The 72,089-nt window shown below is 37.7% G+C and overlaps 2 protein-coding genes and 1 long non-coding RNA gene across 3 annotated transcripts in view; 2 read left to right on the top strand and 1 right to left on the bottom strand.

Annotated features, from left to right (window-relative positions):
- The first annotated feature begins 12,543 nt into the window (after nucleotides 1-12,543).
- Nucleotides 12,544-45,098, top strand: plekhf2 (pleckstrin homology domain containing, family F (with FYVE domain) member 2). Its single transcript, XM_056380870.1, has 2 exons — nucleotides 12,544-12,680; nucleotides 37,471-45,098. The coding sequence occupies exon 2, from the start codon at nucleotides 37,482-37,484 to the stop codon at nucleotides 38,214-38,216; it is 735 nt and encodes a 244-aa protein (XP_056236845.1). The 5' UTR covers nucleotides 12,544-12,680; nucleotides 37,471-37,481; the 3' UTR covers nucleotides 38,217-45,098.
- Nucleotides 45,099-47,983: 2,885 nt separating this feature from the next.
- On the top strand, nucleotides 47,984-53,293 carry LOC130172952 (uncharacterized). The gene is made up of 2 exons (XR_008828354.1): nucleotides 47,984-48,352; nucleotides 52,797-53,293. It is a non-coding gene; the product is annotated as an uncharacterized LOC130172952 (long non-coding RNA).
- An 18,665-nt stretch (nucleotides 53,294-71,958) lies between these two features.
- wdr73 (WD repeat domain 73) overlaps nucleotides 71,959-72,089 on the bottom strand; it is a 6,980-nt gene continuing 6,849 nt past the window's right edge. Inside the window, exon 8 of the mRNA XM_056381943.1 lies at nucleotides 71,959-72,089. This exon is cut by the window's right edge and continues 463 nt beyond it. The gene's annotated coding sequence lies outside the window, so the exon portion shown is untranslated.

Raw genomic sequence — 72,089 nt, 5'->3', positions numbered from 1 at the left:
ACACACTACTATGTTTTCATTTTAGAAACAAGAACGATCTCCGTCCAGATGACTGTCGTAGCTCCGTATCAGAAACTATCTGCAGATTGTCTTCTCTGCAGTTGATGGATGTTTCAAACTAAAACGAGTCCAGCAGCGTTTCCAAAAGTCTCTGTTTCAGAGGCCTGAAAACTCCAGACGCCAGGAGCGGACTAAAACATGCTAAACTAAAACATGATAGCGTGGATGCAGCGTCGGGTGACACTGACGACTCACGTGGTAACAAGGTGGGTCAACGACTCTGTTTAACGACCTCCAAGGTGTCAACGACCCCACAGGGAGTTAAATACCTGGATCTCCAGCTGGAACTGAAGAAGCCTTTTGGACGAGAGGTGAAACGTTTTTCACGATTTTTTTCTACGAATATGATCTGAACATTTTTAGCAATTTACATTCTACAATTAAACACTTACACATCTATAATTATTTTATAACACACACAACTGAAAAATACATACTAAATACATAAAATATTAAAAATCAGAGTAATTTAAACAGTTTTGAGATGTTTCAGAGACTTTCATCAACGTCTTCTTGTTGTGTGTGTTTTCTGGCCTGTTCTCTCTGGGTCCAGGTGGGCGGGGCTTGGTGACTGCTTTGTTGTGACATCACAAAGTCACAGAAGTCCTGAAAGCTGGTTTTAAGGCTCAGTTTCTGAATACAGGCTGTGTGCGTTTCTCTGTGGACTGAGGCTTTGATACTTTCACAGTGTTAATATAGAACCTAGACCTGATCTATAATCAATCTACACATGGACAGAGACCTTTATATAATGCGTGACCTTTCATTTGTTGCAGCTTAACAACAGTCTGGAACAAAAAACACATTTAATTGTGTCGGGAGTTACTGACGTCCTCCTCAGGAAACATCATTATCTTGTTAATATGGAAATTCAGCTGCATACATTTGACATTTCGAGCTGTTTATGATTCTGTTTATATCTGTAACAATAATAACTCATTCTCTATTTTCTTACAACCTGGTCTCACGTGGCCAAACACGCCGTGAGCTACTGTATGTACGTATATACGCTATAGTGGTAAAACATAAATGTGAATCTGAAATGGATTTCGCTCCAGGCGTTGCGGTGGTCCTGCTGTGGACACTCTTGGGTGCAGGAGTTAATTTGTAGTCCAGTGTAGGATTTCAGCTCCAGATGAATGTGTAATAAAAGATCAAACCACGCAGTAAGATTAATTATTTATCCCACGGCCCCGTCATTCACCGCGATAGAAAGAGGCAGTCACAGGGAGCAGGTGTGGTACAGTAACGTTTCCATTAACAGGCTGAAAACCTTCCCCAAATCGTGCTCGACAGTTCAATCTTCACCTGGACATTCTGCAAAATAAAACGATAATTAGTGTCTGTTCCCATCGAATGACCTTCATGTAAATGTATTGAAGAGGACAAGACTAAATATTGAGTCAAGCATTTTATTTCAGTGCTGCTCTCTGAGCTAATACACCCACAAACACCCACGCTTTTATTTCTCATTTTTCTTTCCATCTCTGAAGAGTATGGAGTCATACATAAAAAGTCATAAAAACATCTCAATCTGTAAAAGAATAGGAAAATAAATATGGGATATCTCGACAGGAATAAATAAAAGATAGGAAAGTAAATTAAAAAAGTGGAAATCATCAATAAATTTCTTTATATTTCTCTTTATACCTCCAAATTTTTTAAATATAACAATTTATTCTGTTATTTATTCCTGTTTATATTTAAACATTTGTTTTATTATTCTTTTTTATAGCACTCCTACATGAACTTGAAAAGTCAGTTTCCATCAATCAAAACTAAATCTTCTATTTTAAGATGTGCCAACTTTTCCACCTATTTCAGCTTTTATTGATTGATTTATTCATTTATTGTTCCAGTTGAAAGTGAGAACAAAAACAAACAGTTGGAAACGAAGCTTGAAACTGTTTTTCAACATCACATCGATATCTGTGATAAAATCTTCTACACACAAGGTTCAGTTATCGTCAAAGCTTTCCACAGCAAGTCTTTCTCCGGTCGTCCGACCGACTCCTGGTCCGTGACCTTTGACCTCTTCCTGATGTTGTCTGTCTAGTGTTCATTTGCTCCTTGCTGTTTTTCGTAGTGTTTTGTAGTAGTTCACCACAGCTGTTGCAAGCACCCGATGTCCTGAATGAGCCTCCACACTCTTCACAAACGTCTGGTGTTCTTAAAGAGCAGAGGATTACTGAGCCTTTCTTCCCATGGATTAATAATATTAATAATAATAATAATAAGAAGAAGAGCTTCATATGAAATTACATAAAAACATTAGAAACATTAGTGTAAAATGAGATGGAATAATAACAAAAATAACATAGAAATAATAAAAATAAATGAATAAATATATAAAATAAAAAAAATGATTACATACAAAGCATAAAATCAGCTTTTAACAGCTTTTGAAAGACATCTGAGCTCTGATATCTATGATCTGATCACTTCCTGACTGATGATGACTTCACTATCAATGATCAATAGGCATCAGGATCTAAACAAGAGTGTCACAGTGGTGCAGTGGTTCGCTCTCCTCCCACAGTCTGCAGAGGCAGGTCGGGCTGAGTGTTGACCGGTGACTGTGCGAGTGAGTGTGTGTGTGTGTGTGTGCGAGTGAGTGTGTGTGTGTGTGTGTGTGTGTGTGTGTGTGTGTGTGTGTGTGTGTGTGTGTGTGTCAGCCCGGTGACTGACTGCTGATCTGTCTCCTCCTGTCCAGTGTCGGCTGAGATCAGCACCAGCTCTTCTTGACCCTAAAAGAAAAGGGTAAGCGGCTGTCGGCTGGATGGACACACCTGCGAAACCCCCAGAAAAAAATCCACCGCTAAAGTTTCTACAAGTCACACTTTCTGTTCATAAACATCTGCACCTCCACTACATCTTTAAGGTTTTGGGGAAACATCGTGGTGACAGTAAATGTTAATCGTAGATCTGTGAGGGACACAAACTCTGGTCTCCAACCCAACCGTTCTCCTCACACTGGCCTCGGACGCTCGTGTGAAGTCGTCCAGTATGAAAGTAATTCCAAGGATTAGGATTGAACTCCTGCAGAAAATCTACAGTTTGCATGTTTATTGTGCTGGAGACATCTTAAGGTCTTAGGTCAGCTGAAGACCAAAGACGGGTCCATTTCGATCGGTCTTCAGATTCGAGAGCTGCTTCTCTCTGCACCATCAGCCGGTTTCACATAACTGCACAGAAACAGAACAACAGCAGAAGAGGAGAGGAAACCCAAGGGGGAATTATAGAGTACACAGAGAGATGGAGATCATTACTGTTGAGTAAAGGGGGGAGGAGAGGAGAGGAGAGGAGAGGAGGGGGGAGGAGGGGGGAGGAGGGGGGAGGATGTCAGAGCAGCCAGTGAGGCAGAGGCGCCACCACCAAGTGTGGGATTAATTCGCTCTGACTGTGATGTGCTCGCTTGTCTGTGGGGAAAGACAAGCACTGTAGCCCCCTCCTCCTCCTCCTCCTCATCCTCCTCCTCCTCTTCATACCCTGACTCCCCCTCCTCATAATGTCCTCCCACCTCACCCCTTTCCTCCCCACCCCCCGCTGGGTCAATCTCTGCGGGGCTGATGAGGCTCGGCTGGGGGCTGATGTTGTGGATTTCAGGCGACAGATGGGGGGGCTGTGCAGGCAGCAGAGCATCATGGTCCGCCGGCCGCTCGCTCGCTCTGAGTCACGTTTGAGTGTGCGGTGATGTCATTTCAGTTTACACTTGCGTATCCGAGCGGGGGGGGGGGGTCGGAGGAGAGAAGTGTATTGTGGGGAGGGTATAAGATCATTACAAGAGACACGTGCAGGCCTCAACAGCTGCACGATAAATCTACGTAACAGAGTTTCATGACAAAGTCGAGGTTTTACTGAGGTGGACATGATGAGAGCAAGCTGAGTTCAAACAAGCTCCTCCGTCTCCTAGAAATTAAATTCATATAAAACCAAAGTAAAAAAAAGAATCTACAAACTGGGAAAAACATTTCTTTATGGAGCTGGTTTTGTGCAGAGGGACATTGTCATGATGAAACAGGAAAGAGACAAACACAAACTGTTGGAGAACACTGTCCCCAGATCAAAAATATACAGTTGAGGCGTCCACATACTTTTGGCCATATTGTGTATTTATTGTTAATGTGTAAACCGCTTTTTACTCTATTCTATTCATGTGGACCTTTTCTGTCCCTGCCCTGCCGGCGATGAAGTGTAAGATTCATTCAAACTTTCAAACTTGATATCCTGCCTGATGAAGGAAGCTGAAGCTGGAGCTGAAAAAACAAACCTGTGTCCCCTTTCATTTCCAAAACAGTTCCCCAGGATTTTAATTAAAAGCATCGTGAAGTCAATTAAAGATGAGAAGGAAAAATTACAGCAATTATTACAATTATTATCACAGCCTTTATTTATTTTTGCAGATTTTGTCCACAGGGAGTTACATTTCTCCCCATGTGAACAGGAAGTTGTAAAACTTTGACTAAGTGGAAGTTAATGGCACAATGTCCACTTGAAAAAATCTGTTTTACGTCTTTATTGTTAATTTTAATGTTGCTGCAAACCTCAGAATAAACAGAGAAGTCATTATTTGAAAGGCTCTGACGTGAACTGTCCCTTTAATGGACGCTCAGTATGGACGTACAGTATATAGGGAACTATAGGATCCAACTTCCCCCCCGAGTGTTTTCCATTTAAATTCATCACAACAACATGTAATGACGTGTTTTTCTGTCGGAGCACGTTCTGTATAATTCAGCCATCACTGAAATAAACAACAATGGATGCCCGGTCTCCTCCGTCGCACGTGGCCTTCAGCCTGTCAGTCAAACGCAGCTGAGTGACAGCTGCACTGCATCATGGGTCTGCAGAGACTGAGTCAGCTGTGATCTCAGACCTGACAGCTGATGACAGAAGTGGAGCAGAGAGGAAGAGGAGCAACAGTCCAGTTTCAGAGGTCAAAGGTCTCAGACCCAGAGAGTTGAACCTACTTTATTCTTCTTTGTTGCCATCACCCCACCTGTCCAGGTACAACATGAGGGATGTAACTTCTTCTGTGTTTTATTTGAAGAGTTGATCCGTCAGAAGATATAAAAACCATCTCAGTGTAGTTTTACATCTCGTCTCTCAGGCTTCTCTCTGGAGCTCTAGTAACAACAGGTCGGTGAGCCAATCAGAAGAGAGGAGGCTCTGAGCCTCTCTTCTGATTGGCTCACTGTTTTCTGAGTGATCCAATAAAAATATAGCAGATTTCAGGTAAAAACACTCAGAGAAACCAAATCCTGTAAAGGTTTGGATGGTGGGTCCAGGTGGGCGGGGCTTGGTGACTGCTTTGTTGTGACATCACAAAGTTGCAGAAGTCCTGACGGCTGGTTTTAAGGCTCAGTTTCTGAATACAGGCTGTGTGCATTTCTCTGTGGACTGAGGCTTTGATACTTTCACAGTATTAATATAGAAGCTAGACCTGATCTATAATCACACTACACATGGACAGAGACCTTTAGATTATACGGAGCTTTAACAGTGGGCCATGGAGATTCCACAGCGACCACACTGAACGAGACCTGATTAAACATCACCGGTGATCTCAGATCGATGCCCACATGTTTGAAAATGAGACGCTGGGTTGAACACGGGACACTGGGTTGTAGAAAACGAGATGATTCCCCTACAGAACCACAGGATTGTCTAGTAGCTTGAGTCGAGGAACATCCTGCTTCCTCTCCCCGTTCAGTTACAACCTCATTTGCATTTAGATGACATGATATTTATATCAGGGTGAACAGGTTTGGAGCCGGTGCTCCTGCTCAGGGCCACAGAACAGCTGATTGGGACTTTGGCTGTTGGTGGGATTGAACCTATGACCTCTCTGTTACAGCGCACACACACCCTTCAGCTCGTACGGACCATCCAGCCTCCCAGTTACATCCTGCCTGTACAGACGGCTCACATTCATGCTCTTTACCACGCAGCAACAACAGGTCGTGTTTCTGGGATAATGCTCCCGCTTCCTTATTACTGTGAAGGACTAAATTATGGAGGAGATGTTTTCCATTCCCACAAACCGTCTCAGAACATGTGCTGGTGTCAGGATTAATACAGACTCTCGCCTGACAAACAACGACTCCAATCACAACGAAAAAAAATGTAGAAATGTCCAATGAAAAGGAACCTCACGGTCCAAAGCCACCGGACGACTTCCTCTCATCTGACAATAACAAATGTGTTTCTACTGTAAGTGTGCAGAGAAGTGAATAAAAAGAAGAAGGGATGGTAGGAAAATGGAAAAGGAAAGACAGGAGATGACAGGTTGTTTAACTTCCTGTTTGGAGTTAAAAAGGTCGACAGTGTGCACGTCCAAAACCCCCCCCCCCAAAAAAAAAACAGCATACAAAGGAAAAGGAGAAGTTTTCAACACTTTCAGTTGAAAACATCCGTCTGAACGTGATATCTCAGCAACACCTTGAGGGAACGTCTTCAGATTTGGCACAAACGTTCATTCGGACTCAAAGATGAACTGATTAGAATATCGAGGTCAAAGGTCAAGGTCACTGTGACCTCACAAAACACAGTTCATAACTCACAAATTCATATGCAGATTATGACACAATTTAATTCAAGTTTCTATCAGGTGAAGGTCAAAGGTCAACTTCACTGTGACACCTCTGGATATAATTCAAGCTGTAACTCAGGAAGGAGAGACAGCGACCATATTTCCTGACACTTGGCTGGTTGGCGGAGGGATACAACCACGAGGAGGTGGTCCTAGTTTTTCTCATGTGCCTTACAACATCAGATACAGTTGTCACATAATAATAATAATAATAATAGAATCATGAGGCTTTGATTGAGTGAGTGTTAATCAGATTTTTATCTCAAATGATGCAACAAAGCCTCCGCCCAGCGCCATTCAGGCCACAGCTTGTTGACTCCACCTCTCAGTTATTATCTGGTAGTTTTCCATTAACTAATGAGCAACTCATCTGAAGAACATTTCACACACCTGTTTTGTCTCTGCTGCAGTCGATACCACGTCGCCCGTCCACCACCGCCACCATCACGGAGATCGGACCCTGAACAACATCTCCAGTGGTTGCTAGGCAAACTCTGACAGATCACATGACTCTGGGAACTGACTGCACCCAGGTGCGTTGTGAACCAGTCTGGACAAGGTGATCGGGGGAAAGGTTGAGGCGCGCCCGGTTCCTGATCCCAAAGCACTTCATTCTACAAACTTTACTTTTGCACGTTTGTTTTAAGTCTGACACAGTAATGTTTAAACTTTATTTCTTATTCTTTAATAATAAAGAGAAATACATTCAGTGTACCATTTTGCATTTTCAAAAGATCAAGAGAAGAAGTCCTACAGACGAAGAAACTTAAAAGTTGCATGTCAGTTCACACTTTTCACATTTTTTGTCTGAAGAAGTTTCACACACACGACGCACACGTTTGCGTTCGGCCATCGTCGATGTCAACGCTGTGCTCAGTGGCTCGTGTATTTGTGGAGCCGTAGTTCATATGACTATGACAGGCGGAAGGAGAAGTAGTTCCCGTCAACCAGGTTTTATTTAGACTAGATCCCAGAGATAGCGTCGTTACTCTCTACTGTGTCCCTGCTGATGATAAAAGACACATTTACCCCAAATTATTGAGTTAATGTGACAATCGATCCCAGAACAGAAACGTTTGGAATCAGAAGTATTGATGTTTCATTATCAATCTGCACACCACTAGTGTTTAAGTTTAGTCATGGTCCGGCTCTGACACCGTAATCAATGAGGGAAAGAAAATCAAGAGTTTAAGGAATTTTACTGAGCAGAAATCTGTTTTCTTTTTAACTGAAAGAGCAAAAATGGCAGATTGGACTAAAGCCAGAGTGAGAAAATAAATGCAGAATGAATTAAAACAGAAAATCAGACCACTGGTGCCAGGATGGTCCAGTGCCAGTGACCTGCTGCCTCCAGCTCCACCCACCCAGGAACCAACATCACAACACACGAGCTCCGACAGAAGCCCTGCCACCGTCAGTCTGCAGATTATCATGAAAAATAAACTACCACTGGGTGTCATTTTACCATGTAACCCAAAATAACCCAGTCACCCGCCCCCACCCCCCACCCCAGGGTTAATCTATGGAGGTGATTTAGGGCCTTAAAATGTAAAATGAAAGTTGTAGATGAGCAAATGAAACTCTGAACGTAAACCGAGAGCGAGAACGCAGAACTGAGAATGAAAGAGATGAAGCATGAACGCAAAGACGGATGTGAGAGTGAAAAATCTGGATCGTGTTACATAATCAAAACAGGAGAGGTGATTTCTGTTTTCTTGTTTCTCCTTCAGATTTTTAGTTTTCACTTGCTGCTTTGTTTTTGTTTGTTTCCTCATTTTACATTTACAGTTTTATTCGATCATTTACATTCACTGTTATTCGTTGTTGTTTTTTGCTTTCAAACATTCTGCCTCTAAATAACCTTCATGTTCCTCAAACATATGGAGCTGTAAAGACGTCCAGTCATAAACTCACAGGTTGCAGGTCGAGTGTTTGTCTCATTTCATATCAGCTAATGTTACTGAAAACATCACATTTTATCTGGATGTTATTTAGCAGCTAAAGTTACTGACATTTTGTCACATTACATTCACTATTGAATAAATACTGAATTAGTGACGGCCAGATTTAGCAGCTAATGTCACCGTCAATTTTTCATTTTCTCTTGACGTTACTTTTGTAGCAGCTAAAGTTGTTGGATTCATTTTCATTGGAAATTTGATGTTTAATGGCCAAACTTTTTTTTTTTTTCATTTCATCTTACTATTAGATTATTGATTATTCTTCTACGCCGGCGACAGCCAGAGCCGGAGGCGTGTTGATTTGAGGTTGTCCGTCTGTACGTCTCAGTAACACCTTGAAGGAAATTCTTCAAATTTGCCACAAATTCAAAGATGAACTGATTAAATTTTGGTGGTCAAAGGTCAAAGGTCACAGTTACCTCACGTAACACGGTTTCGGCCTCTTGACTGTGATCTCTCAAAGACCACCTTCAGGGAATTTGTTTAGATTTGTCACAAAAATCGATTCTCAAAACACGATTTTTGGCCGTAACTCATCCACTAATCACGACACAATTTAACTCAAATATCCACAAGGGTAAAATGAAGTGATGAGATTTTTATATATCCTAAAGGTCAAAGGTCAACTTCAGTGTGACATCATAATGTTCTGCAACAACACCATCTGGCCATTATTCACTGCTGTAACTCTGGAAGGAGAGACTGTAAGACAGAGACTGAAACAATCACGAGGTGGTGAATCTACTTTTAATTCATTCACACAATAGATTCATGAAGGCCGAAGACAGCAGCTAATGTTGAAGAAAATGTTATATTTTAACGATATATTATAATTATTAACCAATTTATTGTCATTTAATTAGATACTACTCTTTTTTGAATTCTTATATTGTCATTATTTTCCTTACTCATGCTGTAAATTGAATAATTCCTGAAAAGTAAAACCAGCACTGAGAGGTCACTGTGTTATTTATAAGAGGTGATTAGTGTTGTGGTGTAATCTGGTTTCTTCCAGTGTCGATTCAGGTCAGGAATCACTTCTATAGATGGATGCAGGAAGTGAGTTGAGTATCCTGATCCTCTTAAACTGTCATCTCAGGTCACCTGTGACAGGTGTGCTTTGGCTAAACTCACATTATACATTATACATAATACATTATAACTGTCTCCACGCTCAAACTCAACCTTAAAGTCTCCCTGACTGTTGTATGAACTGAGCTTGACAGTGGAAGGTTGATTTCACTTTGATCCACTCATAAAATTGCGCCGAGACAGAAGAAATGTAGAAAGTTTGTTTGTTGTTGGTTTGAACTCACTGAACTCAGACTTGAACTTAATATATCCTAATAATAATTGATCCTTTAATATATTTGGGGGGGGGGGGGGGGAGTATTTGCACATTAAACCAAACATTAAACCAAATATTTTCTAGGTAAAAGATTTCAGTGTGAAGCATCTGTCGACTCTGGAAAGAGCCGTGGGACAAAGCCAAGTCAAATTTATTTGTATATCACATTATCATACACAGAGGTCATTCAGTCTGCCTGACAGAGTAAAAACAAATAAAAACCATAATAAGAAAATAGTACAAAAACAATCTTTTAAAGGTGTGCTTATTTGCTTTTTCTGGGGCTTTCAACCATTATCATATGGTCTTCATCTGCAGGTGCAGTTTGCTCATCTGCTGATGTACAAGCTTGGTAGCTGTTACACTTTCATGCGCAGAAGTATTCAGACTTCTCATCTGTTTAAAATTTAGGATACAGTTGAAAGCTCTAAAAGCAAGTAAGTGGACTTTGAGGTGGGACTATTGTCAAACTACTATTTTCAAGGTTTAAAATTAACTTTGATTCTTAACTTTTAAGCCGATAAAAAGTCTTAAACATGCTATGGATAAATTCATGACCGCTGCAGAGCTTGGATGTCAACAGACCCGTCTCCGTGACAGACAAAGAAGCTCTATTTGCTGATGAAGACCATGTGATATGGACTGAAAGCTCTGGATAAGTATATCTAATTAAGTAAGACAAGCCAGACTTGTTACAGTGGTTTCTGGTGGGTAAAAACCAGCATTGCCCTTAAGGCAAACTGCCCCAAGGGCAAAGCAGCAGCGCTTTTCTGTCTCTAGCATCTTGAAAACAAAAAACAAAAAAAACATAATTCATCATTTGTTTTTCTGTTTTTTAAATATATTGAGTGACTGTACATGTTTTCCTGCTGAGCTACAGCCTGTCCTGCTCTCTACACTACTCTGAACCAGAGGCAAGTCTCCTCCCAACAGCACAGCTTCTGGCACTGCTCATGCTGCCTTCGCTGCACGTGGGAGTAATCTGCTTCGGCGCTGTGGTAGTGGAGTACCTGCACTTGTTAAAACTTGTGTGTAGGTGTCAGCACACCAGTGGTGAAGACTTTGAGCCTTTTGCAAAGATGCACTTGTGTGAGTAATAAAAGAATCCTGTCTGACTGTGAGTAACACACCCCGATGGCAAACACACACAAATGAGACATTTCGCAAGATTTCTGTCCCGACATGTTATTCCAAGAGGTGAGTTGAGTCAGTTTAATCAAGCATTTCGATTATTATATCCAAGTATAAAGTTCCACGCAGTTGACTCTATTGACAATATTTTTGTATTGGTGAATGGTGAGGCTTTCTAAAATTTGATCAATCTAGACTCCATCAGCAAAACAAGACATTCAGCAACTTGACATCAGAATAAAAGTAATTGTTTAGGTATGATTTACTGAAAGCTGATATCACACAAAATCTATAGCGAGTACTACCTCTTAGTTTGTTTCTGTTTATTATAAATAGTTTAAACGGGGGAAAAATCACAGAATGTGTCATGTTGTGATGTTAAAATTAAAATAAAAGAAAATCTATAAAGATTGAATTATGACAATAAATTAATCAGCATTAGGTAAAAAGAAATTACCAATACCAAAACAAGAAACTACATGAAAAGTATCTCAAAGTTGTGATGTACTAAGTCAAAATTAAAACTTCATATCTAATAATTATGTCTTGGTATTGTTCTGATTTATTATATCAAAACATAAAATGTTAGCAGTTTGACACAGTAATTTGGAATTCATTGTTATTGCTATAAGATTGTGAATCAAGTTTGACCCAGCACTGACTGAAATATCATTACCACATCACAATAGTGGTACTTAATCATAACAGTGACAGCATGACAACGTAATACAACAGGATGATATCATTTGTCAGTATTCATAGATTTAAAGTGTAGTGGACCGTTGGGGGCAATGATAAAAATCAGTAAGGTGACTGTTTATTAGATCTTTGCATGATTTTGCATCAGTGTGTATAAATACTTTGAAGCACTTGTTTGACTGAAAACTGGACCTTGCGACTGATATAATAAATTGCATTATTCATACTGTGTCATCAGTGCTTCAGCAGCATTTTACTGCTTTAGTAGTCCAGTGGTTGGGCCCCATCCCAAGGCTCACAACATAAATCTGAGAGGTCGTGATATGACTAATGGAAAAAGAAAGAAGAAAAATACACTAGTCTGTTTTCAGTTTTTTTGACTTTTTTCCAATCTTTGATTTGTTTTTGTTTTTTTGTGGAATATTGGTGAGATTTACATCTTTAAACCTTGATTATTTATTCAAATGAAACCATGAAATGTTGGGAACCACTGGTTAATTCATTCTGATCATATGTGCTTTTGATTGCAAAATCTGAATCTGCAAAGTAAGTAAAATAGTCAAAAATGTGGTGAGGTAGAAGTATTAAGTAGCCTAAAATGTAAATGCTTAAGTGCAGTAGTTACATTTTGAAACAGGAATTGCCTTTTGATGAACATTTGTTGAGGAGTTTGTCGCTTGTGATCTATTCTCCGACTGTGCCGTGTGCCGTGAACGCAGCGCGTCGCTCCGCTGCCATGTTGTTGTTTTATTTTCGGGGCAGCGGCAGAGTTTCCAGCTGCTGTCGGTGTCTGCGGACACAGCGGGTGGTTTCTGAGGTGGAGGCGCTGCTTTACTGACTCTATCTGGAATACAACTCAGCTCCAAGTCACCGTTAAAGTTGCCGTCGGGTATGTACTTTTTTCTCTGATTTAAAAGTTGTCTCTGTTGACTAGCTCCGTGGGTCGGTGCTACTTTTTCCCATTCATGCTAACAGGCGCTAGCTGCTCAACTTAGCGCAGTAAAACCTCCCTTTTTTTCGACTTTCCTTAAATCGTGAACTGTGAGATAAGATAGACGAGCATTTGTGGGGGCAATAACAAGCTAGCAGAGTTGAGTTAGCTTCGGCACAAGTATAGACAAATGAGCGGCGTTTTGGAAGCTAACTTCTGTGCTAGCTGTGCTAACGCTGCCAACTGACACCACTCTGCCAAACTTGGGTGATTACTTAAAAACACTGATGTGCAACAGAAGAAACTTTCAGGTGTTTTATTGGTACAAAGTATGAATGTAAAGGGAGAATTAAGTCATTGTGACCGTACGTGCCTCGCTCGTGTCGGCTGTGTTAAGCCTGTGGGATAAAATCATTGTGGATTATTTATGTATGGCAGATCAGGACCGACTGTGAACGCACCATTTATCAAGTGTTCCTCGGCTCATACAACTTTAGCTTCATGTATGATTAATCAGAAGTACTGGTACAAAGTTTAGAGTTTGCCTGGCTTACTCCACCCACCTGTACCCCACCGTACCGGTAGCCTATAATGAGTGAGAGGTCCCGGCTGTGTTGTAACAGAAGTGAATGTGTGTGATCTTCACTGCTAGTGAAACTTTTTCTACCACAAAAAAGAGGAAGTTCGCCTTGTCCTGTCTTTGCTTGAGTCATGTCTGTAGTTGGGATTACACTGCTCCAAATCCTCTTTTGTTTTTACTTGACTTCTCCTGTGAGAGGATGGTGTGCCTTCAAGGCCAAGGGTAGTTCACATGTAGTCTGCCATAGTGGGATTATTCCTATTATCCATTTACGTCCAATAACATGCTTCTTAGTTTAAGAAAGGAATTTTAAACCCTGATTAGAAGCTGCCAGTTGGACTGGATTTCAAAACAACACAGTCAGTTTTACATCTTTTATAGCTGCAACTGTTGATTATTTCAATTGTTGTTTAATCAACATATTTATCAGTTAATAGAGAGTTTGTTAAATCTATTAAATAATATAAAATGGTGAAAAAACACAGTTTTCCAGAGCCAAAGTTCACCTGTTTGGATGCTTTGTTTCGCCTGACCAACAGTCCAAAACCCAGAGACAAAAAAGTCATATATTATTATTAATTAATCCCCTGATTATTTCCTTGATTGATAAATTTAAGATAAAATACCTGTCACAAGTTCCCAAAGTGTAAACTGACATCTTAAAAATGTCTTGTTTTGTTCCACCAACAGTCAAAAACCCCAAAATATTTAATTTGCAATAAAAATAAACACAGAAAAGCAGGAAGTCGTAACGTTGGAGAAGCTGAAAACAGCAAATCTTTTATCCATTTATCAAAATTGATCAATTACTCTCTTACCAAAATATTTCCTGATAATTTTTCATTTGATTAATTAACTAATTGTTGCAGCTCTGACCATTAAACCATAAAATTTAATCGACTGATTGATTGTAGCAACTTTAGAAAAATAATTCTCTTGAAGTTGAGTTTTATTAAATGACTGAAATAATTCATTTAATATGCAAAAATATCCAATATTCACTGAACCCAGCTTATATCATAATGAGTATTTCATGGTTTTACTTGCTTTATATCATTTTAAATTGAACATTTTTGAATTTTGAACTGTTGGGCGAACAAAACAAGCAATTCCAAGATGTTCCCTCGGACTCTGAGAAACTGTGACGTGCATTTTTCATAATTTTTTGATATTTCATGAACTAAACAAACATATAAATTATGAAATAATAATTTTTTGCAGCTGTAGTTGAACAACTAGAAAAAAAATCACTGTTTTTTTTTTTTATTCTTGCCAAATCATTGTGGTAGAAAACAAAATGCAGCCCTAAACCTGTGGTAAAGAGAAAGTGTGAAGGGCGGGAGAGTTTCACAAGCTGGAACTTGAACTTTGTGGTTTTATTTTACTTTAGTAGATAAATGACCAGAAATAGCTTTTGGCAAACATCACAAAGAAACTCACCTGTTATTATCCAGAATAGAAATACAGACTTTATTTGACTAAAACATCATCTTCTACATCTACACTCATAAATACAGATATATATATATGGATGACAGTTGGAATTAGATTAGAAAACATGATGAAACATGAGATTGTGTTTGTTATTTAAACTTAATGAGATTGTTGTGTGGAAACATGATTTAACATGAGAGTGTATTTGTTATTTAAAGTTAATGAGATTGTTGTGGTGTCACACAGAGCTCCTCTGCAGGAAAAAAAAAGTTTAGAGGAAGTGGTTGAGATAGGATCTTGTTTTTATCGGATGTGCCGTCGAGTATTAGAAGTGTTTGGGGTTGGGTAATTAGATCATGTTCACCTTGACAGCTTTTTGTAGAGAATCTGCTGCACTCACACAGATTTAACCTGGTTGTGTTGATGTTCCTGGTGTTAAGCTTTGCAGCAGCTTAGAGACTCTTCAACCAGATACTTCACTCATAATTGGCATCAAACCTGTGAGCTTTTCGGTAATGAGACTGAAGTACTACCCTACTTTATGTGCCTGAAAATCAAACCCGAATATTTTTTGAAATCCAGCTGAATTGTGTTAATACGGCTGTAACTAAAGATTCTTTTCAATATAGATGAATAACAATATTCATTCAATTAGTTTTAAATATGTAAGATTTAAGTGAATGCTGATGAAAACTTCCCCGAGTCTGAGGTGCCGTCGTCAAGTGTCTTGTGTTTGTCTGACCAACAGTCCACAACCTAAAGATGTTCAATTTACAGTTTAGAAAAACAGCAAATACCCTCAATCAGGGTGCTCGGACCAGTGAATATTGACTCTGATTAATTGATTGAAATGTAATCCACTGCTGGAGACATAATGTTACACACCAACTTCTTTTTTTTTTTTATTGCAAAACACATTTCTATCTAATCGGTGGAGAATCTGGGTTTGAATCGAGAATCGATCCTGAATCCAATTCTGACCCAAAGAATCAAATCAAATTGCAGGATTCCCGCTGATTTCTTTGTGGCGTCTTGTATCAGAAAGGTGGAAATGTGAAAGCTTACTTATCATAAACCAGTTGATTGATATTCAGCATCTATTTTGAGAATCATTTAATCAGAAATTCTGAAAAACTGTCAAATATTTACCGATTTCAACTTGTCAAAAGAGATTAGCTCCTTTTTAAGGTGAATATCTGAATATTTGGACTCTTGACATTTGAAACTGTCACCTAAGGCTTAGCAAAATTGTTTGCAATATTCGAATAAATGGTTAGTCAATTAATATTCATTCATTTTGGTCCTAACTGGCACCCATTTTTGAAACACTGTGAATGATACCGAGCCCTGTGTGACAGCATATCTGTCCGTAACCTAAAGCTGATGCCTCAAACTGAGAGAAATGTCTAGTTTCTACAGTGTCATGTGCAGAGCAGCTGGTCTTTTGGGTAGTCTCACATTTTAGTTCCTCAGAGGACTGACAGCAGGAGGCTGGGGGGGCGGGGGGGATACCATCATCTTAGTCAGATGTAAATGAAGAACTAACAGGGAACCTCCGGTTACTGACTCCTCAGAGAAGAAACTGTCACTTTACATTTTCCAGTGCCTGACCGGAGCGACTGGTGAATTACAGCACACGCCTGTGGGCAGGTAATCAGCCCTTCATTGTCATTAATCGACTGCGTTAGCTGTTGGACGACACTCTTGGGTTTCCCGCTGTCAGCAGGTCGGTGAGCGGAGCCGTCTCTCTCTCCTTTTTGTGTCTCGGCGTGGTAAAACTAGTTCTGCCAGAGCTGACGAGGGTGAGGCCGAGTTAAAACAACTAAATGCTATCACCTGCCACCACCCCCGCCCCCTCCCCCTCCCGTCCTCCCCGCCCTGTTACTCTGCAAGCACAGGATGTCTGGTGTGGCTTCCTGTGTAATCCAGCACCCAGCTCGTAATCCAGTGTATGTCTGTTTATAAATAGAGGCAGATTACCTTCATAAGAAGAGCAGGTTATTTCCTCGTCGCTACATCAAGCAGCTCACAGGTAAACAAACAGATTACAGTATGGAGCGCTTCATTTGATGCAACGGAGCTGACCTGCGAGAGGAGATGGGTGGTACTGCTGATACACAGGGCTGCAGCTAATTATTAATTTCAATATTGCGTAATCTGTCGACAATTTTCTTCAATTAATAGATTCATCATTTGATATATATAACACCAGAAAACAATGAGACATGTGCATCACAAATTCCTAGAGCCCATGAAGACCTCAGGAAATGTCTTTTTTATTTCCCACCGACAGCCCAAGCCCCCAAAATATTTAACATGAGACAAGGAAAAGCAGCAAGTTCCTACATTTTAAAACCCTGAACCTTCAAATGTTTGGCATTTTTGCCTGGGAAAAAAAAATACAATTATTATTAAAATAGTTGTCATTTATTTTTGTGTTGATTGACTAATCATTGCAGCTCTAATATATGTACGCTTATCTATACTCTAGGGCTGCAATTAATGATTGTTTTCATAATCAATTAGTCTGTTAATGATTTCCTTGATTAATTGAGGGGGAAAAAAAGTCAAATAATTGTATTTTTAATGCAAAAGTGCCATTTATTTATTTATATTACATATAAAGAGATGCGCCTGGCTGACTATAGCTCACGTGTGTTGGGTTGGTATCATAGAAACAACAGCCAGCGCTCTCCTCCAGACAGAGGCTCGTGTTGAGAGCAGTAACCCAACAAATGTGCACAGGAAGTTAGATGCTCCGAAACAGGGTAACACAGCAGATGTAAGGAAACAGATGAAAATGCATTGTATATATTAAAAATACTGTTTGACAACAGGAAACCCACAGCCACAGCCTTGCAGCTAAAATTAACTCCACTCATTTCAATGAGACTCGATGCAGCAGAACCACAGATATCACCTTTTTTTATTTTTTTTATTTATTCTACATATTCTTCTTTGTAAAAAAAAAAAAATCTGGTGCCTACATTTCCCACAATCCACAGCGCGATTGTAGAGTTTGTTGTGTCTAGTATTTTGTCCTATATAGAGAAAACAGACCTCTGAGTCTGAGCTGAACATTTGTGTTTAAATCAGCTGCGTTAATTTCTAAAGTTAATATTGTTGGAACCAATTAAAATAAATAAACATAATTTTATCAGTTATAATTAACTACAGCTGAAAGATTCAGTTTAAATCTGTGATCAGCAAACTACATTTATTTTTAGTGGCCGCTATTAATTTAAGGAAGCCTAATTAATGTTGGCAACCTGTAGCTCCAACCTGAACACGAGCTGAGCTGCTGAAATGTTGGTTATTGATTGATATTGATCGTTGTGAGTGACAGTGAAACAACAGCTTTCACAAACTGCTTGATGTGAGCTCCTGATCCAGAACTCTGGGCTAAATGAGCTCCGTGTATTGATCTGATGCATGAAAAGCTGAGGCTGCGATCGGCTGATTATGCCTCCGTAGAAGAGTCTCCAGTGATGTGTCAATCCAAGAAGAGACACGAGAGATTCATTAGCGTTGGAGCTTAAAGAAGACGACCAGACAGCACAAGGCAAGTTAGCGGGACCTGTGTCTGTTGGTGTGTAATGTGCAGGGGAGTGAATCATATATTTCTAATAGATCGGGTGTAACGAAGAAAAGACATCAGTAATCATGTTGAGTGGTAAAAAAAATGAAAGATAGTCGATGCGTTGGTTTTCAAGTGTCACCTCAGAAAATCCTAACTCAGGGGCCGCCTTAGTTTTGTCCAATCAGGAAGTGGACGAATGCTGCTCGTGACAAATATTAATCTCAGCTGTGAAATCAATTTCTAATCAAAGTGTCTTTGATGTGTCTTTGCACTTGTTAGGACTTTGCAGTTTGATGCATTTGAATGTGATTTTGACTATAAAACCAATATAAGTGTTGGATAAGTCACGTGACAGAGAGGACAGCAGAGTAACAGTGTAAGGACCTTATAAGGACAGCAGCATGTGCAGTCAGGATCCACTTTCAGCACCGACACTTCTCATTTTCATATCTGGCCACACTCACCATTCACCATGGACACTTATTTAAAAGTGTTTTATAGTAAGTCACAGTTTCACTCTCTGTTTCTCATCTGGCCTCTGCCGAGCGTTTCACACTTCTGTCTGTGTCGTCTCCTCTGTGCTGTTCCTGCTGATGGTCACAGCGCTCATTTCCTTCCAGACTTTAATAACATGCGTTCTGATTACTTGGCCAACGTTACAGCCTGACTCTGAAAAGCTTTTTAGCATTAAATGAATACATAAAAAAAAGAAGTAGCTTCGTTTATAATGCCGTAAAGACTCCAGAATTAGTAAATTTGTCTGTTTATAGGAGGCACAAAGAAAAAATAAGTAGGTCAAGTTATTTTAAAGACCTTCAGTTATGCAGGGAAGTGTGTGTCTAGTTGTGGCTTGAAAAGGGAAGGTGAAAGTCTGTTGTCATAGAGAAGGGCAAGACAGGATGAATGTTCAGCTAGGACGGTCTTTCCTGGAAGACATTCATAATGGTGCAAGGGAAAAGTGACAGAAGCTGAGGTGTGAAAAACTTTGCCAGAAATTATGCCAACTCCGTGGAAGCTGAGGTGTGAAAAACTTTCACACCCTTAGCAATTATTGGACGCTTCGCCCACCTCATTACGCTGTTGGATAGGTGGATTCAGACACTATTCTGCTACTGCTGAGAGGTTAGAGGTGGGGGTGTTGTGTTGTGTCAGTATACCTGAGTTTTTGAGGTAGCGGGTGTTGCCCACCTTGCAGACCCGACTGGTGACTCTCCTCTAGGGAAAGTCCCTAGATTTGTTGTTAGCCGCTAAGTTAGCAACGCTGCCTGTTCTCGCCAAATCATTATGAAAGAGCAGCGACCAATTGGAGAAACTCCCAACACTTGACCGGCCGACCAATGGTTAAACCTTATCACTGAGTCACACAGTATTCAGCTAACCAATGGTGTAACTTCATCACTCAGCCAGTCAGCGACATTAGCGTTTATAGGCCTGTCCCTGCTGTTGCGGTTCAGCCAAAACGAATCCAGGATCATTTTAAGTTCACAAGTGAAGCTCACTTACCAAGTCCCAGATTACAAGCAGCCAGCAGCCTGACATACTTCCTCGTCTAGACAAGGTGAGCAGGTGTTTCATTTTGGGATATTTTGAATTGTTTGATTGGACAGCAGGAGCTTGTCAGTGGATCCGATGCTCCTGAAGAGCTGCACTGTTTAAAATCTGCTTCTCCAATCAGATTTTTTTTTATTATTGGTGCTTCCTTTTCTAAAAGGGGGAATAAGGAAAGTTATGGAAAGAAAACAGACGTTATATATATATATATATATATTTTTTTTTTTTTTTATTTATTTATTTTTTTTATTTTTTATTACTGTTTTTAGGTCTTGAAATTTCTCCTTTATGTTTAAGGGGAAATCACAGAATCAACACCACACTTCGTACACTGTATGCGCTCCATTTGCTATGATTATTTCTATATTGAAGATCAGTTTGTTGCTCTGTTCAATGACAAAGTTTCCCCTTGTCTGTCCAGATTAGATCTTTCCAGAGGCTTTTATCACAGTCGAGTGAGTCTACATTATTGACCTGATTAGATAAATCCTTTCTTAAAGCCATTTCATCAAGGCTTTTCTAAGCGATACTGAGCAGCTCTGTTTTGTTGCTCTTGTAATTTGTTACTCCTCTTCAGACCTGTTACTAAATTTCTAATATGCAAGCTGTGATTTGCGACATGAGATAAATATGTAATGCGGTAAATATCTCACTTTTACAGGGTTCAGTCATCAAAACAAAAAGTGCCATGTTGATGCTTTATAGGGGTTGCAAATTTATCTGCAATTTCCTGCATGTGAAATTTGATGCTGCAATCTGAGTGTAAGCAGTACTTGCATCACTTAAAAGCCGCAGGGAGAATATTATTTCTCACAGTGAATAATGTACAAAAAACATCATATTTCCAAACTTTAAATAATTCAAAAAGAACCAAATGTGCAGAAGTGAGGCAGAGGCCGCCTGTGATCTTTACATCCCCAGGTGATTTCAAGCAGATTTGACACCGGTCTGTGTCCTGCCTGAAACCCTATTCTCCTGTAAATTATTTTGTCAAAACTGATTGTGAGCGCCCTCGTCATAGCGCAGAGCAGCAACCAACCCAATTATAAACATGGGCAAGGAGATGAAAACCAACAGTCTGCAAAATTGCTCATTTTGAGGACATGACATAACAAAGTAAGTAGCTCTCAGCCTGTACATATTTAGCCTTTAAAGACTTTTTTTGTAGTTTTAACAGAGTCATCAGCTTAGGTTTTGTAAGTTTAAATATCTTTCATAATATTGTGTATCCTCAGCTGATGTAATTATTTCCAATCCACTTTCATACTGAAGCTAAAATGTGATTTGTTTTATTCTGAACATCTGCACACATTGTAAAGTTTTATTTAGAGCTGCAACTAATGACTTTTTACATTATAGATTCATCTGGCAGTTATTTTCTCGATGAATTGATTTATCATTTGTCCATTGGATGTGAGAAAATAGTAGGTGACATCTTCAAATTGTAGTTTTGTTCCAACCAACAGGATATTCAGTTTTCTATTTTAGGAAAGTAGCGAGTAATTATGTCGGAGAATCAGGAAAAATCTTCACTAACTTTCTTGCATTGAGCAGAAAATGAGGCGCAGACCGGACAGTGTTTATTGGACTGCAAGTCAGATTAAATAAGCAATTTAAAGACACCTCCAGGCTCTGGGTCCTTAGGATGAGTATTTGTCATTATTTCTGAATAGATGGCAAGTAGAAAAGTAATTACTCGTTGCAGCCGTTAAAACAAAAACACAGAGCGAGTTAATCAACATTCTGGTTGTGACTTCTTCAGGAGTGAATTTGTAGCCACGAGGTGTTTGGATTGAGTGAGGGCGAGTCAGCTTGAAGAAGTGACCTGATGTGATTTAAAAAATATTTGTTCTCACAGTGCGCGCAGATTCACCGTGACTTTAACCAGCTCCCGGGATTGGAAAATACGAAAACGAGAGCCAGAAACTTAGGTCACGACTCTGCGCTACCTGTTGGGTTTATTTGCAGTGGAAAGGCTCAAAGGTTGAGCTGCTGCACACACGAGTGCAGCAGAATGAGGGAAACAGATGGAGGCCTGTTCAGAGCAAATTCCTCAGAAACGCCATCCTGTCAGTCTCGTTTTTGAACGCAGCACTACGCGCCGAGCCACTTGAGGTTGTTAGTGTGTGTGTGTGTGTGTGTGTGTGCGCGTGCGTGCGTTCGCGTGTGTGTGTGTGAAACCACAGACCAGGAAACCTCTTCAGTTGGAAAGGTTACAGTCTCATAATTTCCTGCTCTCTGACACATTTATCAGTCAATTAGCCTACTTTAGTGTGAAAGTGAAAGTCTTGGTTTATATGGATGGATTTTTTTACACTCATTTCTTGAACTTTGAATTCTTCTGTGAGCGTGTAGTCTGAGTCATGCGACGGTAAAACTCTCACTGAAGCTCCAACTGTTCAAACGTCTGGCTGTAGTGTAAAGCTGAAATTTGGCAATAATTCTGATAATCGAATGATCATAATGAGTAATTTTTCAAGCTAAAATGTAGTTGGCTGATTCCAGCTTCTCGAAAATGAAGAGTGTGACTGTCAAGTGGACAAAACAAGCAATGAATGTTAACAATTAGTTAAGCAAAAAACTGGCAGATTTATCAGTTGTGAAAATCACAACACCCTGCAGTTTTAATGGAAAAGAAAAGAAATATAACTATTAATTATTAATATTAGTAATTACTGCCTTGTATCTGAGAGGCCAAGTTGTTCACATAAATTGAATGAAATCTGATGAATGTTGGAAGTGATGAAATGTAAACATGTAAAGATAGCAGCGGTCAGTATGAGCTGTTGAGTGACATCATTTCAGCTCAGATTCAGTGAGATTTTATATTTTTTGTTATGAATTAAACATTTGGGTAAAAAAAAATAAACATTGACATTTCCTCAATTTTTCATTTCAAGTGTTGAATTGGAAATACCTTTTAAACTTCATCAACAGCAGCAGCAGTCCACAAGGAGGATGAATGTTTTACTAAAATACTGTTTACAGGTCATCATCATCCATCTGAATTCGGTATTTTAAACCAGTGGTTCTCAAACTTTTTCACCTCAAGGACCCTTAAACTGACACAGATTAGACCACGGACCCTCATCTGATAGGATTCCTGCTTTTTTTAATTACAGAAAGTACTCATGGGAACCCCCCAGGAACCCTGTCTAGGACCCCTTGAGAACCGCTGTTTAAAACCGAGCACGTGGCTTCAGTTATTGCCTCTAACCAGGAGGTGTTTGGGAAGAGTTAGTCGCTGCTCTGGTGTCGCTCACCTCAGGTTGGCTGCTGATGACAGTAACTAAAACATCAGCGCCCACACGTTCTTCCTAAATTAGCAGAAAGGTCTGCGTTGTCACCAGTATGTTTATGATCTGCAGACTACTGATGTTGGGCTTTGTGGCTTGAATGAACACCTGCTTAGAAACATTATTTCTTGCCAAACTTAAAGCTGATTTTGGGTCAGGTCTGTTATTGTGTGTTGGTGCATCTCCGACTCTCGCATTGGGTTTTATATCAGATAATCTTTACACCTCCAGTCAGCGTATTTGGTCTGCCTGCCCAAGTATATCCTATGAGCCGGAAACACTGATTCACGTTGCAGTGTGTTTGCAGAGACTTAATAGCATGAGAAGACATGCTGTATCAGCATCTGAAAGATTTCAGTCTTCTTTCTTCTCCTCTGCGTGTTTGAACGTGTACTGAACTAATTAGTTTGCAAGATACCCTGCCTCCTACACTTCATCTGTTTGAACCTGTATGGGTGACTGATTAAAACCTTCCCGCCTGCTGACAAACTCAATGAGTTTCAGCACGGGCTGCAGCTTTCACAGGCCAAACTAAATCTCAGCAATCACTATCATTTGGCTCGTTATTCCTCCAAACACCCAGCGTTTTAATTCTCAAGCTTCATCAGTGATAAAGTCCAAAGCACCGTCAGTTTGACTGCATTTCATTTTTAAAAAATCTGCAAGTCACCTAAGGCATGAAGACGTTTTCATCATCTCCTGTTGGCGGTGAGGTGATGTCAGCCTGCGAAACATTTTGGCAACAAACAAAGGTCTGATTGACGTCTGTATTTGCCTGAACAGAGGTCTGTGTAACCAGCAAGAGACAGAATGAAATGGAAGCGGATAGAGTTGAAATGAATGGTTGACTGACAGAAAGTTATTTGATCATTTTTTTGCTAATCAATTAATTGTTTGACAGTTGCGAAATTCTTGCTAAAGGACTGAAACACTCTGGTTTCAGCTTCTCGGATGTTAAGTTTTGCTGCTTTTCTCTGTTTTTTTATCAATGTAAATTAAAAAACTTTGAACAGAACATTCACAAATGTCATCTTGGACTCTGGGAACTGTTGATGTGCATTTTTAATTTTGAAAATAAACGATTAAAAGAAATAAATCATCAGTTTTAGCCCTATACTATATTATTGTTTTTTTTGGCGTGGCCGTGGCTCAGGTGGTACAGTGGGTTGTCCACAGATTGCAGGGTTGTTGGTTTGATCCCCAGCTGCTCCTGTCTGCCTGCCGAAGTGTCCGCGGCAAGACACTGAACCACAAGTTGCCTCACTTCTAAACCACTTTGAATGTTGATGTAATAATTACTCCACTTTAAAAACTTTTACTTTGAAAGTTTCCTTGTGTCTCCTGGAAGTCACATCTCTGCTGATGTCAGCGTGTGACCTTAAAAGGGAAGGCGTTTAATCACTGCGCTGGTCAGCACTTGAAGACAGCTGAGGTCAGGAGGGAGCAACTGCTGGAAATGACTGTGTAGGTCAGCTGCTCTTGTCCGAAACTCCAGGAGCTAAAGACGAAGCCTTAAGCGCTTTGTCTGGTCGTATAATTAATGACAGTCTACGTATGCAAGTTTTTGTATAATATCTTTTTGGAGCATGTTTGTTTTTGGCCAGTTTTTCTCACTCTTAATGGGACCATTTAGGTATTGTAACTGAGGTGGTAATTATTCCCTTTAACAGACTATATTGCAAACGCAAGCCTTATATTTCAAAATGGGGAAAAATATGGAGTATTCTGTAGAAACGGATGTCTTTGAGTGCAGCTGGACTTTCCCTTATGATGAGGTTTGGTCTGTTAATACTCTGCAGCTGCCCCCCAGATCACTGTGGTGTTTAATCTGCTGTACATGCCTTGTCTTTTTCCCCTGAGACCCGTCGAGCGCAGTGTTTATGTGATCGGAGGCTGTTGTGATGAGCTGAGAAAAAATTGTTTGCACTGTTGCTGCATACCAGCGGCCTGTCTGAGAGAGGACGGCAGCAGGTCTTTAAAGGTTCAAGTTGTGCAAGAGGAAAGCCCTTCGTCAGTCATGTGTCCGGAAAGATAATTTTGTTATCAGATATGACATTAACTGTCCTCCTTTGTAACACCAGACTTAAAGTATGACAGGAAGGAAATAACATCATAATTATATGATTCCTCATTCTGCTGGGAGGTCCTAGTTGAGGAACCTTTTAACCTAAATTAAAAGTGAAAATCTGATTAGTAACAAAGCTTTGATTGAGGACTGCAGCTAACGATTATTTTTATCATTGATTATGTCAGAAAATAGTGAAAAATGCCTGTTAAAATTTCCCATAGCTAAAGGTGATCTATTTTAAGCTCTGACCATCAGTCCACAGCTCAAACTAGCAAATGAAAAATGACCGAAAGGATTAATTGATTGTTGCACGTTAACTTCTTTATTGATTTGGCTTGTCGATAGTTAATCCTTGCAGCTCTAACTCAAATGATGACCTACTTTTATAAAAGCCAAAGATCCATAGAAACTTTTCCTGCAGCTTCTCTGCTCCCTGGCTATATTTTAAAATAACCCAAATATTTGTAGTTTCACCATAATATTGGGACAAAAATAATAAGACGCATAATCCAGATCTATAATGATAATAATCTTTATTTATAGAGCACTTCTCTAAACCCCCGTTATAAAGATATGGAGGACACGTAAGGCAACAGAGGTAAAACAAGCAAATCAGAAATACTAATTAAAGTATCTTAGTATTATAGAGCAAATGAAGGAGGAAGATGATCTGTAAAAATCAATAACACCATAAAAATAAAGAGTTCAGTCATCTGGACAATAAAACAGAATCAAAATTATACCATAAAACCATAAAAATCCATTAGGGACAGACAGATTTGCCTTAGGTAGTCAACAAAATAAGTAAGTCAGGAAAAGCTCCCATGTTGTTGTTATTATCATTAAACAGAGATACTGATTGAATCACATTCCTTTCTTGAGATATAAAACGTTATTTTCGTGTGATAATTATCTTGAGATATCACTGAAGCGTGTTCTCATGACGAGACATAATAACCAAGTGGTTTATTCAAGTCGTTCCACATGGGAGAGAAGTTTCCCTGAATGAGATTAATCTACATCCGTGTAGATTAATCTCATTTATCCAGGTACTTCAATTACAGCTAATAACACACTGAGTACTTAACATGGTCTCTCCTGTCATACTCATGTGTTTCACAGACGTTCCCAGATCGGCTTGACTGTTGAAATCCTCTAATTGAACCTTCCCGTCAGGTTAAAGTGGTGACATGAAATTTTGGTCATATTACATCCTGTATTTAAGCAGGGAAGCCATGTGTCATTTTCTCATCCAGTGTGGGAAATTACTGTCAGCTTCCAGCCACACAGAGGTAAATGAAATACTGTGTGCTGGTCTACAGGAGAAAGGATTCATCACTGGTTTTCTAAAAGTCAATCAGAACCTGGAGAAATGACAAGAACTGTTGTTGTATTGACTAAATGACCAAATTACACAGATTTAGGGTTCACATAAGGTCTTCAACAATAAATATTGAGCTCTTTTTAATGCATGCACGTAAGATTTGTGTTGGTAATCCTAATTTTTGCACGAATACTTTCTCCATTCTTGGTAATTACACATTTTCTCATGCAAGTTAAGCAGACTTTTCTATTTTCAGACTTTTTATTTGTTGTGTGAAGGCACAGTAATCTGTTTTGTTTTTTTTGGGGGGGGGGGTGTTGAAATCATTATCCAGGATATTGGCTCAGTTTTCACACCATCCTCCCTCACACCAGATTAACCTCCAATCCCTTTATCTGTGTTCATACTCACTCTGCGGCTGTGTAATCTCGTGTGTAGACTGACAGGATGTTGTTGACGTGTTGCGGCACAGTGCCATGTTCAGGTCGGCCAGGAGCTGATTTGAAGGAGGATCTCTGTTACCAAGGACTGTCCGGCTTTGCTTCATACAGACTGTGTGTGTAATTTAATAATAAGACTCCTCTATACTGCTTTCACACCGAAGCAGTTATTCAGGGAACACCTGGATTTAGCCACAGAAGCAGCAGGGAAGTTGGTTACTACAGTAATAGACAGGCAGGTGTTTTATTTTGAAGTTTTAATATCCATTAGAAGAAAATTTGTGGTTTTAAGAACCAAAATACCATCTCGGTGTAGTTTTACATCTCCTCTCTCAGGCTTTTCTCTGGAGCTCTAGTAACAACAGGTCGGTGAGCCAATCAGAAGAGAGGAGGCTCTGAGCCTCTCTTCTGATTGGCTGATTGTTTCCTGAGTGATCCAATAAAAAATATAGCAGATTTCAGGTAAAAACACTCAGAGAAATACAAATCCTGTAAATGTTTGAATGGTGGGTCCAGGTGGGCGGGGCTTGGTGACTGCTTTGTTGTGACATCACAAAGTTCCAGAAGTCCTAACGGCTGGTTTTAAGGCTCAGTTTCTGAATACAGGCTGTGTGCATTTCTCTGTGGACTGAGGCTTTGATACTTTCACAGTATTAATATAGAATCTAGACCTGATCTACAATCACACTACACATGGACACAGACCTTTACACTGGAGGAGCTTTGAACTTAGCTCTCTGGGTGCTAAGCTCTGTGTTTCGAGTGTTTGTGCAGGAGGTGAAAACACGACTTTCAGTTATATAAATCTAAAATTAGTCCTTAAAGCATATAAAATAATATGTTTTATAATTAGATTCTATTGCTTTACATTCATTCATAGAACATTATTATTGCAGTGCGGCTTATTTTGGCCGCGGCTGCTTGTGGATTCATAGTGCATCATGCTGCTGCTGGTGTCGGCGTGGTCACAGGGTCTCTTTCAGGTCAACTGCATTTTGAATCTGGTGTAATTATCCTCGGGTCTGAATGTGCTCGATCCGGTCTCTCTGTTTTTTGAGAATTCATTTATGCAGGTCAGGTTCTGGTGAGTTTTCCACAGGTCCACGTTGTGGACTGGATCCACAGTGTTGACCTCTAGTTTTCAGCCCCCCCCCCATACAACTTAACACAACTTGACTCTTAACCTTTTATAAACTCTGCAGTTCGTTTTCTACACCATGTTGCTTATTTACCTTGTAAGTCGAGAGCGGCAGCTTAAGCACAGAAACTGACACTGCCTCATCCTCGACAGCATCTGCCCTCAAATTACCCCCTCGGGGTAAATGGGCGTCCTTGTGTTTGCGGCTGCTGTTTACAGCCCACAGAAACTCTCTCTGTCTCTCTTCACTCCCTGCCTTTGTCATCGTCACTCTCTCCATTTAGCTGTGATGACTCACCACTTCCCTCGCTGACCCAGGCCTCCCAGTGTGGCGATGCTGGAGATTTAGCTGTCGGCCATGTTGGAGATATGAAAACCCACAGATCCCCTTTTTGTTAATAGGCAGAGTCACAGATTCACAATTCTCTCACAAAACTTTCCTGATCAGGTGGCTGATTGATCTACTCCTACTGTTATTAATTATTATTTTGAAATAGCGTTGAAACAGGTCTGTGATATATGATTATACATGATTAATGGCATTAGCTGTGTAATCTCAGGGTGTATTCTGCAAGATTCATCCAGAACAAAATATTTTTTTCAAAACCTTTTCATGAAAAAAATGACAACATGGGAAAACGGTTGCTCTTAATGCTGAATTTTAGATTGAACAGGTGTCGAGTTGAGTTTATACTGGGGGGTTTACTTGCTGTGGACAGGCTGTGATTTATATTTCAGTGTTGGATTTCTACTAGATGGATTTATCGTACATGATGAGCAAAGCTCTGCGTGGATACCCATGTATACACCCTACATGGATTGTACACAGATTTTTTTCATGGATGGGAGTCTAGAGGACTGAGTTACTGGATTTTCTCTTTATCTTCCCTAATGTTGTCTTCACTCTCAAATAAATCCACCAGCATTGGAAACTCATGGGAGAAAACACAAACAGCTCAAGCTGAACTATCTCTCTCGTGGCGGTCCCCATGTGATCTCACTGTAGCCGAGAGCTGGATTTGTATTTGTGCGTTAAGAGGCTATATGCTGTATCCATGGCAGCTCTGGTTCTAGCAGACGTGTACCTCCTCGACATGACAGAGATACCACATTTTCGCATTTTTCAAATGGCGGTTGAGTTTGTTGAGAAGTATTTCTTCTCCTACGTTTCGAGCCCCAAAAAACAGAGTCTTTTGGAAACGCTGCTGGACCCATTTCAGCTTGCAAACTCCCGGGTTACGTTGCAGTCTGGTCACGCAGAAACTTGAAACCTTTGGAAACGATGTCGGTCGCTCCCTGTTTGGGTCTCATCGGCTTCGACTACCAGTGGGGAAAGCAACATGGATAACGAAATACAAGCGTTACTGACCTTGTCTTTGCTGTTCCTCGTTCGCAGTATTTTGTGCGATTTTATGCAATCGTTTTAAATGAAAACATAGTAGTGTGGACGTAGCCTAAGGCGAAAGAAATTACACTACAAACCGCCTCCCTATACAATCATGGCTTTCGTCTCTTATTCCCTGTATCACAAAGTAAATGTAAGAGTGTAAACACAGATACTGTGGGGAATGTGAAGCTCGACACAGCCTGATCATATACAACACATGTTTTCTAACAGAGGTGATGCCAACTGGTGAAATCCAACACTAGGCTATAAATCAAAACCTACACCACAGGTCCCTGCGTATTAACCCCTGATGTGGACTATAAATTCAGCTTATTGCTCAGCTGTGTGTGTAGGTTCTGAGACAACACCGTAACCCCTCCATGTGCGACTATAAATCCCCCACTTTACAGTACAAGAAAAAGTCTGCACGGCGCTTTAATGCCTCTTGGTTGCGGTTTCCTAGAATCTGCAGCCAAATGATTCTTGGAGAAACATTTTGTCCCAGTATCTGAAAAAACCAGCTTCGTTTTTTTTGTCCAGTTGCTTATGGGAAATGAATTTATCTTCACAAAAGCTTTGCACCTGAAGGAATAGAGTCACAAAGGTGGAACCAGCTTTTACTGAGTCAGGTTAATGTTTGTTTGTTTTTTTCTTTTTGACTTGCTGTACAGGGCATTCGGTATTTCGTCGCCTCAGACAAAAGCCTTCTTGTGCCCTGTGCCCCCTGTTGTCTGAAATCCTTGCCCTACCTGTTGTAGGGCAAGAGAATAAAGTACTTTATTACCAGAGGATTTCCTTGCTTTTTGGGGAAGCTTTAATCTGATTCAGTCCTGGCAGTAAATGGCTGCACCTTTTTGTAAGCTGAGAGAGAGGGCATCGGTCCTAATTAATTAATCATTGGGCTTATCTAGAGCCACTGCTGTTCCTGGAACCCAAGGTAGCAGAACCAGAGGCCTGGATCACATTGACATTCAACATGACCAAACTCCAGCTGAGCATTTCCAAAACTACCTGTGTACAGAAATAGCCTTTTCATTTTTTCTGCCCTTTTCTCTGTGTGATCTTTACCCAGCAGCACCTGCTTATCATCTGTACAGGATGGAGTCAGAGTGTTTGTGTTGTGCCACTTGTAGCGGAATTAAAGCAGCTGAATATTTAGAGTATGGAAATGTAAATCCATGAGATTTGTTGAAGCGAATCAATGATCTCGTTGAGAACAGCTCGCAGAGAGGAATTAAAGTCTAATCCTGACATTACCTGAACAATCCAAGGTACTTTTATAAAGCACCTTGTGACTGGAGCTGAAATCAACAGTCAGTTCATAGATATATTGATCAAAAGCACTTTTTATATTGATGAATGATGTCATTTTTCAATCCATATTGCCTCATTCCAGCTTCTTTTGTCTGTTTCATATCATTGTACATTGAATAGATTTGCGTTTAGGACTGTAAGCTGAAGAAAGTAAGTCATTTTAAGATGTTACCTTGAACTTTTCTACTATTTTCTGACATATTATAGACTAAATAAGTACCTGATAAATCAAAAAATTATAGATAATCATAATTATAGTTATATACTTTACTGATGTGTAAATTTCTGGTAATTTTTTGATCATTTCCTGGATAGAACTCTTTCATTTGGCAGCACATATATGTAAAATAGATGGTGTTTAATTGGTACACTTCCAATTAAATAATTCCAGTAAATTTATTTCTATAATCTTCTTTACGCTGCCATTTTGGACAGGTATCTCCGGCTGAACATGCAGAAATAACAACAATTAAACTTTACGAGGAGTAAAGTTTTCAATAACAAAAGGATAATGAATAAATACTTTTTAATGAGGCAAGTGTTTCAGGGAAACTACTGGAAATCAACAATTACTGTAAAACACAACTAAACTAAGATTAAACTGGAGAACTTTTTTTATTTTAATTAAATATTTTAAATGATGCAAAAGACCTTCCTGTTTCTTTTATCTACAGTGCTTCAAGCCTTTAACCATGGCAACCTGTCCAAGACTAATCTGATGTTAAAGTGTGTGAAATTGTTTTTGACCTGACCTGGCTCAGTTGAGGCTACATCTGTCAGTCCAGGAGGCAACAGCTGGATGACGGATGTGTTTCAGGTGTCACAGCAGCTGTGTTAGCTGTGTTAGCTGTGTTAGCTGTGTTAGCTGTGTTAGCTCCACAGAGGGTGATACTGGCACAAAGAGGTCCAGTCTGCCACTCTCCAGCTGGCTGACAAACCCAGTCTGTCCCCAAGGTGGGAAACTGAAACCTTCTGACAACCTAATACGTATAGATAGTAAAGTTCTTCTCCACTATCAGACACTCACTGAGAACATTTACCTGTACGCCCAGGTGTAAAGATTACATCCAGGTTGCGTTTATCAAATTAATTATATCTTTACTAGTTATCGTTATATGGTGCTGCAAGTTCTCCTTAAAATCCTTAGTATCCATAACAACAAGCACCATCCGCTTTCCTGCAAATTGGGCGGCAAAAGTTATGACCAGCTCTTATTATTAAACAGAAAATGTATCTAGAGTCTCGAGTTTACCTTGGCAGGTGCTGTTTAACGTCTGTGAGGTTGGAAAATCGGTCCTCTCACACAGCCTTGTGTCAGCAGACTCTATCTCCTCCGTCCCTGAAATTTCTTCTTCTTTTCAGTAGAATTCAATGGTCTGAGCAAAAAAGGGCAAACAATCATGTGAAACTGCAAGCCGTTAGTCATAGTTCACACGTACTGAATGAGGTGTCGAGGCAGGAAGTCAAATGGCAGCTGATATTTTGACATTATCAAGTTTAAGTGAGAAAAATCCACCATATCTATATATTGATATAGATCAACAGTTTAAGTTGCTTTTCAAACCGTTTTCCTTTTGATTTACAGCATTTTAAATTGAAATCGTTGGGTTCTGGACTTTTCATTATTTTCTGACATTTTGCAGACTGAATTGATAATGAAAATGATTGTTAATTGCAGCCCCTATTACATAGCTTAATAACAAATTAGAAGTTGTTGCTATTAGCCATAATCTGCACCTGATCAGCTGTTGGGTTTTGATCTACAAAGTGCACTTGTGAAGTTTGACCATAGAATGAGATAATAAAATGCTATTTAATTAATTAATTGGATGTATTGGATTATCCAGGATGCTAACGATATGCAAAAAAAAAAAATCATATTGCGATTATTTTTTGGCAGGTTTCAGTTGGAATAGTTGTTTTCCATTTTCACTGAAAAAAATATTAAAATGATGATGATGTAATTGTTGTTGGTCTTGTACCAAACAAACATGTTCCCTTTACGTCTGGAGAATATGATTCGTAGGCCGAGGCACCACAACACTTATGGTACTAACAATGTTGTTGGAAATTGCACTTGGCACATATTGCGATTTATGTTTGGATTAACTGTGCAGCCGTAATTTTGCCTTTGTTCTTTTCTTCCTCCCAGTCGTCCTCTGTTCGCTCATGAAGCTCATCGCTCTCATTCGTCGCTGCACGTTGAAGAAAGCTCATTGTGTTTCTCCTCTTGTATTTTCAGTCTGTCTCGTCCCTCTCTCTCTCTCTCGTTTTGATTACTGGGTCGGGAGCCTCCAGCCTGTATTCATGCCGCTCCTCTCTCTCTCTCTCTCTCTCTCTCTCTCTCTCTCTCTCTCTCTCTCTCTCTCTCTCTCTCTCTCTCTCTCTCTCTCCCCAGACCCCTCGTCTGTCTGCTGATGGGAGCTGGTCGCCCAGTTCCCTCAGCAGTGGGCAGCGAGCCCTCGCTAACAGGGCTGACATGTCAGTGAGCCCCCCTGTCCTCTCCAGGGCTTTCAGCAGCAGCGGCTCACTCTCGGGGTCATTAGTGTGCAGATCACTGGGGAGCCCGGCCCAGGCTGCACTGGCATCCTGGTTAATTAGCATCGTTTCTAGCTCTGTGGTTTTTAAAAAAGAAAAAAAAGGGGCAGCAAACCAAAAGGGTAGTCACACCTACACTCTTCTTTGTGTAAGTGCAGTCCACCCACTGACAAACAAACAAGTGCTCGTAGATGAAAGTCACAACAGTAACTTGTTTATTGTGAGAAAAAACTTGCCACAACTTCTCAGCCTGGTTCTCCAGCTGGTGTTTTGAGAAGGTAGAGGATAGTGTCTTTTTACAGATGTTTCTCTTGTAAACAGCTGTTGGCTATGAGCAGAGAGACTGAACCAGAACAGCAAAGTACTGACCATCCAGACGGATAAACAATGAGCTGATATTCACTATAAAGCTCTGCAAAGCCGAGTGGAGCTGATTCAGCTGATGATTCTCTGCAGGTTCATCACTCCCACAGACTGTTTTCACATTGTCATTTCATGAATCATTATAAGTAAACCCACTAAAACTGTTTTTAAATCTTCTGTTATTCACTTCAATTCAATAAAAAAAAAAAAAAAACAATGACATGAAGAAACAACATCAGTGCAAAGAAAAAACAATCAACAATGGTGCAAAACAAAACCTGTAATATTCTAGTGAGAATGACAATAACATGTCAAGTGGAAATAAATAACTGAACACATAAAGTACTGACTGTACACTGCTGCAATCCAGTAGAACAGTCCTATAATAAACAGAACCTCTTTTAAACTGACAGTGTTCAGCTGTTGCTTTGACTGCGCTGATGTTTCCTGCTCCTGGTGGTGCTATGTTAGTTAGTCTGCAGTATTTCGAGGCCCACTCCATTTAAGTTTGAAAACAACAGCAGCGTCCATTAGACAAGAAAACAGAAAGCATCAGGAACGCAGAACAACGCTGTGAAACATATTCACAAGTCAAGAGATAGAAACTCATCTGACTTGTGTTCTCTCTGATCTCGGTTTATGCATTTCGCAGTGGACGTGATCTGAGCATCTCTCTGAGGTCACGGCTCTGCGCTTGAGCCTCGAGGCTCGCCAGAGACCCCCAGCACCCTTCCATCTATATCGTCAGTGAACTTTGACCTCCACTGTCATGCTGTAAGAAAAGCCGAAGGGGAGGTGGGGCATCTGGGTCGTGGCAGAGCTGGTGCTTGCTCTCTCCCACTCTCTCCCTCGCTCTCTCTCTGGAGTCTTTGAGACTGAAACCTTTATTTTCAGATTCCACGCGCCAGTTTATAAAAGCCTGGTGAATGTTGAGGAATCTGAGATGTACCGACCTTGCAGTCCAAATTAACACTGAGGGAAACTGTTGATTCTCCACATGCACATGTTGTTTGTGTGGTCAGTTTTTTTGTTTTGTTTTTTTTTTTTCCCTCCAGAGCTGTTCTTTCAATTAGCTTTTAAATCTGTAGTTCAGGTTGGAGTAAGAAATGTTTGGACCGCTACTCATTAGCTGTTTCTAAGAAAAGATACAGAGAATATCCTGTTGCATGCACAAATAATACTTTGTCTACGGCCACAAGTAACAATTATTTTCATATTTCCACTATTGAGTAAAGTTCTGATTATTTTCTCAATTAATGAGTGAATCGTTTTCTTTTATAAAATGTCAAAAAATTCACTGTTGGTCAGACACAACAAGAGAGAAATCCATCAACAACAACAATAAACTGCAGGGGACAGATACAGAATAGAAAAGTGTGGCCCAAAAAGGCCAGAGAATGAAATGTGTTTTTAGATTTAAAAACAGAGATGGAGGCAGCACATCCAATATCTTAACAGTAAATGGCTCCACAATCATGAGGCAGCAACTGCAAAAGCTCCGTAACCTTTTTAGTCGTAGTCGTGACCATGGGACAGACGAGAAAGATTTGTTGTCGGATCTAAGACCTTGGAGCTGAGTGCCAGTGAATAAGGTCTGTGATGGAAGACGGGGACGGACCATTAAGAGCCCTGAAAGCAATCAGGACCATCTGCAGGCGGGTTAATGGAGACTGGGGAAGGGATAAATACACGGGGATGAAATAGTTTGAAAATGGGTCTTAACTGATAAAACAGCGACAGAGATCAGAACCGAAGACAACACCCAGCATGTGACTTTCTGGACTCGGACGGACCGAAGATAATTTACTTCAGTTCTGATGCTGTTCATCTGAGGGAAATGATCAGTACTGTCGTGTACTGAACTTGTGAAAACTGTAAATGAGTTGTAGTAATATTGGAAGTGGCAGCCATGTTGTCTTGTTGACATTTCACTCCAGGGGATGGCGTCGTGGCAGGAAGTCAGACTGCAGCGGATATTTTTCAAATGACATTATTATTATCAAGTTTAAATAAGAAAAATCCACCACATCATCACAGTGTCATGCTGTTTATTGATAAAGATCAACAGTTTAAGTTGTTTTTCAAGCTGTTTTTCTTTGGTTTACAACATTTTCAATAGAAATCTTTTGGTTGGATTGGACTTTATAAAAAAAACATCACCTTTGTTCCCTTTTCAAGATTTTTCTTTATTTTCTGACATTTTATACACTACACAATGAATTGATTAATTGACAAAAAATAATGAGCCATTTATTTGATAATGAAATGATTACTAGTTGCAGCCCTAATTATACAGCTTAATAATTAATTTCTTGATTTAAGTGCACCTGTGAAGTTTAATCATCGTATGAGTTCATAAAATAATCAGTTACTAAAGATAGGACCAAAGATAATTTACTTCAGTTCTGTTCCTGTTAAGCTGGAGGAAATTATTTGCCATCCAACTTTGAATGTCAAAGAAAATCCAGGAGATTGATTTAGATTTTAGTTGGAGAAACGGCTGTGAATCATGTCGCAATATATATTATAATATCATAATCTGTGAAAGGTATTCATTTTCTCTTTGGTCCCAAATGACAAGAGAAATAAGAAATTCTGTTAAACTCATTTAGTTTCAGTTGAATATGAAGCTACATGTGATAAAGATCAGACGTTTATTAATCAATGTGATCGGTCTGAACCGCGCAGATGTGTTCTGTAAAATCAGATCATGTGGCGCCCAGACAGCACATGACATGACGGGGGTTTTTACATTTAAAAATGAGACTATCACTGACCTCGGACAGCTGTGGTAGTTTCTGGTGAGAGAAGAGATGCATCATGGGAAAGAACAAATCCAGACGGTGCAACCAAGATGTTGTGGGAAGAGGCGGGGAAAGGGGTGCAGCTAAACGAGTTTCATTGATCGGTTTTATTTGTTTTTATTCCCAGGATATAACACTCAGCAGTGAATAGGACTGTGACTCATTTTCTTCCCCTTGTGTTTAGATTTAAAGTATTTAGCTGAGACCGGAGAATCCTGCTTTGCTCAATAACCTGGTTAATTATCAACGGCTGTGTGAAATATGTAAAATACACCTCTCACAAAGAAATGTTTCTCTCTCACCTCTTTTGCATTTTAAAGCTGAATTATGAAATGAATGAATGAATTACAGTTGAACACTGTCTCAAACTGGACGGGCTTTGAGCCGCTACACATGAAACTAGAAATCGCCTCCTCGTGGTCGTATCCCTCCGCCACTCAGACTAGTTCCAGGTTACATCCCTGTTTATCCAGAGTCAGAGAAAATATGAACCATTTGTGTGAAATTTTGTCATAATTGCTGCATGAAGTCTTGAGTGATTGGTGTTCATGGGAACGTCTGTGCCAAAATTTGAAGGGATTCCCTTCTGAAGATATCGCATACACAGGGCGAAAATCATGTTTTGTGAGGTCATCGTGACTTTGACCTTTGACCTTTAGCCTTGAGCAACCAAAATCGAATCAGTTTGACCTCGTTCCTGCAAGGCGTTACTGAGATATCGTGTCCACGGAGTCGGATTCATGATGAAGAAACATCCAGTTCATGTTCCACATAATGTTATTTAACTGTCACACTGACGAGTTTCTCCGGTGTCATTAATGGTTGATGAGAATTAAATTAAATTAAATTGTTTGGGACGGAGGATCATTCACAGAAAGTCTGAGAGACGATGATTAAACCTCTGTCCCTCTCTCTCTCTTCTTTGCTTCAGGTGAGGTGAAGATGGTGGACCGGCTTGCGAACAGCGAGGCCAACTCCAAGCGGATCGCGGTGGTGGAGGGCTGCTTTGGGGCGGCGGGCCAGCCGCTGGCCATCCCGGGCCGCGTGCTGATCGGCGAGGGCGTCCTCACCAAACTCTGCCGCAAGAAGCCGAAGGCGCGGCAGTTCTTCCTCTTCAACGACATCCTGGTCTACGGCAACATCGTCATTCAGAAGAAGAAGTACAACAAGCAGCACATCATCCCGCTGGAGAGCGTCACCATCGACACGGTGCCGGACGAGGGCGACCTGCGCAACGGCTGGCTCATCAAGACGCCCACCAAGTCCTTCGCCGTCTACGCCGCCACCGCCACCGAGAAGTCGGAGTGGATGAACCACATAGGGAAATGTGTGGGAGACTTGCTACAGAAAAGCGGCAAGGCTCCGACCGGAGAGCACGCCGCCGTCTGGGTGCCCGACTCAGAGGCGGCGGTGTGCATGCGCTGCCAGAAGGTGAAGTTCACACCTGTGAGCCGCCGCCACCACTGCAGGAAGTGCGGCTTCGTGGTGTGCGGGCCGTGCTCGGAGAAGAAGTACCTCCTGCCCAGCCAGTCGTCTAAACCCGTCCGAGTCTGCGAATACTGCTACGTGCAGCTGACGTCGGGGAGCCTCGCGCCGCGGTCAGACTCCATCAGCCGGCCGGGGTCAAAGTTCAACAACCTGTCGGACGACGAGGACGAAGACGACAGCAGTGACTGAGGAACGAACCGTTCCTCCCGGCGGCCTGTCCCGTCCCCTCGCCGAGGAGGAAACCGCTCTGATTCTTCCTCGTTTCTTTCTCCTCCGTGATCGTCGAATCGCGCTCAAGGATTAATTCATGAATTCAGCCGGAGTCTCGTCTACAAACCAAATAATTTTATTTCCTCCTCTGATTCCAGCAGGGATAAACACGGTGATTAATCAATGAAATGTGGAATGAACAGGTGACCGGCAGAACTGTGAGGGAAAAGTCTGCTCATCGCCTCCACTCTGCTCAGTCCGCCCTCCTCTCTTGACTCTTAATTAGGCAGCAATTAGTCACTACAGAACACAATGGTGCTAATGAGAAGCTTCCCTCCCCCCTCTCCTCCTCTTAAGTTAATTTCATCCTCGTCGATTTCCCCCCCCAAGACTCATTTATTCTCATTATTTTTAATTTACTGTCCATGAACTACACGAGGTGACTGCTCTTAATTTCTGCAGGGAAAAAGCAAATGTTTGGGCTCTAACCTTTTTATCTCCTCTATCCTTCAGGTTTTTCTACCAAACGTGGGGCTTTTTTTCTCACACAAGTTTGGTGTTTAGTTTTGTTTTGGGTTTTTTTTTTTCTGCTCGATTTTCCAGCAAAATGTAAAAGCTGAAGCAAAGATCCCTTTTCTAAATAACAAAATTTAGATTTTGCGCTTTTCTAGTCGACTTAATCTAGTTGCTTCTGACAAATCAGCAAAAGCTCGTCTCACAGCGAGTGTGTTTGTCTCTCAGTGGCTGCCCCCCCTCCCAAAAAAAAAAACAAAACAACTAACTCTACCTTCTGCCTATAATGTCACGTAGTGCCTTATTTTAAAAAAAAAAAAAAAAAAAAAATTGAGGTCAGCCTCCAGTAATAAGGTTGTTTGTTAATGAATCCAGGCTGCAGAAACAGGCGTTTCATGAAAGGTTGGCTCTGAAGCACATTACACAGGATGGAGATATTGTTTGTTTTTGGGTTGTTTTTTTTTTTTTTAATGCGTGAGCGTGCAGCAAGAGGGAGAGCAGGGATATTACCAACCGTTTCCTCTTCTTCCAGAAACTACAGAAAACCAGAAACTACACTTAAACCAGGCGTCAATCACTGGTACTGAATAATAATGTGAGTTGTTGAAGACCTGGTGCTGGCTTTGAGATTGAGCTGCTAAAAGGTGTTTAGTTTTTTTGTTTTTTTCGCCACTACAGGAATTTAACAACCTGTAATCTGGAGCCTCCAATGAATAGAACCTGGTTCTAGTTCCTGTCTTGTTTCCACTGGATATGCAGGTCTGACTTTTTCTGCTTTGTAATGTGAAATCAGGGAGGTGAAGCCGAAGAATCTTGTGCAGAACAGACTGAAAATCAAATGCAGTAACGTAGAGTTTGCTGCCAAAGTCGATATGTAAACATGTAAACATCTCTGCCGACCTTTATGGGTGACTGGACCTCATAGAGGAGCCAGCGCACATATTTTCCAAAGGTCAACAATGTGTTGTATGGACCTTTTATGTCGAGCCAGTTTGATGCAGCTCCAGTTAGAAATAGAGATCAGGAGGGGATAAAGTTAAGTTTGCACATGAAAGTATAAAAGAAATAGAAGTAATGCACACTGTACAAGTATGGTACTACACCCATATAAACACCAACAGGCTGCCTCCATCATGACAGGTGCAGTACTAATATACCAACACTACAAAAACATTACAAGGAGCTGTAGTTAAAACAGTAACGTGTGCACCTCAACAATCGGTCAGTTCACAGTCATGGACTCTTTTTGCAGAGAGACCAGCTAAAAACACAAGTCCTGCTCTGTTAATCTCAGTGTTTGCCGCGTTGCAACACCAACTCAGAAACCGGTGGAAACAAAAGCAGAACAGTTACAGGTCGTTAACTTCCTGCAGTGGGAACGGGCTTCGATGTCGTTGGGTGGATGAGGAGTTTGAGGCTGGACGTGAGCAGAGAGGTGATATGAATATAATCTAGAGTAGAGAGCAGCAGTGAGGGTGATTGTGTCGAGTAAATGAATGAAATGCAATAATGAATCATTGATAATGAGTGGAAGCGTTGGGGCCTGCGTTGTGTTTTCTTTAGCAATCGCGCGATCGTGCTGTTGCATCACAGTCTGTGTAATTCCTCCTTAAGCTGAAGTGGATATACTGGACTGAACCAGGAAGTCGGCGTCGCTGACTCCTCCCTGTGCTCAGGTCAGAGGGTCGCGCCGTGTTGCGAAACAAACGCAGAGTCGTTTAACCTCCTTCCCTCCTTCCTTCCTTGTGTCCTCTCTTCCTTCCTTCCTTTTTTTTTTCACTACCACAACTTTCCTTTTGAAAAAGCACAGTCTACTGATCATGTGACATTTGTGTGTGTGTGTGTGTGTGTGTGTGTGTGTGTGTGTGTGTGTGTGTGTGTGTGTGTGTGTGTGTGTGTGTGTGTGTGTGTGTGTGTGTGTGTGTGTGTGTGTGTGTGTGTGTGTGTGTGTGGGCGAGCGTGACCCGGATCATGTGATCAGCCGCTGAAAAACCGGGAATCGAAAGAGGCCTCTGATGAGCTACCTGCAGGATCCAGCTGCAGCTTGTCTCACAGATGTTCATGTCATCAGGTTTAGGAGTTTCTCTTCCCACTGACTCCTCTGAAGAGTTTGGTTCCTTTTTAAACAACCACAGGCAGGAGTGACTCATCTCACACTCAGAGAGAGAGAGAGAGAAAAAAACCACCTGACCTACATTACTGCCGTTCCAAAAATGTGGTTACAGTCTTAAAAGTCAGCATGGATAACCATAGCAGCCAGAAACTTTTAATAGAGTAGAAATTATTCGTTATTTTTCATTTCAAGTCGTCACCCTGGACTTTCCTCGTGGTCTCCAGACGTCTTCACAGCTGCACTCAGGTTTCCTAGTGTCTCAGACCAGGTGTAGGACATGGAAACTACTGGGACTGTCGACCCCGATGGCCGAGCGCAAAACACATGGGCGTAATGAGCCCTGAGCGCCCCCCCCCCCCCCCCCCCCTCCCCTCCCTCCTGTATTTCCTGGAGAGACACTTTCAAATACAAAAAAAGAATTAAAGGGAAACACACACTCGCGACGTCTTGGCTTAACCCAGATCGTCCTTACACACCGCCGTCTCAACATGGACGCACAGAAACACGCCGCTCCTACACAGCAGAGCTCGACAGCAGTCGTCAAATGACATCTACAATGACTGTGTGTTGCTTTTAATATCACGGCTGTGTCTCAAATCACTCCCTAATCACTATATAGTGCACTTTACTTCCTGTCGTGCTTTTTATACGGCCTCAAAAACTCCCACAGTTTTTGTTTTTTTTTGGGGGGGGGGGGGGTTTTGTGGCACAAAATCAAAATTGTTTCCATTGGATTTCCTCTGGACACTGAGTGAGTAATTGTGTGTTATCTAGTTGGTACGGAGGTGATTTGGGTCACAGCTCTGGACTCGGTGCAGACGGAGGCGTTGATTAGATCTGAAGTAAATCTGTTCCGTCGCACCGCAGAGAGAAACTCCTTCAGTGCAGACGGCCCTGTCGCACCCGGCTGGATCTGAAGCGCACTCTCAGTCGGCTGTGATGATGATGAGGATGAGGATGAGGATGAGGATGACGAGGACCTTGTGTGTCCCCATCATCATCATCATCATCATCATCATCGTCGTCGTCGGCTCAGTGGAAGAATGTGTTTTTCCAGGCGGGTGGAGAGAGTCGAGCTGTGATGGAGCCTGTGTTCAGGTTTCTCTTTTTATCTGGCGATCTAATGACTGCAGCTCAGGTTAGCGTGGAGGTGTGTGTGTTTATTTTATTTTATTTTTATTTTGGAACGAAACTCTTCAGAGGAGAATTTTAGTGGAAACAGGAAGTGAGGAAATTTTTTTTTTACTGCTTCTTTACCTGAGATGAAACAGGGACGACGTGTGTGTGAGTGTTATCTTGACTTTAACCAGTCGGGGCATTATCACTCCACACAGTCGCTAATTAGCATTATTAGCATTTTTGACGAGGTTGTAGTGACGAGTCTGAACTGCAGCAGAAAGGGATCTTTTTTTTTTTTTTAATGTCTTTTTATTTCTTTAGATTTACGTTGCTGTTAATGTTCATGTTACTGCAATAAAAGCAACATAAGTGATTGGAGAAATTAACAGAGTATTGATCACTAACCAGCTGTCCTTTATACTCACTGTGGCCGAGGTGCTGACGGCGGCGGCGGCACGGAGCCCGGCCTCAGGTTTGCTGTGGATTGCACTCAACAAAGTCGGCACATGGACTCTGATCGAGGTCGAGTCGTGACTTCGTACTGTCGGATCCACGGATGTGTTAAAATGAATCTTTTAATCCTGTTGATTTTTTTTTTTTTTTTTTTTGTACATTTGTACAGATTTGTTATGGGTTGTTATGTTTTTGGTTTTTTTCTTTTTGTTGTACAGTTCTGATCAATTCTGAAATGACGCTGTGCTCAGCTCTCCTCCTCCTCATCCTCCTCCTCCTCCTCCCACTCCCTTTTCACACAGAGCACCATTTTAACAGAACAGGTGGAAATTCAGCATCAGGTAGAATCCTGAGCTCAGCGGAAACATCTGTGTTTAACCACATATGTATTTGAACCGTGCCGCTTCCTCAGGGAGGTCAGAGGTCAGCAGCAGCAGCTGGAGGGGTCGAAGATATTTCAGCAGGGTCGGAGGCTTGAACTCTGCTCCTCCAGATTCAGTGTGTTTACATGCGCTTTAGTAACCAGGTTACAGTCAGCTGATCTCTCAAACATCATGTCAACCTGATTTACATGTTTGCACAGGACAATATCTGCAGGCAGCAGCTGGATAAACCAGACAAAACCAGGCGAGATTTTAAAACAACTGCATGTTGCTTCTAAATTTGTTAGTTTCCACCATCGACTTCAAACATGTTGATATCGTGAGGAGAAGCTTAACGGCTCATTCTGCTCTGACACTGACAAACCAAAATAAAGCAGTTCAAATAAGTAAATAATCCTTTCAAAATAAAGTTAATGGCAGAGCAGAAATCTGATTACACATTTCCTGTGTGTGTGTGTGTGTGTGTGTGTGTGTGTGTGTGTGTGTGTGTGTGTGTGTGTGTGTGTGTGTGTGTGTGTGTGTGTAACCTGGTTTCTGAACACACTGTTTGTCTCCTCACAGCTGAGTGATTCTGCTGAAAACACTACAAACCCTCCAGATGTTTGTCTGCTCGACAAACACAAACCGAACCTGAAGCCGCTGTCGTTCTGAGTCAGAGGCGGCTTTTCAATGACGGCGTCCAGCTGTTTGTGTGTTCACGCTGCGAGTTTGACGAAGCGTTTTTAATTTTCATCTTTTTAACGGCAAAGCTTTGATTGAGTGTGCGACACATGCAGACACATTGTATTGGTGACGGCTTTGATTTTCGTTGTTTGTTTTAATAGCCGGGCGACAAAACAGGTGCTGATAAGGTCACATTAATAAACAGAAACAGAGAAGGAGGAGAAGGTTCAACCCTTCAACCTCAGAGCCGAAGTCATTTAACTTCTTCAAACATCACTTTCTTTCTGTTATCTTTACAATAAGTTTGTCTCCTGCTGCGTTCAGTCGATCCCTGTCGACTCCCAGTCTGAAGATGAAGTGACATTTACCAGGTGGTAAATACTCATGAACTCACGGAGAGAAAAGAAACAGGCTGTAAATAACAAACGTTCACTGATGTAAACAGCTGTTTGGAGCGTCTGCGTGATGTGAATTTTCTTCTTCCTGAGCCGGAGACGGGGGAAAGTTTGCGGAGGAGACGTTTGCAGTCGTGCGGGTTGTTGTAAGTCGACTCATTTCAAACACTAAGTCATTACAGCCTCTTCTGCAGCTTCTGCGTCAGCTGACCCCCGACAGGACCGAGGTGTCACATGCTGCTGGTTGGTTGCAGTGAAATAATCCCTCTGCATCTGAACGTGAACACAAGTTATAATCAGACTGATTATCAGGCTTTTATCCGTCAGTTTAACCTCTGACACCTGAAGCCTTGTCGTTGTTTCAGATGAATTTTCCTGCTGATAAATGTTCAAACTTGACGAGTTGACAAGGATCGACTGAACTAAACCTGCAACTAACGATTGATTACTTCATTAACTGACGATGAAAACGATCAACAGTTGCCCAGAGGAAACGGTGATGCTTTTAAGTGTCTGATGAACAGTCCAAAACCCAAAGAGATTCAATTTACATATAAAGCAGGGAAAACGGCAATTAGTCCAAATTATACTCGCATGAAAAACAGTAAATGACCTGATGATAATTCGACTTGGACTGAAATACATTTGAATAAATTTGGTGGTTTGGAGTCGGTGTGCAGCAGGAAGTCTGTTATCAAAACAATCTGATGATTGGCAAACTAGTGGGTCAACTAATCGTTTCAGCTGGACCCTGAACGCATCATGAACTGCGTCAGTAGAAACATGGAGCAGATACTCGTGGTGTCTCTCTTTCTCACGGTGTGAACACACAGCAGCTCCAGGACTCTGATCACTGATCTCCAGAGGTGACGCACCCTCATCGCCTTCGTCATCATCATCATCATCATTATCATCATCATCATCAGTAGTGAGGAGGCGACCTGGGACAGCTGAGAGAGAGGTCGTTGTGTTTAGTTGCTGAGCTGCTCACTTCCTGTCTCATGGATTTTTAATGTTCCCGCTCTTTAAATGAAGGCGGCAGTTTGGTGTTTTTCTTTTTTTTCCTAGTTTTTTTTCTTTGGATGTTTTAATTGTTTTAAATGCTTCTAAAAAAAAAAAAGGGCTTCAATCAGAATGTAACCCAGCATATCATTGTTCAATACTAATTCCTTCAGAAATCTTTAAGTATATATTATATATAAATAATGTATTGCTTAAAGTCCGTCTTGTGTTGTCTTCATTCTTTCATCAGAGTAAAAACCTGTTCAAAACAACTATTAAATATATTATTATAATAATAATAATAATAAATATCGCAATTAGAAACTGGAGAAAATAGATCATTTCATTATTAAAGACCGTTTTGTTAAAATAGAAAAACACTGAACATTTTAATCATTACTTCGAGTCATTATTTATACTTCGACTATTTCCACTTTCTGATACTTAATACTTACTTAGTACTTACTTACTAGTGTCTTTCACTGCACTACATTTTACACTAAAATTACTATATATATGTGTATTTACATATATATATATATATATATATATATATATATATATATATATATAATATATATATATATAGATATATATATATATATATATAGATATATATAGATATAGATATATATATAGATATAGATATAGATATAGATATAGATATATATATATAGATATATATATATATATATATATATATTATATATAGATATAGATATATATATATATATATCTATATATATATATATATATATATCTATATATATATATATCTGCTGCAGGTTTTATAATTAATCACATTGTGGATGAATGTAGAAACTATTCATGGTCATTTTCTTTCTTTCTTTCTGTCTCTTTTTCTTTCTTTATTCTGATACTGAAATGAACTTGACCAACTTTAACAAGACAATTTTTCACATGAAACCATCAGTTATAAGATGTTATGATGTATAATAGTAAGTCACTCAAAGCAGTGACTTTACAAATACATTTACTTGAAGCCACTATATATATATATATAATATATATATATATACACACACACACACACACACACATATATATATATATATATATATATGTGTGTGGTATATAAAATATGAAGTATGATTAGAAACAGGAAGATGCTGGTGTTCTTCCACAGACTCAGATCAGAGCTGTGACTGAGAAGGTGAAAAGCTGAAATTAACTCGTGAATAAAAAAATAAAGGTTCACACACCAACAGGAAACGAGGCCGGCGTCACCTGAGCAACGTGAGCTGGATCTGCTCTTGTTCATTGGACTGTGATTAAACAGAAACTGCTGCTGCTGTGAGAAGCTTCATTTTCCAGGAAATTAATAAAATAAAAAAATAAATAAAAAAGTTGAATTAAATCAGCACATTCAGAAATGACATCATCAGAGACAGGAGGCAGGAAACAGGCGATTTCTTTTTTAAACAGATAAAACACACTGATGAATGACTGCCAAAATAAAATGTGACATTGAAAATAAAAGCGTGAATGATGGATGTTCGGCTGCTGCTGCTCGTGGCAGAGAGAATGAGGATTCATCAGTTTATCCTTCATATTCAGATCCACATGTTCAGCATCTGGAAGCAGAGTGCAGTGAGCTCCGACACCGATGCTGGTGATCAGGTTCTCAGGTTTTACTTGGAGCTTTAAATCAGGTTCATAACAAAGGAAAACTGAAGAAGAAGTTTCAATCCAAGTGTTTCTGATTCATATAAACCAACGTGTCAGCAGGAGCCAATCAGCTGCTCCACATGAACAATCAGTCGTTTACATCAGAGCATCAATATTCACAGAGAAACTCCAAGAGGGAGATAATGTATTTTTCATCAGACGCTGTGAAGACACATGATAAAGAATAAAGGATCAGAACAAATCCCAGATGGAGCGAAGACATCACAAAGGTGTTCAATATTAATTGTATGTTAATTAGATACGGTGTCACGGGGAATCAGATGGACGCTGTCACCGCCGGACACTTCAGCCATCTTGGCCCTTAATGAAAGGAGAATATCACAGTATTTCTCAGTCACATCAGAAACATCTTTCTCATGACGGTTCATCATTTCCTCACACTGGTTAGCATTTCTATTTGTATTTGTTCAAGCTTCCTTTGTATCCACAACCACACACACACACACACACACACACACACACACATATAAACATATATACTGTATGTGATGTGAATTTACTATAATTGATGCTATGTTCTAAGTGTGATTAGATGTTTTTATATTTGTGAATGCATAGTTCCACGTTTATCATTTTCGCTTTGCAGTTATATTTAATGTGAATTTACAGATACAGTTTTTCTTCCAACTGCTTTCACACATTTTCTAAACTACGTCTCATTTTGTTTCAAATCCACAAATTGCACACAAAATGCAAAGTGCCACAAATCTGCTGCAAAATGAAACACTGCATTGAAAACATCTGAATAATCTAATATTCGCATCAAATGCCAAACACCATGTTCTTCCGTTTTCCATATAGGCTTGTATATACGTGCACATACAGTGTTGTAAAGTGACGGGACAGTGATCTGCTGAATGTTGAAACAGATCATAGTTATTTTTCCAGCATGTAACTGTAACATAATGTTGTAGCTGCAGTTTGTGTCTGAACAGTTTTACTCTTCTCTTTTTCTAAAGTCAGTCAGGTTTTTACCAAAACATCAAAACATTTGGCGTCTGCAAACTGAAGCTCTGGTGAAAAGGTTTAATTCATCGAGTCATTTTCTTTTCTTTTCTTTCTCTCATGATGGTTCATCTCAGAGGGATTACCCATGAAGTTATATAATGATGCTTTTAAGTGGGTCATTAATACCGTTAAAATACTTTCTAATTATTGCGCAGATTCATATTTTAAAAACTTGAGTTTGTAACCTGAGTTAATATTTTATTATTTTTGACACTTTTACTGCTTTAAGTTCATTTTATTAGTGGTTTAAAGAGTTTTTATCTTCTCTGGGATGATGTAATCCAGATGTGACAAGATTAAATGTACTGCTTATGGATCTGGACCTGGTAAAATATTAAAAATTAAAAAGCTGTAAAATTGTAATTTCTTGTGTTATCATGAATAAAACTGTGAAAAAAAAAAAAAGAGACAGAATTTACAAAAAATATGTGATGAACTTTTAAAATGCAACACGTGACTGAAGAAGATGGTGGTTTTGAGCACAAACAACAGGAGAAAGTGTAGTTGAAGTTTCCCTGAGCTGCTGGGTCACACTCCCCCGGCCGACAGGGGGCGCTGCAGTACAGAGCTGCTGTCTGACGGCGGGAACTAATGAACCGGAGCAGGAACGAGCTGCAGACTTAAAACTGTTCAATGAAGAGACATACAAGCTGTGATGATGATGATGAAGTTGAAGATTTTAAAGATTCATTGTGAATCTGGTGCCGACGGTGATGACGTAAACAGCTGCGCCAGTCAACACACCTGTTCCACCAGGTGAGTTCCCCACGGTGACCTGGTCACAGGTAAAAACGTGGGTAAGATCAGACAGTTATCCGTGATGGTGGTCCGTCAGATCCGTCAGATCGATGGTTTGCTGATCGATAATCTGTGTTTGAATGAAAATCAGATACTTTATCAGGATTAATCAATTAAAAAAATCATCACTGTATCGATCCAGTCAGTGGTGGAAAGTAACTTTATTAGTCTGAGCTCCTTGTATTTTACTTGTTTTCATTTCCTGCTGCTTTATTTAAAGATAAATATCAAACTTTTAACTCCACTACTTTTTAATTTTCTATTCATAATATGAAATGTGATTAAAAAAAAAACAAAAAAACCCCCCAATAAATTCAATATCAATAAAGGATAAAGTTTCCAATCATAAACCAATTAGTAATAAATATTCACTGAGGTTTGGACCAATGAGATTTGGAGACCTGTAAGATAAAGTGTTTTAACAAGAAGAAATGATCACGTGGTTCATGAGTCTTTATCTTCTCTGAGATTTATCTTGTCCAGATTTGACGAGGTTCAGCCTCTGGATGTGGGAAACAAACTAAAATCTGATTTTTATGTCTTTTCATAATAATAATAATAATAATAATAATAATAATTGTAAAACAATAAGATTTTACAAGAAAAACTAGAATTCGTGGTTGTATCCCTCCACCAACCGGTCGAGCTTACAGTGCTGAATAATGTGTTTTTGCAGAACATTATGATGTCACAGTGAAGTTGACCTTTCACCTTTTGGATATAAAATGTTCATCACTTCATCCTTACAGACATTTGAGTTAAACTGTGTCAGAATTAGAGAATAAACTGTTGAGTTGTGGCCAAAAATGTGTGACATTTAACTTTTGACCTTTGACCTTTGACCACCAAATTCTAATCAGTTCATCTCTGAGTCCAAGTGAATGTTTGTGAATACTTTGAAGACACTCCCTGGGGGGGGGGGGGTGTTACAGGTGCGTCAGATGTTTGTAGTGAGTGATGTTTTCTGACTTATAGTGGAGCAGAGAATAGAAACAATAAAGACTGTTCAATTCATGATTATTTCCTATATCAGTTAATCTGGTGGTTATTTATATTATTAATCTTTTGACTATTAAATGGGTAAAATAGTGAAAATAACGTCCCAGAGTCAAAGACGACGTCTTTAAACGTCTCGTTTTGTCCAAAACCCAAAGTTCATAATCAGATCTGACAAAGAAGAGCATCAAAAGTTTGACATTCTTTCATTAAGTTTGTTTAGAAATAAACTCAAACACTTAATAAAACATCAAAATAGTTGCAGAATAATTGTCTTTCAGCCGACTAATTGATCAATTGTCATTTCAGCTCCTAATTCTTACACCGTTAGATATTCTAATCTGTAACAAATGATCGTATTTGATAAGATTTATAATCTCTTAATTAAAGCTGTCAGATGTTGGTAGTGAGGAGAATGTTTGATGTGAGTGGAGCTCATGTGTAGAGTAACGCTGAGTGACGCTGTTGAAGCAGGATCTGTGGAGTGAAATGTAAATGTGGGTTTTGTGTGAATGAGGACGGAGGATGTTGATCAGAGGAATCAGGTGTCGGTGTGTCCGGAAGTTTCCGTCTCTCTCTCCTGACTTAGAAACAGAAACACTTCCTGCTCCGCCGTCTCCCTCTCTCCAGATGATGATGATGATGATGATGATGATGATGATGTTGTTGAGGTTCTTCAGCTTTAAAGTTGACCCTGCCTGAACCTTCGCTGTGAGCGACAGGTAATCAGAGCGGCCGGCGGCCATTAGTCAGCTGATAATGGAGGATAATGGCCGTAATCACGCCGGTTGTTTTAAGAGGTGACTAATCCCACATCACAGCGCCGCAGGACGACGAAGCTCGAGTCAAACCGCGGCGGCTGGTTCTGATTACAGTCTGACGTTTTTCACACGACGCATCCTGTCGTTTCTGACCAACGTGTGGTCAGACGTCTGATGGACTCATGGACTGTTCATTCAAATTAATCTGCAATTAAAGCTCATTGTCATTATGGATTATTATGAGTAAGTTGAGGATGTATCAGCCTGTTGATTCTCAGTGTAACTCAGTGTCTGAGTCACATCGATTTTCATTCTCTGCTCGGCTCTATCGATTCTTCTTCTTCTCGATTAATGGTTCTTTTTATAAAACGACAGGAAGAAGTGAAAGAAAATCCCAGAGTCCAAGGTGAAATCTGCTCTTTGTTTTTGTTTTTTTATGTGACCAATAGAAAATCAGCAAATCTTCACATTTTATCAACTGGAACCTTCAGATGTTTTGACTTTTTTTCACTTGATAAATTTCTTAATCTGTTTTCAGAATTTGTTGCTGTTGATGAATCTTTTCAGTCTGAGTGGAACAATAATAATAATAAACTGTATTAATAAGTAAGTCTTTTACAATAAGAAACAAAATCTAATAGTACAATAAAGTGAGGCAGATTAAAGGACAATGAGATTAAAAAAAAGAAAGACAGAACATGATGAAATATGTAAATGAAAATAAAAACAGAAACCAGTAAGAAATGTAAAATATGAGCGGATTAATTAAAAGTTAAATAAGTTCCCTGAGCGCCTCTTAAAGCTCTGACAGGTTTTTCCAGAGTTACAAAAAAGCTGCATTGTCTATTTTCTGACTGTGTATTTAAAAGTCTGGAGGATTATAAAACCAGAGGGAATCTGTTCGTGGACGCTGTGAGTTGTTGATTTAAAACACCAGAATGACTTCGGCTGTGCTCAGTGCGTCCTGCCGGGGCGATGCAGTGGATGGTGCGTCCTCAGGTAGATCCGGCCGCGGCTCGTTACTGATTCATCACGTTAAAAACATCCACAATCGATGTTTCTGCTGCGACGTCTGATTAATAGTTCGATAGAGAAAACGGTTCAGGTCACAGCTCTGATAAATATGTTGTAACGTTCCTCATGAGATCGTAAAACACTGATTCAATACTTTATGATCCATCGACATTCAGCCGAGGTTTGGATATTTTCACTGTTTAAATACCTGGGAGGAATCCTGACACCTGAAGAGACTGATGTCCTATTGAAGTCTCCAGTTCAAGGTCTTCACTCTCTCGGGCTCCACAGACATGGACAGATTGTTTTGTAGTTCTATTGATCGGGGGCTGGAGCTTAAATGGGAAAAATTGCAAAGAGAGAAAACAAACTTTTATTTTTTTATTTAGTAAATTTAGCAGATTAAACTCAGAGCTACAATTTAGCTGCGAATGGGAGAGTGAACAGATGATTGTCTTTGTTCTGATGAATGAATCAGTGACAAGCTGCTGCGTCGACACATGTGAAATACACTTCTAACTGTGGCTCTTGTTTGAGCTGAATACATGATGATTGGACCAAGAGGGACACCGTACCTGAAGCTGTCACTTCACCGCCTGTCAGATCTGGATTATGATCTGGATCCATATTACTATCTGGATCTGCACCGAACTGCACAAACTCATAGATCTCAACGCCCTAAATATAAATAAATAAATGAATAATTGAATTGATAAATTGATAAATGAAAAATGTCTCTGGTCGTAATGTTCGGGGAATAGATAAAAAAACATTCCTGGATCTGCACCAAAGTGTTAATGGCTTCGTCACTGGTTCCTCCTCCATCCCTCCGTCAAATTTGCTGCAAATCGGTTCAGTACTTTTTATCCTAATAACCACTAGAGTTGATTCAATTATTCAATTATTTTTGCCGTGACAGTGGTTGTATTAAAAGGGGCGGGGCCAACTGTGTTTGCAGCATCGTTGTCCGTTGTCACGGCAACAGAAGTTACAGAGTTTAGCTCAAAGTTGCAGCCTCATTAAATCACAGCCGTCGTTTCAGCATCGAAATGATTCTTGACTGATTTTGTTTTTCATCGGAAACAGAAGTAGGTGACACCTCACAGCAGTGTGTGTGTGTGTGTGTGTGTGTGTGTGTGTGTGTGTGTGTGTGTGTGTGTGCATGTGCGTGTGTGTGCATGTGTGTGTGTGTGTGGTGTGTGTGTGTGTGTGTGTGTGTGTGTGTGTGTTGAAAACTCACTGAATGCTATTTTAAATGCAGCTGTCTAAACAGACATTATCCTGGTCGGTGGACGGGGGTGGTGGTGGTGGTGGGGGGGGGGGGGTGGTGGTGGTGGGGGGGGGGGGTTTGATGTGTGAACAATGAGCCGTCACTGTGGCGAGAGCGAGCTGTGAACTGTGGGAACACACTGAGTGTTTTCATATTAAAGCTCGATGACGCCGCGCTGAAACTGCTCTGTGTATAATAACCAGTTATTACCCAGAAAGCTCAGCTCTCCACTTCACACTCAAGTCTAATCAAGAGCTCATTCAGAGACGGGCCGGATACACACACACACACACACTCTCACTCTCTCTCTCTCTCTCTCTCTCTCTCTCTCTCTCTCTCTCTCTCTCTCTGTCATCAACAGGCTGAGCAGTCACACACTTTCTTTGAAACGCCGGCCTCCATTTTCTCAGCGAGGGGACGCCTCTCCATTTGACCTCGGTGAAGATTTGAATCTGCACTTTGAACAAAATGTTTGTTTATCTAGATTGGCTGCAGCAGGAACTCGTCTTTGTGGATCCATCTACAAAAACCCACTTGTTTCCACACACACTGAACCCAGAGCTGCGACTAATGACGATGATCGTCCTTGAAAATGCTCCTGATAATTTCCCACAGAGCAACATGAAGTCTTCAGAGATCTTGTTGGTGGATAATCTCTTCAGTTGTTCTGTAAAATGTGTTTGAATGGACGTCAAAGATAAAACCTTGTTGTGTTTAAGACCAAGATCAAAGTAAAACTGTATTAAATCAGGATTAAATTCAGTCCACACTGATGCAGGGACAAAAGGAACCGATCATTCAGAGACACTTGTAGTTTGGTTTCTTTCCAGTCTAATTTCTAATAAAGAATAATTTGTTGTTTGGTGTTCAGTGATTTTTTAGTGATAAAACAAAATCTTGAAGATTTATCACTTTAAAGAATTTATATTTACCTGCAGAAATCAGCATCAAAAGCTTTGGATGACTCATGATCTTCTTCACTCTACAAATCATATAATCTCATATCATATATAAATATATATATCAGCAAAGACGAGCCTTTAAGGTCGTCTTGTCACGTCTCCACGGTGATGAATTGATAAATCTTTAAACTGAAGCTGTGACGCTGATCTGAGTGTTTGTATCTGAAAATCCTGACTTTTTTACCTCTGGGAACAAAATTGTCGTTGTTTGTTGTTGTCATGGCAACTGCTTAACTGCAACTCACACAAAAAACTGGTCTCATACTTTCCTCAGGTGATACGAACATATTTCTTGGTCTGTGTCTTTCCCTGCAGCAACTAGTTTTGAAACCTTTGTAGATTTGAGCTTCTAATATTCAACTGTTGACTACCAGTAGTTAAAAGGGGTGTGTGTGTGTGTGTGTGTGTGTGTGTGTGTGTGTGTGTGTGTGTGTGTGTGTGTGTGTGTGTGTGTGTGTGTGTGTGTGTGTGTGTGTGGTGACATGACAGCGATGTGCCTCTTTGCTCTTTGAGCACAAATTAAATTGTTTTTTGGACCAGAGCCCATCTGTTGAGCCCCAGAGAGAATTAAACTAATGAGCTGCTGTGTTTTTTGGAGAATTAAATCTAGGAGACAGAAACTAAACAAACACCGGTGTCATAAACAGGATCACATGATTTTAATTATGAATATAGCAGCAGGAAAAAAGCCTCTGTCGCTTTACTCTAAAACAGGCTGCAGGAGGAGAGAGGTGCAGCGAGGGTTTGTAAGATTGTCAGTATTGTAGTTAACAGAATAAAACATGGACGACAAACAGCGCGTTAAATTTAGACTGTCCTTCGTCAGTTTTCATCGTCTGCCTCCTCAGGAGCGTCCAGATTTCCATTTATACACGAACGTTGTTTCACAGTCCCGACTCCTCCAGCTGCCTCGGTGTCATTAGGTGGTTCAGACTCTCCTGTTCTGTCAGTCAATATAATTACTGTCTCCTGTGTCCTTTCTACAAGCTGCCTCACTCTCAGCAAGCTCCACACACTCACACACACACACACACACACACACACACACACACACACACACACACACACACACACACACACACACACACACACAGAGCCAGAGTCGATATTTTCTAAAGTTGTCATTATGCCTCCTTTTGATTGTTTACGTCCTATTTTTCCACACTAAAAAAAAACAGAAATCAGTCCAGTACATCATCCTCTATGTGTTTGTTTGTTTGTTTGTTTGTTTGTTTGTTTGTGGATGGAGACACAAAGTAACACAGTGTAACAGTCTGAAGTCAGTAGAGCCTGGTCCAGTTCCTGCAGGTCTTCAAACGTCATAAAGGATTGAATTCATCATCCATTCATTAGCTACAGTTCAACCATTGATGGTTATTAGGTGTACCTAATAAAGTGGTCAGTGAGTGTATATTCACCTTGAAAATAATTGAAACTACAAAATACGTTTTGATCATAGTCTCTGTGACGTCACTAACAGGTTTCTGAAGCTCAGAGTGAGCTGCTCTGCCGTTGCCATCTTGGCAGTGTCTGACTCCGCCTCCTAACTCCCAGCAAATACAAAAATGGTCAAAAAGGAGGAGAGAGCTGGTTTGTGGCAAACATACGCTCACCCACCTGTCACTCAAAGAGGCCACGCCCTCAATCCTCCATGACTGTAGTCCTTAATAAAATGTAAACAGGTGAGTTATATAAACAGGTGTCATGAAGGAGGAAATTAGCTTTAGAGACCAAAACAGTTTTTGTACCAGACTGTAAACATGTTTATTTCTGCTGTAAAGTTGGACATTTTAACATGGGAGTCAATGGGGACTGACTCACTGTTGGAGCCAGACTCTAGTGGCCATTAGAGGAACTTCAGCTTTTAGCACTTTAGTGTTAATGCATCATGTTTCAGTCCCAGGGGCAAATGGATGGATGCAAACGTCTCTATATTTCATCATTACTTCAGAGGTTTGGATCATTAATTCTGGGGTCGGACTCGTCACGCCAGTCCTCCAGTCCTCGTCTCCCCGCAGCAGCAGGATTAACTTTGTAGGAGCGTCTTTGTGCTTCAGTGCAGCATCATGTCATTCAAAGCACTTGAGCTTCTGCTGTAAAGTTGGACATTTTAACATGGGAGTCTATGGGGACTGACTCACTGTTGGAGCCAGACTCTAGTGGTCGTTAGAGGAACTGCAGCTCCTGGTTCTTCAGTGTTGCTGCTTCATGTTTCAGCCTCGGAGGTTGATGTTTGGTTTTAAATCACATTACTGATGATTAAGAATGAACAGGCTGCAGATGATCACTGATCTCCGGCAGTATTATAAAACCAGCTTCCTGTTTTAATGTTGTGGCTGATCGGTGTTTTTACATATTCTGCAAATTCAGACCAACATCCAGTCTCTATCATTAGTGAGGATTTTATGCTTTTCCCTTTTTCAGATCATTGTAAACTGAATATCTTTGGGTTTTTATGAACTAAGAAATTAAGAAAATGATAATGAGATTATTCAATAGTGATAATAATCATTAATTGCAGCCCTACACAGTCATTTGATCCATTGTTAAGGTAGAATATTGATTATCACAGCTTTAACTTTAAGTGTGATCTGATGTTTTCTCTGAACACCGACCAAGTTTCCAAAAAGTACGAAAGAAAAATCATCTTCTTCTTATTGGATGTTTTTGGTTTTTGAAGTGAGTTTCATAAAGTTTGTTAAAATACCTTTAATACACGAGCGTCGGTGAGAAAATATTTCCTTCAGTATTTTTTGAGTAATTGTGTGGTGTGTGATAAGGTATTGAAGAGGAGCCTTCAGTGGGCAGCCGCCACACAAACAGCCGCTCAGCTTTAATTAAATGGTTGAACAGACTCCACGAGAGCGTCTCCACGGCTCCTACACTCTCTATCTTTTTCATGTCGCCTCTTTGTGTTCACCTCTCTCTCCCTCTGCAGCTCTGTTGTTCTCTCGCCTGCTGCTCTCTGCCCACGTCTGCCGCACTGGAAATCATCTCACAGCGTTTTGTGTGAGAGGATCTTAAAGAGCGACACAGCTTCCGACTGGCTGCAGCCGTTACTGCTGTTGGTTTGACGGTGTACAGATTCATGATGGTGGATATTTATATTTACGGCAGGAAGTGTAAATATTCACACTCCATAATGTGAACGTTTGAAAAGCTGTTCACTTCCTGTTTCCTGCATCAGCTCCATGTTGTTCAGGTCTGTTCAATGACTCCAATTATGTGCCATGAAATATTATATGAGCCTAAAACATGTGAGGCGTTTAGGGGACATCTGCAAATTTTAGTTTATACTGATTGCCTTCATGTGAGGCGTTTAGGGGACTGATTGCCTAGAAGTGAGGCGTTTAGGGGACACCTGTGAATTTGAGCGTCTGCTGATTGCCTGCATGTGAGGCGTTTAGGGGACATCCACAAATTTTAACATCTACTTATAGCCCTCATGTGAGGCGTTTAGATTTTTATGGCTGCAGATAATGATTGTTTCCAATTTGATTAAGCTCTTCTTTATTTTTGTGAATAATCAGTGAATCAGTTTCTCTGTAAATATCAGAATACAGTGAAAAAAGTTCATCACAAGTTCCCAAAACCCAACATAGCGTCTTTAAACGTCTTGTTTTATCATTCCAACGGTTCAAAACTCAAAGATTTTAAATGTTCACTGATCTAAACCAAACATCTGAGAAACTCTACTTTCTGCTTGAAAAACGAACAACGAATTGATTATCAGACATTCTGTGGACGCTTCAAAAGTAAAAGAAATAGATAAGAATAAAAAACTAAGTATCATCTATCTCACTGCTGCTGCGTCTCTGTACATCTCTGTATCTCCAGCCCGCCGCCCTCTGAGCTCCCACAGCCCCAGTGTTAATTGTCTTTCTTTGCACTTCACACTGAAGCCTCAGATGTGTGATGAGCTGTGGAGCTGCTGGGAAAAGTATTACAGGGAGTTTGGACGGACGGAGACAGAAACACTTTCATCGCAGGAAAAAAGTTTTGAAAGTCCAAAACGTATAAACTGAAACTTTACGTGGGAGACAGGCGGACTCTGGAGGCAGGAAATGAACAGAGGAAAATGTTCATCAGCTGATCTCTGGTTGCAGAAGTTGTTTTAAAAAAGTTCAGGTGAAGAGAGAGAAACAGCAGGTTGATGTGTAAAGCTGAAGAGTGATGTGAAGGATCTTCAGTGTGTTTGAAAGGCAGATGCATATTTGTTCAGCTGGGAAAACACAGCTGAAGGTTTTGGAGGGAATTCACTCAGAGCTGCAGTTTGTTCTTGGTTTGGTGACGTCAGCGTTGGAGGAGAGGAGGCAGTAAAGTATGAAATTAAGTTTTGTTTTCAATTTCTCCAAAATGAAAGTGGCTGCCTGTTCAGGAGGAAAGAGACACACTGAAGTATGGAAATCAAGTCATGAAAAAAGTTTAATCTGTTCTGTTATTCAGCTGATCTGATGTAAACAAACTCATTTCACTGATAATGATTTGGTGATGATAATGATTTGGTGTTTTTTTTTTCTTTCTCTCTCTCAGATAGAAAGTTTAATGGCCCAGAAAATCCCCGACAGTAAACAACATGTCCTGAAGCTCACAGGCTCCATATATCGTTTGATCCTGATCTGAAGTTTCAACAACGTCTCAAATTAGTCACTTCACCAGAACTCAGTGTTTCTGCGCTGCGTTAATTATTCCAACTTGTTTTTCTGCTGCATCAGCGTTCTCTCTTTTCAAATAGATTGAATGATTTTTCTTAAAAAATTTGATTCCATGCATCATTTATTGAGGTAAATATGTAATAAAACTTAACAAAACAAACCATAAAAGGCGCAATAGGGTGTGAGGCAAATTGTAAAGAAAAAAACTGAAGGTTGAAGAAACATGTAGATTTACACTGAAGATGGAGATGTCAGGTTAAAAAACAATTGCAAGATAACATTTAACTTTCTAGTTTAGTTTTTAAATTTTTTTATTTGTTTTAAAAGAATAAGAAAAAAACACATTTAAAAGAAAACGTTACTAAAGAAGAAGAAAAATACAGAATAAAAAATTGACCTAAATATTAAAATGAACGAAACCTGTTGACCGGATTGATCATCAATATTCAGGCATATGACCAGAGATCATGAAGGCAAGGCATGTTTATTTACACAGGTCAAAGTGCTTTACAGAGGCATGGAAATACATTAAAGAGTGAGATGATGTTAAAATTGCCTTTGAAAACAACAAAACAAATTTGAATAAATAGAACTATCTAAATAAGTCATATCAAGATTGAATAAAAACAGGTATGAATAGATCCCCAAAGAATATTTGTAGAAGAAATGAATTATTCAAATTAATGATATTTTTCATATTTTAATTCTTATCCACTCCGCACGTATTTAATTTCCCAGCATGAAAATTTCAATCTTGTTTTAAAGCATTTTAGATGAAATTCAGAATCCTTTAGATTTGTCGGCCTAAATGTTGCAAAACTGAAAATATTAAGTCTAAAAACAAGTGATATACCCACAATGTGTTATTTATTTAATTTGAAATTGTAAAATGTATGTTAACCACTTGAAATTCCCAGAACTAGTGCTAAGGGTTGTAATATCAGAGGTAGCTACAGCCCTGCTCATATTAAAAAATCATTTAGTCCATCAGTTAAACAAAAAGTGTATAACATCTTCCAGTTCTCAAGTCTTCATGTCGGCTCTTTAAAACATGATTTATATATAAACTGTCGACTCTTTTGTTTCAGGTTCTTGATTTTTAATTCAGTGGTTTGTTCTTTTCATGTCTAAAATTAAGTTTATTCTTTAAACGCAGTTTTGAAGTGAAGGTCAAGTGGATTTTAGTGTTTTAGGTGTCAGTTTCCTGGGACGTCTGTTTCAAAACTGTTTCACTGAACTGATGCAGGAGACGTGTTGTCACCAGCGTGTTCATCCCATCACAGCGGTGTAGGCAGCATATTATAAGAAGGTCAGAGGTCAATGTCGCCTTGTTTGTTACATGACATTAAACATGGGCAGAGCTCGTTGTTGTTTGATCGTTCAGTGTTGTGGTCTGCAGGCTGAAGAAACCAAGGTCACACTCAGAGAAAGAGATGGTGAAAGAGGAGCTGCAACTCCGTCACGATTCTCAAGTCTGTTGTACTGAGGTTGTGTTAAGTCGTCAGTTCGTCATTCATCCGTCTAAACTCTTTTGTTCAGACAATGATTGAAAAAAGGACTATGAGCTTCATGAATGTTTGTCTCTACAAACAGTGTCCTCTGATAAAGAGAGAAACTAATTAAAGATTTATACTATGACGTTTTTTTTAATTTAATGCCTTACTATACTGTGACTTTTTGTGCCTGAATGTACCATGACGTTTTTTGACAATTTTTTACCATACTATACCATGACGTTTTTTTTCATTTTTATGCCTTAATGTACTATGACATATTTTTTCATTTTTATGCCTCACTATACTATGAGTTTTTTTTTCATTTTTGTGCTATACTATACTGTGTCGTATTTTTTCATTTTTATGCCATACTATACTATGACGTTTTTTTTCATTTTGTAACATAATATACTATGACGTTTTTTTTTCATTTTTATTCCATACTATACTATAACATTTTTTTCATTTTTGTACCATACTATACTGTGACGTTTTTTTTTCATTTTTATGCCATACTATACTATAACATTTTTTTTAAACATACTATACTATGATGTTTTTATTAGTTTTTATGTCTTACTATACTATGACGTTTTTTTTCATTTTTATGCCTAACTATACTATGACGTTTTTTTTAATTTTTATTCCATACTATACTATGACGTTTTTTTTTTCATTTTCCTGCCATACTATACTATGACGTTTTTTTTTTCATTTTTATGCCATACTATACTATGACGTTTTTTTTTATTTTTGTGCCATACTATACTATGACGTATTTTTTCATTTTCATGCCATACTATACTATGACCTTTTTTTTCATTTTTTTTACCATACTATACTATGTCGTATTTTTTCATTTTTATGCCTTACTATACTATAACATTTTTTTTAAACATACTATACTATGATGTTTTTATTAGTTTTTATGTCTTACTATACTATGACGTTTTTTTTTCATTTTCCTGCCATACTATACTGTGACCTTTTTTTTCATTTTTGTACCATACTATACTATGAGTTTTTTTTTCATTTTTATGCCATACTATACTATGACGTATTTTTTCATTTTTATGCCTTACTATACTATAACATTTTTTTTAAACATACTATACTATGATGTTTTTATTAGTTTTTATGTCTTACTATACTATGACGTTTTTTTTCATTTTTATGCCTTACTATACTATGACGTTTTTTTTTCATTTTTATTCCATACTATACTATGACGTTTTTTTTCATTTTTTTCAAAAAACATCATAGTATGGCATGAAAATGAAAAAAAACGTCATAGTATAGCATGGCAAAAAAATGAAAAAAAACGTCATAGTATAGTATGGTACAAAAATGAAATAAAACGTCATAGTATATTATGTTACAAAATGAAAAAAAAACGTCATAGTATAGTATGGTACAAAAATGAAAAAAACGTCATAGTATATTATGTTACAAAATGAAAAAAAAACGTCATAGTATAGTATGGTACAAAAATGAAAAAAACGTCATAGTATAGTACGGCAAAAAAATAAAAAAAAACTTCATAGTATATTATGTTACAAAATGAAAAAAAACGTCATAGTATAGTACGGCATAAAAATAAAAAAAAACGTCATCGTATATTATATTACAAAATGAAAAAAAAACGTCATAGTATAGTATTGCATAAAAATGAAAAAAAAGTCATAGTATAGTATGGCAAAAAAAGTCATAGTATAGTAAGGCATTAAAATGAAAAAAAAACGTCATAGTATAGTATGGCATGAAAATGAAAAAATACGTCATAGTATAGTAAGGCAAAAAAACGTCATAGTATAGTATGGCATAAAAATGAAAAGAAACGTCATAGTATAGTATGGCATGAAAATGAAAAAAAACGTCATAGTATAGTATGGCAAAAAAATGAAAAAAACATCATAGTATAATATGGTATAAAAATGAAAAAAAACGTCATAGTATAGTATTGCAAAAAAATAAAAAAAAACGTCATAGTATATTATGTTACAAAATGAAAAAAAAACGTCATAGTATAGTATGGCATAAAAATGAAAAAAAACGTCATAGTATAGTATGGCATGAAAATGAAAAAAAACGTCATAGTATAGTATGGTACAAAAATGAAAAAAAACGTCATAGTATAATATGGTATAAAAATGAAAAAAACGTCATAGTATAGTATGGCAAAAAAATGAAAAAAAACGTCATAGTATATTATGTTACAAAATGGAAAAAAACGTCATAGTATAGTATTGCAAAAAAAGTCATAGTATAGTAAGGCATTAAAATGAAAAAAAAACGTCATAGTATAGTATGGCATGAAAATGAAAAAATACGTCATAGTATAGTAAGGCAAAAAAACGTCATAGTATAGTATGGCATAAAAATGAAAAGAAACGTCATAGTATAGTATGGCATGAAAATGAAAAAAAACGTCATAGTATAGTATGGCAAAAAAATGAAAAAAACATCATAGTATAATATGGTATAAAAATGAAAAAAACGTCATAGTATAGTATTGCAAAAAAATAAAAAAAAACGTCATAGTATATTATGTTACAAAATGAAAAAAAAACGTCATAGTATAGTACGGCATAAAAATGAAAAAATACGTCATAGTATAGTATGGCATGAAAATGAAAAAAAAGTCATAGTATAGTATGGTACAAAAATGAAAAAAACGTCATAGTATAATATGGTATAAAAATGAAAAAAAAGTCATAGTATAGTACGGAATAAAAATTAAAAAAAACGTCATAGTATATTATGTTACAAAATGAAAAAAAACGTCATAGTATAGTATGGCAAAAAAATGAAAAAAAACGTCATAGTATAGTATGGCATAAAAATGAAAAAAAAGTCATAGTATAGTACGGCATAAAAATGAAAAAATACGTCATAGTATAATATGGCAAAAAAATGAAAAAAAACATCATAGTATAGTATGGCAAAAAAATGAAAAAAAACGTCATAGTATAATATGGCATAAAAAATAAAAAATACGTCATAGTATAGTAAGGCAAAAAAAAGTCATAGTATAGTATGGCACAAAAATGAAAAAAAATGCCATACTATACTATGACGTTTTTTTCATTTTGTATCATAATATACTATGACGTTTTTTTTTCATTTTTATTCCTTACTATACTATGACTTTTTTTCATTTTTATACCATACTATACTATGACTTTTTTTTCATTTTTATACCATATGATACTATGATGTTTTTTTCATTTTTTTGCCTTACTATACTATGACTTTTTTTGCCATACTATACTATGACGTTTCTGTTCATTTTTATGCCATACTATACTATGACGTTTTTTTTTCATTTTAATGCCTTACTATACTATGACTTTTTTTGCCATACTATACTATGACGTTTATTTTCATCATTTATGCCATACTATATTATGACGTTTTTTTTCATTTTTATGCCATACTATACTATGAATTTTTTTTTCATTTTCATGCCATACTATACTATGACCTTTTTTTCATTTTTATGCCATACTAAACTATGATGTTTTTTTTCATTTTTATGCTATATTATACTATGACTTTCTTTTCATTTTTATGCCATACTATACTGTGATGTTTTTTTTCATTTTCATGCCATCCTATACTGTGACGTTTTTTTTCATTTTTATGCCATATTATACTATGACGTTTTTTTTCATTTTTATGCCTTACTATACTATTACTTTTTTTTGCCATACTATACTATAACGTTTATTTTCATCATTTATGCCTTACTATACTATGACTTTTTTTTTCATTTTTATGCCATACTATACTATGAATTTTTTTTTCATTTTCATGCCATACTATACTATGACCTTTTTTTCATTTTTATGCCATACTAAACTATGATGTTTTTTTTCATTTTTATGCTATATTATACTATGACTTTCTTTTCATTTTTATGCCATACTATACTATGACGTTTTTTTTCATTTTCATGCCATACTATACTGTGACGTTTTTTTTTCATTTTTATGCCATACTATACTATGACGTTTTTTTTCATTTTTATGCCTTACTATACTATGACTTTTTTTGCCATACTATACTATAACGTTTATTTTCATCATTTATGCCTTACTATACTATGACTTTTTTTTTCATTTTTATGCCATACTATACTATGAATTTTTTTTCATTTTCATGCCATACTATACTATGACCTTTTTTTCATTTTTATGCCATACTATACTATGAGTTTTTTTTTCATTTTTATGCCATACTATACTATGACGTTTCTTTTCATTTTTATGTCATACTATACTATGACGTTTTTTTGCCTTACTATACTATGACGTATTTTTTCATTTTCATGCCATACTATACTATGACGTTTTTTTTTCATTTTAATGCTTTACTATACTATAACATTTTTTTTAAACACACTATACTATGATGTTTTTATTAGTTTTTATGTCTTACTATACTATGACGTTTTTTTTCATTTTCATGCCATACTATACTATGACGTTTTTTTTTATTTTTGTGCCATACTATACTATGACGTATTTTTTCATTTTTATGCCTTACTATACTATGACGTTTTTTTTTCATTTTGTAACATAATATACTATGACGTTTTTTTTTCATTTTTATTCCATACTATACTATGACGTTTTTTTTCATTTTCATGCCATACTATACTATGACGTTTTTTTTTATTTTTGTGCCATACTATACTATGACGTATTTTTTCATTTTTATGCCTTACTATACTATGACGTTTTTTTTTCATTTTGTAACATAATATACTATGACGTTTTTTTTTCATTTTTATTCCATACTATACTATGACGTTTTTTTTCATTTTTTTTCAAAAAACATCATAGTATGGCATGAAAATGAAAAAAAACGTCATAGTATAGCATGGCAAAAAAATGAAAAAAAACGTCATAGTATAGTATGGTACAAAAATGAAAAAAACGTCATAGTATAGTATGGTAAAAAAATGAAAAAAAACGTCATAGTATAGTATGGTACAAAAATGAAAAAAACGTCATAGTATAGTATGGCATAAAAATGAAAAAAAACGTCATAGTATAGTATGGTACAAAAATGAAAAAAAACGTCATAGTATAGTATGGCATAAAAATGAAAAAAAAGTCATAGTATAGTATGGTACAAAAATGAAAAAAACGTCATAGTATAGTATGGTACAAAAATGAAAAAAAACGTCATAGTATAGTATGGCATAAAAATGAAAAAAAACGTCATAGTATAGTATGGCATAAAAATGAAAAAAAACGTCATAGTATAGTATGGCATAAAAATGAAAAAAAACGTCATAGTATAGTATGGCATAAAAATGAAAAAAACGTCATAGTATAGTATGGTACAAAAATGAAAAAAACGTCATAGTATAGTATTGCAAAAAAAAAAAAAAAACGTCATAGTATATTATGTTACAAAATGAAAAAAAAACGTCATAGTATAGTACGGCATAAAAATGAAAAAATACGTCATAGTATAGTATGGCATAAAAATGAAAAAAAAGTCATAGTATAGTATGGTACAAAAATGAAAAAAACGTCATAGTATAATATGGTATAAAAATGAAAAAAAAGTCATAGTATAGTACGGAATAAAAATAAAAAAAAAAAAAAACGTCATAGTATATTATGTTACAAAATGAAAAAAACGTCATAGTATAGTATGGCATAAAAATGAAAAAAAACGTCATAGTATAATATGGTATAAAAATGAAAAAAAAGTCATAGTATAGTATGGTACAAAAATGAAAAAAAACGTCATAGTATAATATGGTATAAAAATGAAAAAAAAGTCATAGTATAGTACGGAATAAAAATGAAAAAAAAACGTCATAGTATATTATGTTACAAAATGAAAAAAACATCATAGTATAGTATGGCATAAAAATGAAAAAAAACGTCATAGTATAGTATGGCATAAAAATGAAAAAAAACGTCATAGTATAGTATGGTACAAAAATGAAAAAAAACGTCATAGTATAGTATTGCAAAAAAATAAAAAAAAACGTCATAGTATATTATGTTACAAAATGAAAAAAAAACGTCATAGTATAGTACGGCATAAAAATGAAAAAATACGTCATAGTATAGTATGGCATAAAAATGAAAAAAAAGTCATAGTATAGTATGGTACAAAAATGAAAAAAACGTCATAGTATAATATGGTATAAAAATGAAAAAAAAGTCATAGTATAGTACGGAATAAAAATAAAAAAAAAACGTCATAGTATATTATGTTACAAAATGAAAGAAAAACGTCATAGTATAGTATGGCATAAAAATGAAAAAAACGTCATAGTATAGTATGGCATAAAAATGAAAAAAAACGTCATAGTATAGTATGGTACAAAAATGAAAAAAACGTTATAGTATAGTATTGCAAAAAAATAAAAAAAAACGTCATAGTATATTATGTTACAAAATGAAAAAAAAACGTCATAGTATAGTACGGCATAAAAATGAAAAAATACGTCATAGTATAGTATGGCATAAAAATGAAAAAAAAGTCATAGTATAGTACGGCATAAAAATGATAAAAAACGTCATAGTATAGTACGGCATAAAAAATAAAAAATACGTCATAGTATAGTAAGGCAAAAAAAAGTCATAGTATAGTATGGCACAAAAATGAAAAAAAATGCCATACTATACTATGACGTTTTTTTCATTTTGTATCATAATATAGTATGACGTTTTTTTTTCATTTTTATTCCTTACTATACTATGACTTTTTTTCATTTTTATACCATACTATACTATGACTTTTTTTCATTTTTATACCATATGATACTATGATGTTTTTTTCATTTTTTTGCCTTACTATACTATGACTTTTTTTGCCTCACTATACTATGACGTTTCTGTTCATTTTTATGCCATACTATACTATGACGTTTTTCTTTCATTTTGTAACATAATATACTATGACCTTTTTTTTTCATTTTAATGCCTTACTATACTATGACTTTTTTTGTCATACTATACTATGACGTTTATTTTCATCATTTATGCCTTACTATACTATGACTTTTTTTTCATTTTTATGCCATACTATACTATGACGTTTTTTTTCATTTTTATGCCATACTATACTATGAAATGTTTTTTCATTTTCATGCCATACTACACTATGACCTTTTTTTCATTTTTATGCCATACTAAACTATGATGTTTTTTTTCATTTTTATGCCATACTATACTGTGATGTTTTTTTTCATTTTCATGCCATACTATACTATGACGTTTTTTTTTTCATTTTTTTGCCATACTATACTACAACGTTTTTTGTCATTTTTATGCCATACTATACCATGACGTTTTTTTCATTTTTATTCCATACTATACTATGATATTTTTTTGCCATCCTATACTATGACGTTTTTTTCATTTTTATGCCATACTATACAATGACGTTTTTTTCCATTTTTAGTCTCACTATAATATGACGTTTTTTGACATTTTTATGCCTAACTATACTATGACGTTTTTTTCCATTTTTAGTCTCGCTATACTATGACATTTTTTTTCATTTTTAGTCTCACTATACTATGATGTTTTTTGTCATTTTTATGCCTAACTATACTATGACGTTTTTTTCCATTTTTATTCCTTACTATACTATGACTTTTTTTGCCATACTATACCATGACTTTTTTTTTCATTTTTATGGCATCCTATACTATGACGTTTCTTTCATTTTTATGCCTAACTATACTATGACGTTTTTTTTCATTTTTATGCCATACTATACTATAACATATTTTTCATTTTTTTGCCATACTATACTATGACGTTAATTTTCATTTTCATGCCTTATGTTACGGCCGCGGCCGTATTCGGGGAACCTTTGTCTTTCCCTGTGTATATTTGTGTGTGTGGTTGTGTTGTGTCCTGTCTCGTTCGCCTATTGTTGCAGTCTGACCCTGCGAGAGGGGATGCCCGTGACGTCACCGGGATTTCCTGGGAGTGTTCCGCCTTTTTCCCTGCACCTTCGATGCTCCAGCTGCAAGCCATCTCCCTTGATCAGCTGGGCCCGCCCCTCGTCTCCACCCCGATTATAAAAGAACTGTCAGTCGGTTGTTCGTGGCGATCTGTGTTGCCCGTATGCAGACTCGCCTCCGCGCTGTGTACCTGCGCTTGTGTGACTGTGATAATTAATGTGAGCCGAGTGAACAATGTGAAGAGCTAAGGTTGTGTGGTTTTTGGTTTGTTAGCGTAAAGTCAAGTGCAGCTTTGTTTGAGATCTGGTGTTTTGATGTTTTGTTTTTCTTTTGTTAGCTGCTCGTGTTTTTTTTGTGTTAACTGCATTATTGGCTGGCTTTGTTTTCTTGTGCCGCCTCTCTTTTTGTTTACCCTGTTTACTTTGGTTAATAAATAACCTATTTTACCCTTAACATCGTGGGTTTTATGTTACTTCCCTTTCCCCTAATGAGCTGGTTGTAACACCTTACTATACTATGACGTTTTTTTCGGTTTTTATTCTCACTATACTATGACGTTTTTTGTAATTTTTATGCCTAACTATACTATGACTTTTTTGCCATACTATACTATGACGTTTTTTTCATTTTTATGCCATACTATACTATGATGTTTTTTTTCATTTTTATGCCATATTACACTATGACTTTTTTTTCATTTTTATGCCATACTAAACTATGATGTTTTTTTTCATTTTTATGGCATCCTATACTATGATGTTTTTTTCATTTTTATGCCATACTATACTATGACGTTTTTTTTCATTTTTATGCCATACTATACTGTGAGGTTTTTTTTTCATTTTTATGCCATACTATACTATGACGTTTTTTTTCATTTTTGTGCCGTACTATACTATGACGTTTTTTCCATTTTTATGCCTTACTATACTATCACCTTTTTTGCCATACTATACTATGATGTTTTTTGTCATTTTTATGCCTGACTATACTATGACGTTTTTTTCCATTTTTATTCTCACTATACTATGACGTTTTTTTCTCATTTTTTTGTCTTACTATACTATGACGTTTTTTTTTATTTTTATGCCATACCATACTTTGACGTTTTTTGTAATTTTTATGGCATACTATACTATGACGTTTTTTTTCATTTTTATACCATCGTATAATATGATGTTTTTTTTCATTTTTATGCCATACTATACTATCACGTTTTATTTCATTTTTTACCATGCTATACTATGACGTTTATTTTCATTTTTATGCCTTACTATACTATGATTTTTTTTGCCATACTATACTATGACGTTTTTTTTCATTTTTATGCCATACTGTACTATGACGTTTTTTTTCATTTTCATGCCATACTATACTGTGAGGTTTTTTTCATTTTTTTGCCATAATATACTATGACGTTTTTTTTCATTTTTATGCCATACTATACTATGACGTTTTTTTTCATTTTTATGCCATACTGTACTATGACGTTTTTTTTCATTTTTATGCCATACTATACTGTGACGTTTTTTTTCATTTTTATGCCATACTGTACTATGACGTTTTTTTTCATTTTTATGCCATACTATACTATGACGTTTTTTTTCATTTTTATGCCATACTATACTGTGACGTTTTTTTTCATTTTTTTGCCATAATATACTATGACGTTTTTTTTCATTTTTATGCCATACTATACTATGACGTTTTTTTTCATTTTTATGCCATACTGTACTATGACGTTTTTTTTCATTTTCATGCCATACTATACTATGACGTTTTTTTTCATTTTTGTGCCGTACTATACTATGACGTTTTTTTCATTTTTATGCCATATTATACTATGACTTTTTTTTTCTTTTTTTTGCCATACTATACTATGACGTTTTTTTTCATTTTTATGCCATATTATACTATGACGTTTCTTTTCATTTTTATGCCATACTATACTATGACGTTTTTTTTTCATTTTTATGCCATATTATACTATGACGTTTCTTTTCATTTTTATGCCATAATATACTATGACGTTTTTTTTCATTTTTATGCCTTACTATACTATGACGTTTTTTTTTATTTTTATGCCATACTATACTATGACGTTTTTTTTTCATTTTGTAACATAATATACTATGACGTTTTTTTTCATTTTCATGCCTTACTATACTATGACGTTTTTTTTTATTTTTATGCCATACCATACTATGACGTTTTTTGTAATTTTTATGCCATACTATACTATGACGTTTTTTTTCATTTTTATACCATAGTATAATATGTTTTTTTTTCATTTTTATACCATATTATACTATGATGTTTTTATTCATTTTTATGCCATACTATACTATGACTTTTTTTGCCTTACTATACTATGACTTTTTTTGCCATACTATACTATGACGTTTTTTGTCATTTTTATGTCTAACTATACTAAGACGTTTTTTTTCATTTTTATGCCATACTATACTATCACGTTTTATTTCATTTTTTACCATGCTATACTATGACGTTTATTTTCATTTTTATGCCTTACTATACTATGATTTTTTTTGCCATACTATACTATGACGTTTTTTTCATTTTTTTGCAATACTATACTATGACTTTTTTTGCCATACTATACTATGATGTTTTTTTTTCATTTTTATGCCTTACTATACTATGACTTTTTTTGCCATACTATACTATGATGTTTTTTTTCATTTTTATGCCTTACTATACTATGACGTTTTTTTCCATTTTTATGCCTTACTATACTATCACCTTTTTTGCCATACTATACTATGATGTTTTTTGTCATTTTTATGCCTGACTATACTATGACGTTTTTTTCCATTTTTATTCTCACTATACTATGACGTTTTTTGTCATTTTTATGCCATACTGTACTATGACGTTTTTTTCTCATTTTTTTGTCTTACTATACTATGACGTTTTTTTTTATTTTTATGCCATACCATACTATGACGTTTTTTGTAATTTTTATGCCATACTATACTATGACGTTTTTTTTCATTTTTATACCATACTATACTATCACGTTTTATTTCATTTTTTACCATGCTATACTATGACGTTTATTTTCATTTTTATGCCTTACTATACTATGACTTTTTTTGCCATACTATACTATGATGTTTTTTTTTCATTTTTATGCCTTACTATACTATGACGTTTTTTTCCATTTTTATGCCTTACTATACTGTGACGTATTTTTTCATTTTTATGCCGTACTATACTATGACGTTTTATTTCTAAATTTACCATACTATACTATGACGTTTTTTGTCATTTTTATGCCTAACTATACTAAGACATTTTTTTTCATTTTTATGCCATACTATACTATGACGTTTATTTTATTTTTATGCAATACTATACTATGACATTTTTTTTCATTTTTTTGCAATACTATACTATGACGTTTTTTGTCATTTTTATGCCTAACTGTACTATGACTTTTTTTGCCATACTATACTATGACGTTTTTTTCCATTTTTATTCTCACTATGCTGACTTTTTTTTCATTTTTGTACCATAGTATAATATGACCTTTTTTTTTCATTTTTATACCATATTATACTATGATGTTTTTTTCCATTTTTATTCCTTACTATACTATGACGTTTTTTGCCATAGTATACTATGTTTTTTTTCATTTTTACGGTATACTATACTATGACGTTTTTTTTTTCATTTTTATGCCTTACTATACCATGACGTTTTTTTCATTTTTATGCCATACTATACTATGACATTTTATTTTTTCATTTTTATGCCATACTATACTATGACGTTTTTTTTTCATTTTTTTGTCTTACTATACTATGACTTTTTTTGCAATACTATACTATGACGTTCTTTTTCATTTTTATGCCTTACTATACTATTACGTTTTATTTTTTCATTTTTATGCCATACTATACTATGACGTTTTTTTTTCATTTTTTTGCCTTACTATACTATGACTTTTTTTGCAATACTATACTATGACGTTCTTTTTCATTTTTATGCCATACTATACTATGACTTTTTTTTGCCATACTATGACGTTTTTTGTCATTTTTCTTATGCCTTTCTATACTGACTTTTTTTGCCATACTATGACGTTTTTTTTTCAATTGACGTCTTTTATTTTTCTGACTTATAATATGAAGTTTTTTCATTTTCATGTCTTATTGTGACTATTTGTGCATTATTATACTATATGTTTTTTTGACATTTTTAGGCGTTGCTATACTATGACGTTTTCACATTTTTATGCCTTAATATAATTTTATGTTTTTCTGACTCTTATTTTGTACGATATTATTTTTTTACTTACAATATTATGTTATTTTTTGGCATACTATAGGCCTACAATGACATTTTCATATAGTATATTATGACATTTTGATGACTTTGTTAGCATGACTGTTAGCATGTATGTATGTTGCACTTGAACCAAAAGAATGACAAACAGTAAGAAAATCACTTGCTTTAATTTATGTAAACTAAAACCTGACGGGTCATAATTAAGTAATAATGAACAACTTAAAGCCTAGAATTAAACTACAACAAGTAGAAATGTGTTCGGCTCAACCTGAATTCAGA

This window comes from Seriola aureovittata, chromosome 7 (assembly GCF_021018895.1).
Source record: "Seriola aureovittata isolate HTS-2021-v1 ecotype China chromosome 7, ASM2101889v1, whole genome shotgun sequence".
Taxonomy (NCBI): Eukaryota; Metazoa; Chordata; class Actinopteri; order Carangiformes; family Carangidae; genus Seriola; species Seriola aureovittata.
Note: the sequence above shows the minus strand (reverse complement) of the source record. Positions and strands in the feature narration are given on the sequence as shown.

Excerpts from the sequence above, each read along its gene's own strand:
- plekhf2 (XM_056380870.1), top strand. The coding sequence starts at position 37,482 with ATGGTGGACCGGCTTGCGAACAGCGAGGCCAACTCCAAGCGGATCGCG.